Genomic DNA, 72,089 nt, shown 5'->3' with positions numbered 1-72,089 from the left:
CTATTATTTCAAAGAAGAACACATGATCAATAACATTGGACTTATGCATTATAGATTTACAGCCGCTCCATGATATGCAGCGCATATTATTTTAGGGTTAGGGCTCACTATACATTATTTCAGGAATAGGAAAATCGGTCCTCGGGTTTTTTAGGTATTTATGTGCGGAGGACCGAACCCAACCCGATACCCGATTTGAGGGTATTTCTAAGACCGATTTTTGGTGACTTTAATTAGGGTCGGGTCGGCCTCGGGTTATTTCGGGCCGGTTCTTCGGGTTCTTTCGGGTCGGACCTTATGATGCACACCCCTACCTTGTAGTGATTACTAAAGTAGTATTCGGCCTTTTATAGCTACTTTTACAACTTTGCTCGTAAACTTGAACATAGATATTATAAAATAAAGAAATATCGTTACGTAATTAAATATTATTTTATAAAACAATTTTAATATACAATATAAATACATATTAAAATATTGCTAGTATATATACAAAATTAAATATTTAATAAATAAGAGCAAGTCGAATTGAGCTCAAGCTTTTAAACAGAGCTCGAAACGAATCAAAAACAGACTATTAACTTAAACGAATAAAGCACAGGCATCAGGTCCAGCTTGTTTACACCATTTATTTGAATTACCATTACATAGTTTCATTAAGCTTAGGTCATAAAGATCCTAGTTTTACAATGGCGCATTGAACTGTTATTACCAATGCCCGCCTTATTGATATTCCTAAGAGCATCACCTAATCAAGCCACTCATGAGTACAAAGAAGCTCGAGCCTAACGGGACAGCTGAATAGACGCGCGGGACATATTATGACATAGCAGTTAGAGCATTGGGCGAGAATGGCATAAGGTGAAAAAGGCAAGTTTAGCATTAAGGGAAAATACCTCGCAAGACGATCATACTATCCATGTTCAGTCCAACAACAATACAAGTGTTTACAAAACCAAATATAACAAATCTCTGGAAATTAACGGCCTCGGCCTCGGCCACGTCCCCGACCCCGACCCCTTCCACGTCCCACCGGTTTCCCTGAAACAATTTTAGTGAATATAAATACAATATTAGAGGCTAATTTCAATTCAAGATGTTTACAAAGGGATGCAAATTTCAACTCAAGATTACCTGCAGTTGGTTTCTTTGGTTTGACCCGAGGTGTTTCTTCAACCAGTAAGGTCTCGAGGTTTAAGCTGTCGGGTAAGATGTAGTATCTGATGTTGTTGCCCCTGACACTTAGGTGATCCAAGGTCACTGGATTTTTACCCTTTAGGGTAAGTTTAACCGTCTTTAAATGTGTGTTCATACTAATATCCACTCCTGTAACATAAAAAAAAGGTCAAAATCAAAGCTCAGTGACAAGAAATTTGACAAGTGGTCCCGGTTATGAACATGAAGATAATCAAAAGCGAACATCAAGTATCTTTCTAATTAACTTTCATCCGTTTAGAGTCTGGACTAATGACTGAAACAGCTGGAAGCACCAACCACAATCAATGCAAGTTTCATTCTGGTCTATTTTGTACTTATTGAAGGGCATTTTAGAGAACGATCAAACATTTTGTATAACTATATGCAAGTCAATTAGTTTAATTCATTGTTAGATCAAGTATGTAATAACATTTAAACATATGGAGACAAGAAGAATGGCAAACACTTAAGTACTGCTTCTAACTTATAAGTGGAATATATAAGGTGACACGCTATATTTTTATCTCTTAACAGGAAAAACAATTGAAACAAAAAATAGCCTAAAAATAAATGGGCCAAAAGTCACCAAAAAGGTGCTTTTAATGCATAAAACCTCATAAATTATTGCTAAAAAATATAAGTGATGTAATCATATTCGGCAACTCCAAAACATTTGGACGCAATATATTATGGGTCAAACCAGCCGGGCCCACCCCGGCCTGTTTTAATTGGTACCAAAAGTTTAAGATCTAGTTGTCATAAAATTGAAAAGAAACAAGATCTTAAAATCTGCATTAATACAGTACTGCTACTTGAACTACACACCCCTAACATATAAAACTACAGAAACATTGAAATTGCCACAGAATTGAAGTTAACAATGTAAACAAAAAGAAAACTGAAATACAGCATTGTCCCAAAAAAAGTAAAAAAAAAAAGTGCTTATAAATTTACAGGTTCAGGTATAATTCCATATACTTAAAAGTCAAAAAATCTGAGTGAACAATCTATTGAACCGGCAACTAATAACAGACTAACCATCATCCTGCAAAGTCAATTTCCAAAGTCTAAAATCTTAATTGCTAAAAACAAAGGTTTTAGATCTCTTCTTTCTTGCATTTGACCAATACGAAGTGTCAAACAAAAGCCAAATCGTATAGCAATATTTGTAATACATTAATGCATTAAGTTTTAAGATCAAACTTCAAATTACACCAGCGGGCTATTAGTTTGAAAACCAGACCAACGTCATTATGATGTGCGGCATTGTGGCACACACATTGACTTCAATTGCACAACTACAATAATACATATAACATAAGACTGGTCATAGAAGGTAATGGTAAATTATACATGTTTTATACTTTTATATGAGACATGAAGCAGCACTGACCCAAGTAAATTATCACTTAAAATATGTGATCGCAAACACTTATTAGGTGTTACCTAAAGGAAAAAAATGGTGTTGTGATGTCAAATAAATTTAATGCTTTGGAGGATATAGAAGAACCAATGGATGACTATTGTGATGGTGGCATTGGTATATGGGAAAGTGAAAGGGTTATTGCTCACAAATTTTATGAATCAAATATGGAGCCCACCGAGAGGAAATGAAAACTTGATCTAATGGGCTTAAAAGGTATTATGAAAATTTAATAAAAGATGATGATGAAGTGGCATCCGAAGGTAATAATCAATACGACAAGTAGCTCCTAGTCTCTAGTTTGTATGTTCGAGTATGTTATGTAGTTAGTTTTGGTTTTGAGGTCTAGTTTGTTTTATGGTTCATGTCCAGGAACTGCAAGATGCTCTTTTTTTGTAATTACTTTTTTTCTTTTATTTTTAATGAAAGTTTGCCATGGCTTAGGCAATTTTACCAAAAGAAAAAGGGAAAAAATGACAAAATTCAATTTAGTAAATTATCATATTAAGAATTGAAACCATGGCTACAGAAAGTCATTTATGCAGTCCAACGGGCTAAACTAATCTATAAGTAAAACAGTAAATGCATAGTGATAGTATATCAGACTTCATAGCCTAGACCCAAATCTGACTAGCAGACTTCAAGCCTAAATCCAAATCTGACCACCATTAGTGAATGAACATATAAGAGTACGGTTGTATATTCTTTTTAGAGGGCCTAAACAGGTTATTATGCCGAAATCCTGGCACGGTCCACTAATGAAACCATGACCAGGCAGGATTTTGTTACAATGACAGTGCCACCTTGTGACTTCTAATTTATGCATCTTTTAGCATAGCCTACAATCTACATTGTTGATATTTGATAACTATTGATTTTAATCTTTGTATGTTTATAAGATAGTAATCAACTAATACTTAGCTGTTAGATGTATGCAACTGTGCATATGTTTCTTGAATGTGTATGTTGTTTACATGTTGAAGAAAACACAACTTTGTAGTATGTAGATAGCTCATTCACCTACTGACAAAATTTCTACTACCAAGCGTTAACATAAACAACAGAGTGATAAAACTATCAAATTTAATTTATTTAAATGAAAGTTTAAAACCGAAACATAACTCTAACCTGTAACGAACGATCGAATGCTTCCATGCCGAATTTGAATTTTCCTAATTCCTACTTAGCTACTTCCTAGAAGTATTATAGTTTATAATTATGCAGTTAGGCCTGTAAATGAACCGAATGAACACAAACAAGGGCATGTTCATGTTCGTTTATTTAAAAATTGAACATGTTTGTGCTCATATATGTTCGTTTGTTTAAATTCTAAACTAACAGTTCACAAGCACAGATGAACATAAATGAACATAAATGAACAAAGATAAACAAACAAAAATGAACATACATAAACAAATGTAAATGAACATAAACGAACATAAATGAACATACTTAAATGAACAAAAATAAACAAATACAAAACCATTAACTAGATGACTCTTCAAGATAGCATTTAATTAACTTCTATTAATATGTAAACGAACATTAATAAACGCACATAAATGAACATAAATAAACAAACATTCACAAACATAAATGAACGAACGAAACAGGTTTTCATGGTGTTCGTTCGTTTAATTAAATGGACACAAATTTTTTGTTCATGTTCGTTCGTTAATTAAATAAACGAAATTCCCGTCAAACTGTTCACCTGTTCACTGAACATTCATTTACAGGCCTATATGTAGCAAAAATACTTAGAACAAAATACTGTTATATGCTTATACTTTTAACCAAATCAATATCCTACTAACACTATAACATTGCATTACAAGCATGACCTAAAACCTACTCACTGTTAACCATACATCAACAAACTCAAAGCATAATTAACTCAAACCCTAGAACACACAATTACATCAACAAATTCACGTAAACATAACAAAACAAAAATACACGTACCAGTAATAGTGCCGTGAACAACGGAGCCATTTTTTAGCTCAATCGACACCGTCTCGTTGTTCAGCTTCATCAAAAACCTAACAAACAGATCGTCAGTCAATTAGTCGCATAAGAAACAACAATAAGTGATATAAAACTATCATAAATTATAACGTGGAGGATGTAAATAATTAATAACTACCTGACGAGCTTCATTGCCGGAGAGTTTGCGGTTAACGATTCGCCGGAGAAGACGGTTTTTGGTGAATAGTGTGATTTAGGGCTTAGACACGAGAATGAATGAGTGTTACGTTCGGTGTGGTGGTTTGTGTATATATATGGGCCAGGTTAAGGTCCATTTAGAAAGCCCATGGTTATCCAGGTCTCGGGTAGGCTGATCAACCGGAACCGGTTCCAAGCCGTATCCGAACCGCAGGTACTCCCTGCTATTAGATTTCTCCTCGGAGCCATATCAGGAACCAGAATTACCTGGTTTAAACCCGGCCCGACCCTGCCTGAAACCCGAAAAAAGCGCGGCCAAATACCCGACTATACCCGGAACCGGTTCCTATCCCGTTTCGGTTGCTGAAAATACCTAGTTTGTACACATTTACTGTTCACGAGTCGAGCTAGGGTGGGGTTCGAGCTTGAGAAACAAGGTAGATCGGCTAGGCTCGAGCTTAATCTTGAAGTTAAAAGAGGCTAAGATCAAGTCAAACGAGCTAAGCCATGACTTGAGCCAAGCTTGGGTCGAATTCGATTCGGTTACAAAAATGAGCTAGCTCGGCTCAGGTCGTTTCGAATCAAGTTTATTTTAGAGCCGTAAGCTTTTTAAACAGCCTTAGTCAAAAGAGAGAGAGAGAGAGAGAGAGAGAGAGAGAGGGAGAGAGAGAGTTTGAACATAAAATAAGTTTTAAGCTTATTAAAAGCTTATGTGATGTAGTGGGGTGTAAATCGAAAAGAAAAAAAAATAAACTAGTATTTTTTTATTCGATTAAGTCTATCTTTAACTTATTCAAACTATTGAAAATATGAATCGAAGAGGCTCGGATAAACGGAAAGTATATGTAAAAACGTTGAAGCACGTATGCTTGTTTTTAAAATAATAAGTACTATAAAGTGTAAAGGAAACGAATAAAAGTTGAGGGTATGAATAGTAATCGTAACAAATTAAAAAGATAAAAAAAATAATACATTGTTAAAGTTAAGAAGGTAAACATGTCATTAAATTGCCTTTTCAAAAAAACATGTCATTAAATAATAAGATTCAAAATAGACTTATTAAAGTTAAGGGGCTAAACATGTCATTATAATAAAGTGTAAAGGTAAATAATGAAAATAGAAAAAGGAAAAACCTTATTAAAGTTAAGGGACTGAAGATTTATGATGTGGAACAAAAACATCAACAAATTACTAAGTACGACGTAATTGTATATATGTAAATAAATTAAATTTGAGTGTAAACAAAATAAAAATCATGTTGAAATTTTGGAATTTTTTTCTTAGCTATGAACCAAACCTCCACTTAGCAATAGTAATGCTTTAGAAAACTCATGATTATTATGCCAAAGACGTTGGTCATACAATAAAAAATGTCGCAAGCAAAAAATCATGTATAACTATAAATTTTGGCAAAATTTTGTATTTTCATATAATGTTCATGTATTTTGTCCATGAGTTTTTTTGCTAGATTCTTATAAAATGATCATATTGTCTTATTGATAATATATATATATATATATATATATATATATATATAAATATCCCATAGGTCCTTCATTTCCCACTAGATGCCCCGACACATTAATAACTGCCCCGATAACTAACAATGTCTCGACCTTTAAGCTCCAACAGTCTCTCATCATCGCAACCTTTCGACGACCACCACCAAGGTTTATCCCTGCACTGGTCCTCGCGCCCCTGACCAAAGACCACCATTTCCCGAGCCCTTTATCATCGATGATTAACAATTGTCTTCTTCCAAATGACAAACCCGCTCCATATCCAACAGTCTTGATTTTTTTTTATTTGTTTCTTCGTGTGCTATATGTCTACCAAAATTGTCTTTTTACCATATGTCTACCAAAATCGTCTTTTTACTATGCATTTCTTTTTTATGTTAACCAAGTTTTCACTGAAGTCATATGCAAACCTAACCATATTGCTTTAAAAAATGATGAACAAGTGTACATGTTTCACTTATTCGAATTTGAAACGAACTTTAGTAATGATTGATAGTTTCAAGGGAACTTAGAGTTTATTTTGGCAACGACATGCTGGATGATTTGGGTGTCAAGGAATGATATAATTTTTAATAGCACTCCCTTCTCAATGTCCAAGATGATGTTTGAAACAAATGGACGTCTTTCTTATGGGTCATACAAAGTAGCAAAAGCTTAGTCTCGATTGGGAGAAGTGGTATCGTTTTAGTTTCGCCAATTTTCCTTTATAACTTTTGTTGTCTAGTTTATTGTTTTTTTCTTTCTTGGACTACATGTCTCTTATAAATGGTTACTTTTTTGGTTTTTTAATGTAGTTGCCTTTATAAAAAAAATGATCGGTAGTTTCAACTTTTAATCTAGTAATTACACATGAAATATTTTGTGTCCAGACGTTAGTGAGACCTTGAACTTTTCGCTTTCTTATCTCACGGAAAATATTGATTTTTTTTTCTTTCATTTATTTTGTATTTTAATTATTTATAATATTATAGTCGATGGTAAAACTCCCATATGGGTTAGTTTGGGACATCACCGAACATTACAGACATCGGAGTGACTTAAGATGGTGGTCTATAACTTTTGCTGTGTGTGAAGAGGTAGGTCCCAGCAGAGCCCAGTTGGACCCGCAAGACTCACCTTAAACAGGGACGTCTGCGCAGAAACCAACTGGATCCGCAGGACCAACCATGCTCAGAGACGTGACGTCCTTACGCGCAGTACGCAAGCTGGTCCCGCAGGAAATGCCTCCCAATGGTGAAGGACTCCGCCTGTCCCCGCAGCCTCGGATACAAGCCATTAGGGAAGGCCACCCGCGCAGCAAGGCTACACGCACAAGGCACTTAGCTCTCAATCGTTCAGTGTCACCTGAAGGAATGAGCGAAGCCGGGAACAATCCCGCACAAGGGCGGGAGGGGGAATACTCCCGCCCAAATAAGCCAGTCCGTACGATACAGGAAGATCTTCTGTACTGTACCTGACGAGGTATGGGAAAAAGATCTGACTAAAGATACGACAGCTTATAGACAACAGTATGGCGAGCAGCATGCTCCTACACTGTATGTCACTATTAGCCGCTGCCTACTCACCAACTCTTGTCATACCACGTGCGTAGCTGACAGTTGGTGGAAAAGGAATAGTATACAGCAGGCCTGGTCGCTATCAGCCGCTACCTACCCACCAACTACCAGCAGGGCACGTGCGTAGGCTACTGTTGGTGGAACAGGAACACTGTTGCAGCCGGCCATACCTCCTTGGAAACCTACCTTCGGCTATAAATACCACAAATGGTATGACCATCTCATCTTATCTTGTATTATCATATCATATCTTATCACATTATCATCATATTATACCTGATATCTGCTCTAGCAATCTCTTAATATACTTTTATATTTAAAGAGCAATCTAGTCTGATTCTCACGCCGGAGGGTGGTCACAAGGAGGAACCCCCCCCTTCTCAGTGACGAGCTCACGGTGTCTGTTTTGCAGGTTATCAGAAGAACCATCTTCTCAGGGTCTAACCCCTCGTGGGAGACATCTATCTAACCCCCAGGTTACCAGTAATCTGTCCGGGGTCTGGTTAGTGTTTCTTCATTGGCGCCATCCGTGCATAAAGCTAGAACTACATTTTTCTCCAGTTTTTTCAAACTTCTAGAAAGATGGTTAGAGAAATTCCGGTAACCACGACCCCAGCTACTGGGGGGAATACCGGTAACACAGTTTTTACAAACACTACCCCGGTTACCCAAGCCGGGGCAAGTGAAGTAAATTTTACGAACACTACCCCAGTTACTCATGCTGGGGCAAGTGCAGTAAATGATCGCCTACTGGGATCCACTGATACCCAGGCTGAGAAACGAAGACTCCCCCGCCAAACTCTCGATGAAGTCAAGGCATGGGCGGAGGCACGACAAAAGGAATTCCAGGCCGAGTTGAACGAACGCTTGCGTTCCGTACAACAGGCCGAAGAATTCGAATACTGGGAGGATGACTCGGAGGAATCCGACTCCGACGCGAACCCTCGCCATAGGGCAAAAGGGAAGCGTAAGGAAATGGAATCCCAACCGAAAAGGCATTTTGGACAAGCCTTCAAACCAAAAAGCACAGGTGGAAGTCCACGAGACTTCTCCAAAACGTTCAGACCAAACGTTGCAAATGCAGGAATGTCCAAGTTTGCAAAGGACATTGCAGAAGCAATCGCCCCAAAGAGTGCCAAACAAATGCCTAACATAGGCACATATGACGGTATATCTGATCCAGACGACCATTTGAACAGGTTCATAGCGGGGGCAACCGTCAGCAATTGGACGGAACCCACGTGGTGCTACATGTTCCAAATGACGCTTGTTGGGGCTGCTAGAGCTTGGTTTGATCGTCTACCGGTCAACCACATCTACGACTGGGCAGACTTCCAGCAGAAGTTTAGCCAACACTTCAGCCAGCAACGGAAGTATACCGAGGAGCAATGGACAATCCTCAAATGCATACGAGAAGAAGATGAATCTCTGCCAAACTTCATCACTCGCTTCAACTCAAAGAAGCTAAGTTTGGGCAATATCAGCGAAGATCTTGTTCGTGCAGCCTTCATCCAGGGCGCGCATGACCCAGAGCTCATCCGCACCCTAACGGGTAAAGATGGTATGCCATCCACATGGGATGCCATCATGACAGCAGCAAAACGCTATGCGGAAACGGAGAAGCAACTGGGTAGAGATCTCCCACAGAGCACAAACCTCTACACTCAGAAGACGAGAGAAGACAATGTCCTCACCGCCCGATTAAATAAAAAGCGGAAGCTAGGCATTTGGCAGTCAAGGGTAAACTTTGACACCTCATCCGGCTTGCAACATCGATTGGGCGGAAGGGATAATGTACAGCCGCACCGAAACTCCAGATGGACGCCACTCACCAAAAGCGTCACTGAGATATTCGCCACTGAAGAGCTCCCGTGGCCAAAGCCTCCAATAATCCGACATCGTCACGATGCTGATCGGAGCAAATACTGTGACTTTCACAAGACAAAAGGCCACAACACTGAAGAATGCATAGACGTAAAAGACATGGTTGAAGCATTTGTCAGAGATGGGACGCTCGCGCACCTCGTGGCGCAATAAAGGCTGAGCAGGCGGGTGCGTGTAGAACCCCAGCGGGGGAAAACACGAATAAAAATTCCAGCTTCAATATCGAGACTACATGCTGCGTAAAGAACGAGATCCCGAACCAGGTGCGTATCGGCTCGATGGCACTCCCATCCCAACAACATGGAAGGGAGCTCATTTACACAGTTTGCATGTAAATCAATTCCAATTTGTAAAGAAGGCCAAGAGCCACTTCTAATGGAAATGATTCTCTTTAGAACATCGAAGCTGATGATTTTACTTTTCTGCACTAATATGACGATATTCACATTATGCAAAGTCGTTGCGTGGGAAGGCGGTTCTACCCGCACAAACCCAATAATGTGAAAAAACCTTCACGCAGGTCAGTTGAAGGGGAAAGGTTCAGCACCCAAAAATGAAAGTGCCGGTCTATCCGCACGAATCATAATGAGGAAACTGAACAATAACCTATCAACAACCGCGCGCCGAACGGTTAAACTATGCAACACTGGTGACGGCATTCACATTACGTGAAGTCGTTGCGTGGGAAGGCGGTCCTACCCGCACAAACCCAATAACAGGAAAATACCTTCACGCAGGTCAGTTAAAGGGGAAGAGTTCAATTATTCCATTAAATGAAAGTGCCGGTCTATCCGCATGAATCATGAAAGGAAACTGAACACTAACCTATTGACAACCGCGCGTCGAACGGTTCAAAACAAAATTCTCAAAAGGATGAGGAAAACCTACACGCAGGTCAGATAAGGGTAAAGTTTCGCCATCCTACTAAGTGCAAGTGACGGTTCTACCCGCACAATCACGAAAGAGGAAGCAAAACTTCACACCTATTATCAACCACGTTCAAAGGTTAACTTATCCTCAAAAGATGAGGAAAACCTACACGCAGGTCAGATAAAGGTAAAGTTTTTAAGTGCAAGTGACGGTTCCACCCGCACAATCACAAAAGAGGAAGCAAAACTTCACACCTATTATCAACCACGTTCAAAGGTTAACTTATCCTCAAAAGATGAGGAAAACCTACACGCAGGTCAGATAAAGGTAAAGTTTTACCATCCTACTAAGTGCAAGTGACGGTTCCACCCGCACAATCACAAAAGAGGAAGCAAAACTTCACACCTATTATTAACCACGTTCAAAGGTTAACTTATCCTCAAAAGATGAGGAAAACCTACACGCAGGTCAGATAAAGGTAAAGTTTCGCCATCCTACTAAGTGCAAGTGACGGTTCTACCCGCACAATCACGAAAGAGGAAGCAAAACTTCACACCTATTATCAACCACGTTCAACAGGTTAACTTATTCTACACTTGGAAAATTGCTAATTTAAACTAAGTATGCAAGTCATATGTTTATAAAGCAAGAAACCCAAAGAAGGAAATAACAATCTTATACGCAAAAAGATTTGTATTTCACGCGAATTATTACAAGAATGGCTGGGTAACTACCCGCCTACGAAAAGAAAATAAATACATCTGTACAAAACTATCCTAGCAGTGGGAAGGGATCTTCAGGATCAGGCTTCAGGGCCACTTCCACTTGGACCAGCCCCATCGGTAGAGCGTGGCAGTTCAAGGAAAGCTTTGAGGATAGCTAGCCCATCATCAGCAGCAGCTACTTGGTTCACCTTCTCCACCACTGGATGCGGGAAGGCGGCGTATTGATTTACTGCTTGGTCGTATATGGCTTCAGTATCAACATTGTACAAAGGGAAGTTGGAAGGCGGGAAGCCTTTCTCAACGAACCCTAGACCAAGCAGGAAGCCGGCCCGTTCCCCATCCTCGTGAGAAGCGTTGAGGGCTGCGCTCATGGCATCATCATAAGTAGTCTCTGAGAAGACCCGATGCACAACCTACAAAGAAAATATACAAGTGTCAAACACCTTTTCTATGTACAAAGGAAAGCGTGAAGACGTAAAGCTAAACATACCTGAGGCAACGCCTCTTGAAGAAGCCATTCCTTGGCAACCAGAGCTTCTTGGAGGGCGGCCTGAGCTTGGGTGCAGGCGCGTTCGGCTGCGCTTTTGTTAAGGTTGGCAAGTAGCACTTCCTTTGCAGCAGCCTCTTCAACGCCCTTAAGCTTCCGCTCGGTGTGATCAAGCACGCCCCTCTGATCCAGGATTTCTTGAAGCTTCTTGGCATCCTCCATCGCCAAGGCATCATGAGCACGTTGGAGAGCCTCCAATTTGGCCTTGAGCTCCTCGTTCTCCACGCGTAAAGGCTCAGCAACGGCTTCAGCCTTGGTGGCCCTCTCGGTTGCGTTCCTCGCAGTCTCCTTAGCCAGCCGAAGCTGTTCGTTAACAGCTTGGGCAGCCTTGGAGCGGGCCTCGAGTCGCGCTTGAACCTCAACCTCGAGGGCCTTGAAGGCCTTATCCTTCTCCGCAGCAGCTGCGGCCAACTTTTGGTTCTCCTCCCGAAGAGCCCGCGCTTGAGATACGTCTTTGGCGCGAGCTGCTTTTAACTTGTCGTTTTCACGACAAAGCAGCTCGACGCGTGGCTGCATCCGGGCCTGGAGAACCCGAAGCTCATTGGTTAGCCTACCCTCCTGGTAGCTAGCCATGGCTTCCCCCAACGCACCATGGGGAGCAGCGTGACGAGCCCATTCCACGCACTCCACAGGGGTACGAAGGGTTGTTCCTCGGCGTATGTTCCATCGCGGAACATACACTTCATTGGAATCCGACACTGCAAAAACAAAAAAGCAGTTAGGAAAAGATGATAAAAAATAAAAGTGAAAAAGGGCCAAAGGAACCCTACGCACCTGTAGGGTCTATAACAGGCCGATAGCCGCCGAACCCATCACCTGAACCCAAAGGAAACCCATCCAAAAGGTCAGGCAGATGGGAAGGTGGCAAAGATTGGCGAGTACTCCCATGCGTACCTGATGGGCCAGCCGTCGGTGCCGGTGGCGGGGGCATGGTGGCAGCCGCCGCAGTCGCTGCCGCAGAATCCGCAGCAATCGTAACCGCCGGCTCGGTGAAAGATGCTGTAAAAATCGCACTTACCACCGGCGGTGACGTCATCTCGGCTGGAACAGTCGGCTCAGACTGAGCAACTGAACCAGCGGGAGCAGGCGCAGGCGCCTGGGTCGACGCCTCAGGAAGGCTGACCAAGCCTACCGTCATCGGCGGAGAGGTACTACTCGGCACTCCACCCGGGAATGCGTCAGCATCCACGCCTGCACAAGAAGATAAGTGTTAAAATAATAAATTTATGAAGTATGTTAAATCTACAAAAACAAGGATGTTTGTACTTACGGGTTTTCTTGAGCCTGAACGTACGGACAGGCGGGGACAAACCCGATGGAGCCGGTCTCTTGATGCCGGTCACCGTCGTCGTCGTTGGCTCTCCGGAGGTAACAGTCGTAGCCTCCGGAGCAGTGGTCTTCTCACCACCGGGGTGCCCCGCCACCTCTTCACTATCTGACTCGGTGTCAGATAGAAGCACCGGATCAGCTGTGGCCACCTTCTCCTTCCCTTTCCCGCCGGCAGCCTTCCTCTTCCGCACCAGCGGAGGACCATCTGCGGATTCCTCAGAAGAAGACAGGATGTAAGGAATTCCAGCAGCGGGTACAGCATTGAGGGGTTGAGGATAGAGTATCGCCTTACCTGGCCGCCGTTGGCTCAGGATCTCGTGGCCCAGCGGATAGACCTCCACAAACCGATCCGCCGTTTGCTCCAGGATGGGCAACTCGTTCTCGTCTAGAGCACGAGTGCCCACCCGCACGGGACCGTCAGCTTCCCGCGGGTACAGGAGCGACTCCAAATCGTTCCCCTCTGAAAAGAAAAGAAACAGTTAGAAGACAAACTCATATCAGCAAGAAAGACAAGACATACCATAAGGAATAGAGTTCAAACCGTATTCGAGAAGGATGGGAAACCGGGACGCATCCTTCCATACCCGGCTCATTCCCAGCATCACCATCCCGGACTCCGCAAACCGGTAAACCGGAGATTGGACCCGGGATATCTTCGCGAACCATTCCGCCTCCTGGTAGCTGGAAGCGTGAAGGCTCGGAAGCGCTTGTCCCTTCTTAAACTTCATGGCAATAGGGATGGCGCGGGCAGAAACGTAGAAGAACTCCCGCTTCCACGATCGGAGACTGCGCTCGGTCACGCAGATCTTCAAACCCTTAATACGGGTTGTCAGGGTGTACCACCCCTGGATGCACCTCCAAGTATAGAAGGTCATCAGGCGGTCCACATAGGGCTCAATACCCAGAATCCGGCACACCCACTCGAAGTGCCGGATCTTGGCAATCGCCATTGGATGCAACTCGGTTAGGTGTACACCGTGCCTCTCCAGGACACGGTACACAAACTTTGTCAATGGGAACCTAAGATTCCCATAAACAAAGAATGCAGCATATACCCCGATCTTGCCACTGGGGGCATCGTACACAGTCTAGTGGGGTTCAGGAAACTCAGGCTCAAGAGACTCAAGCATGAACTTCCTGACGACATACTGGTACTGATCGACAGGTAGAGCACACTGGCACTCGCCAGCAGTACTCCTATCGTCGGCTACAGCTTCAGCATCATGAGAAGACATATTGCAGTGGAAGAAGAAAACGATTTCGGGAAAATGCTTGCCTGAAAAGGGGAGTATTTGCCGGAAATCGCTAAGAAGAAGGAGAGAAGGGTGAAAGTGTGGATTACAAAGAACCCTCTCCCCCTTTATATAGTAATCGCAATTAATGCGGTGAATTTAATGCGGAGGAGAGAGAAATCGAAGGTGCAATGAAACTATGACACGTGGCAAAAAGCAAGCTGGAAACAGCTGTTGAAAGGACGTGTGCCAGTAATTTCGCGGCCACGCGCCCGAAAATCGCGCCCACGCGCCTGAAAAGCGTCTGGAATGACCATGTACTGTCACGTCACCATAACTTCCTGCACGTCCTGACACAGTCAGAAGAAACCGTCGCACGACGTTTCAGAGGTTTGGACTGTTCCTATCTTTCCACCAACCCTTCGAATTTCAAAATTCAAATTTTGAAAATATTAAAAAGTAAGCGGGAAAATACCCCTTACCTTGGCAAACAAGTAACCGTAAGACGGATGCGGGTACAGTGTAAAGGCAAAACCCTTCACGTACCTAGCACCCGCAGGGAATTGAAGCCAAGTAAAACCTTGGCAAACAAGTAACCGTAAGACGGATGCGGGTACAGTGTAAAGGCAAAACCCTTCACATACCTAGCACCCGCAGGGAATTGAAGCCAAGTAAATTTTGGCGAACAAGTAACCGTAAGACGGATGCGGGTACAGTGTAAAGGCAAAACCCTTCACATACCTAGCACCCGCAGGGAATTGAAGCCAAGTAAATTTTGGCGAACAAGTAACCGTAAGACGGATGAGGGTACAGTGTAAAGGCAAAACCCTTCGCATACCTAGCACCCGCAGGGAATTGAAGCCAAATATTCCTCGACAACCAAGTAACTATAAGACGGGTGCAGGTACAGTGTAAAGGCAAAACCCTTCACATACCTAGCACCCGCAGGGAATTGAAGCCAGGAATACCTTGGAAGTAAAGTAACCATAAGACGAGCGCTGGTACAGTGTTAAGGCAAAACCCTTCACATACCTAGCGCTCCGCTGGGAATTGAAACCAAGAAGGATCTTCTGGGCAATGCTTGCGGAAGCGGAAATAACATCCCCGCATAGCGGGAACGTCGAGAACTACGTTGTTTGAAGCTCCAGGATGGAATTGGTGGTTTTAACATAATTGATCACTATGTTCAAAACTACCAGAACCTAATGGAGAGACCACACAAGTGAGACTCAACGCTCCTGACTTGCGAGGAGGTTACAGACCTACCCGCATCATACCCAAAGACCAAGCAGGAAACTCGGGAATTTCTGCAAGTGACAAGGACTTCCGCGGGAAGAATCCCCATGGAAAACCTTAAAAAACCCTTTTCAAAACCCTTTGCTTAAAGTCCAAAAGTTCACCTCACTTTATTAAACACGCATGAGAAGAACATTGGACTGGGGGGACTTGAAGAGGTAGGTCCCAGCAGAGCCCAGTTGGACCCGCAAGACTCACCTTAAACAGGGACGTCTGCGCAGAAACCAACTGGATCCGCAGGACCAACCATGCTCAGAGACGTGACGTCCTTACGCGCAGTACGCAAGCTGGTCCCGCAGGAAATGCCTCCCAATGGTGAAGGACTCCGCCTGTCCCCGCAGCCTCGGATACAAGCCATTAGGGAAGGCCACCCGCGCAGCAAGGCTACACGCACAAGGCACTTAGCTCTCAATCGTTCAGTGTCACCTGAAGGAATGAGCGAAGCCGGGAACAATCCCGCACAAGGGCGGGAGGGGGAATACTCCCGCCCAAATAAGCCAGTCCGTACGATACAGGAAGATCTTCTGTACTGTACCTGACGAGGTATGGGAAAAAGATCTGACTAAAGATACGACAGCTTATAGACAACAGTATGGCGAGCAGCATGCTCCTACACTGTATGTCACTATTAGCCGCTGCCTACTCACCAACTCTTGTCATACCACGTGCGTAGCTGACAGTTGGTGGAAAAGGAATAGTATACAGCAGGCCTGGTCGCTATCAGCCGCTACCTACCCACCAACTACCAGCAGGGCACGTGCGTAGGCTACTGTTGGTGGAACAGGAACACTGTTGCAGCCGGCCATACCTCCTTGGAAACCTACCTTCGGCTATAAATACCACAAATGGTATGACCATCTCATCTTATCTTGTATTATCATATCATATCTTATCACATTATCATCATATTATACCTGATATCTGCTCTAGCAATCTCTTAATATACTTTTATATTTAAAGAGCAATCTAGTCTGATTCTCACGCCGGAGGGTGGTCACAAGGAGGAACCCCCCCCCCTTCTCAGTGACGAGCTCACGGTGTCTGTTTTGCAGGTTATCAGAAGAACCATCTTCTCAGGGTCTAACCCCTCGTGGGAGACATCTATCTAACCCCCAGGTTACCAGTAACCTGTTAGTGTTTCTTCAGTGTGGGACGGGTCAAATAATTCTGAGAATATTTATTATTTAAACATACATAGATAAAATGATAATTTATTTTTGGCAATCCATGTCAAAGACAAAAAGTACAAGCATAGAGTAAAAACGAAGACCATAGCGATCTAATACATGAAAAAATAGAAAACATGAGAATTTCAACTTACATCAAAGACGATTATATATAAAAACTTTTTACTTTGCTGGTTAAAGTTGTAATAGTTCGGCTCAATATGTTATGAAGCCTCTCAAGCCTTAACTAGCATGACTTGAATTTATAAATTAAAAACTTTTATTTGAGACTAGGTTATTGACACGTACACGACACGGGTGCAAATATAGAAATCGTCAAGTAAACACATATATAATTTCAAATGATAAATTATTTTTAATATATTTATTTGAGACAACAATATGATTTTTAATTGCAATTCATAATCATACGCAAGTAAAGTATTGAAATTCATATAAACTTACAAAGAAGGACTTTACATAGTAGAATGTTTACGAAGAAAATTTAAAATTTTAAAACATAAACATATACTTTAAAAAATAATATTAATAGAAAACAAACAAACTTCACTAACATTAGTCTGGAAAGCAAGTAAATCAGAAAATAAGCATCCAGGAAAGATTCTCGATAAGCATCCAAGAATGGTTCGGGCTTCTCTTTTTCCTAGACCGGTAACACAGTTGATTACATAAACATTCATACACCAATCTAACAAACATAGTGACTAACAGACTATGAAAACTGTTTTTGCATTTCATGTAAAAAGTCTTGCACCCTAATAAACTGAAGCACGCCCAAAGCTCATTTAAGAACCAGAACTAAATCGAAACCTTTTTAAAATGACATCTTATGACCAGAATCAAATCGTTACGTTTTGAGAATTACCCATTTTAACCCAAACCAAATCGATATCGTCTAAAATTGACCTGGTATGACCTGAACCAAATCGATACGGTTTTAAAAAGACCCATTGAAACCATAACAAAATTGATACTTTTTTATATTGACTCGTTGATCAAAACTAAACTGATACCCTTTTATAATTACCCGTTTTGACCCGAGCCAAAGCAAATCGAATCATTTCTAAAATGACCCATTTTCATAATGAAAATTGAAATAACACACTTGAAGATTAAGAAGAAAAATGAAGGGTAACACATAAAACGTTCTTAGCTTTTGAAATCCTTTCTTCAAAATACGAATTTATTACTATTGGTTATGAAGATAAAAAAAATATAGATAAAGTATCGACTTCAACCCAGTTGAAAGTTGAAAGTCATATGAACCTTTTGCTTAATTTATAAAACCTTCATATTTTTTTATTTTTCAATAGACACTAAAACCAAACAGCAAACAAACAAAATACAAATCAAAATGAAACTAAATTGAAAAAACTAAAACAAAACAAAACTAAAACCAAAAACCTAAATAAAACCAAATATCAATAAAACTAAAACAAAAACCAAATGAAACTAAAAAACTAAAATCCAAATGAAATAAAAAACTAAAACTGATAAATCTGAAACTGAACAAAAAACAAAAGCTGTAAAAACCAAAACAAAAAACTGAATAACGTTAAACCCATCTAAAACAAAACTAAAAAATAAAAAAATCAAACTGAAACGAAAAAATTTATAAAAACTAAAATCGAACAAAAACCAGAAACTGAAATGAAACCAAAATAAAAAATAATTATCATGAAACTTTGAAAGAAAAACTCAAACTCATTAAGGAACACATATATTAATAGTATAGTAAATTAGAATATGTTGAATATAATTAAGTTGAATGTAAGTTAATTTAATTTTGAATTATTTTATTAGCAAGAAATTATGAAAATGTTTGTTATTTATGGAGAGAGTTATTGTTTTAATAGTATAGTAGATAGTAGATTATAAAAACTTTTTACTTTAAACACTTCTACAAAGATTTTTGTTTTATGTCAAATAACATATTAAGCATGATAGATACTTCGTCGGGTTAGCAAAATATGTGTTATAAAATTACAAGTTTTAACTCTTGATTGAGCTCAAACCTAAATTATCTAACTGTAATTCCGAATGCTGAGATTGTAAGATGCAAGATCTCCTCAACTTAAATGCTTAATCATTTGATGGATGAATATTAGATACGCTTTGGATGCTGCTTGAAAAAACATCATTAACTTCCATGCAAACATATACTGTGCTAATTCATTCATATAATCAACATCTTACACGCACGGCTAAAAGACTACTTGAAAATCAGTTGCAGTCATCAACCAACTAATGATATCAATCTTTAAGACTATGTGTTATGTAGCACAGTTAGTTAATCAAAGTGTTGTCACGTCGTTGCCACATAGACATTTGGACATTAACTAAGAGCATTCTCAACCCATTTCCTATCTCCAAACAAAAAATTACACTAAAACTCACTTTATTTTCTCTCTTCATTTCAATTAAATAATACTTTTATACCTTTTATCATCACCTTTTCTCTTTTCTTCACTCACAACCATTTTCAAAATATATTAAAAAATTATAGGGGATGAACAATAACTTTTCAAATATACAGAAAAATCACTACTTTTTCTAAAATATAAAAACTCTTCACTCACAACACCCTGAATCACTCTCTAAATTATAAAAACACCCCTCACATAATATGAGGGGTTGAATGAGAATGCTCTAAATAACTCATCAAAATGTTAGCAGATAAGTTTTAACGGAGCAAAACCCTAATTATTATTTTTTATATATAAAAATGATGAAAAAATAATTTGATAGGTTTAGAAATGACTTATCCCCACAGTCTTTGCCCTTGACGTCGTTACCCAGTTAGCGATGACACCCTAGAGTGACGCCCTTTGGAAGTACAAAAGTTATATAGTTTTAAAACTGGTTTTTAACTCGTGTAAAATTAGACTAAAAAACACTACAACCGATACAGGGTTGTACCGCGAGGTTCAGCTGGGTTGTATAGTTTACCTTGTAATTTATATAGAGGTAGGGCTATAAAATATGGAAATAGGCCCAGAAGCTCTTAGCCCATTAGATGCTTCTGTTGGTCATTCTTGCCAAGAATAATATCGGTGGAAGACACCCGTCAAAAAGTGAAAGTCCAAACAATCCTTTTAGAAGCCTGTGGGAGTCATCCACAGGCGGATGAACGAACAGATTCAGATAAGCCGCAGAAAGCACCCGCAAGCGGAAGAACGAATAAGGTGCACAATTCATCTAGAAGCTTGAGGAAGACATCCACAAGCAAGAGAAGGAATGACTTCATATTTGTAAGGCAAGACAATTGATAACCAAAAGATTCTTTGATAGGGACGTTAACCTTCTCAATAGAGACCACATGACAGTTCAACAAATGAGAAGGAGCGAGTTGGATATTCCCCAACGGCCTAGCATGTGGCCAGCTGTTACTCCCTATCAAATTCGGGCACTTGTCCCTCCATGAATGGAAGCATCTTTTAGAGAATGACAACTTAACCAATAATTTTCTCTCACCCTTGGCTATAAATACCTTCATAATCATCATGAGGTATCCATTGACAACAATCATAATACATCAATCACTTTATACTCAGTATTTTCTTTCTCTGAAGAACGGATACTGATTCTCAGGCTGGAGGGTGGTTACAAAGGCCCCCCATATTGTCCTTCTCGTAACGAGCTCATGGTGATTTGTTTTGCAGGATTCGAATCTACTTAGTATTCATTTAACCAAACCACATCCTTCACACCCTGACTTATGGAAGTGTAGATCTAATCGTATTTACGATATGGATATGTGTTTCTTCAATATAAATATGACTTGAGCTCAAAAAATAACCTAAAAGTATATGATTCTGTAATAAATTATAATCCTAAATTAATCCATAATTACAAAATAATACAAAAGGCACTTGATTTTCAAAAAATAACCCAGAAGTTTATTCGTTTCAATGTTAATCACTATATTAAAAGTAGTTTTTAAAAAATATGGGCCACAAAATATTAAAAATCTATTTGGCATAAAACCGGTTTGCCGGTTTAAACCGGTATTTTAGAATAAACCGTCGGTTTGATGTTCTAACAAACCGCCCAAAAGTACCAGGCTTAAAATACCGGCCTGATATGCGAAAGCCGGTGCTACTGATTCAGCTGGCCGGTGCGAACCACATATGAATATCATCATTTAACTGATGGACATCATTTCAATGAAGAATTCTTCAGTGGGAAACTACGATCCTAAACAGACGAAAGTATTATGACTCGAATCATAATAACATAATCATTGGTACGTCGATCTTGTTAAGCATGGGACTGTTTGTAACACCCCGGCTAAAGCAGAATATGCCCGGGTGTGACGTACATACCACTCATAAGCTCGTAACGCTATTAAAGCGACAATAATTATATTCATTTCATTTCATTACATCACAAATACATAATACAATAACTTTGAAATTTCATTATGATATGTTTCTAATAACCTAATGGTCCAACTAATCTAGTCTTCAATCCTTAAACTTTAACCTGCAGCACGTTTAAAATAATATATTTTGTCAACAATAATGTTGGTGAAAATTCATAAGTTTTGCATATATATAATACGAAAAGAGTAAAAATTCACAAGTCAAGATGTATTGCCTAAATCATAAAGCAAAGAAAAGTAAATACATGATATTCCCGTTCGCTTGACAAAAGTCAAATCTACTAAGGAACCCCCGTTCGTCGCGCTACTTGGAGTATAGAATAATGATACCGCCATTTAAAAATGGACGGCGCAGGTATGCCCCGTCGGACCCTCCCGCTATGAGTATGTGTATGATACCGCCATTAACAAATGGACGGCGCAGGTACGTCCCGTCGGACCCTCCCGCTATGAGTACGTGCATCCACCAATAAAAACAGTAAACAACTAGCACATAATCACACAGTTTACAAGCAATATGATTCAAAACAAATACATACAAGACCCGCATGTGAATTTTAGTTTGACACAAGAAAACCAAGTTTGGACGTGCTACACCCCAAAACGTGTAAAAGTAAAAAAATGGGTTATGAAAACTCACTTGTTACTTAGCGGGAAAAGAGAAAATAAGCGAAGATGTCTTAAGCGAGTGAACCGACAAAAGTTCGGTTCAATGAGCGACCTTAGATAAGAAAATAACCAGGGTCAAAAAATGAGTTTGAGAAAAGATAAGAAAGAAAGAAAAAAAGATGGCCGACATGTTCGGTTTATAAATTCATGAATAAAAAGTTTGTTAAAAATATAATTTTATTCTATTTTTGTAAGTTAAGAGAAAAACAAGTTAGCTACTTAACTTTTAGTCAATCTATTTTAGTTTTTGAGAAAACATATGTTATAATATTTATTAGTTAATTTTAATGAGTTCGGTTTGTTGTCGAACCGATTATTATTTAAGCAAACAAGTTAATCGGGTGGTTCATTTTTGGTCAAACATGAACTCGGTTTTGAGTCGGATTTATGTCTAACATATTTGAAATGATAAGATGAAGTGACATGTTGAAAATGTTTGGTTTGGTTATATTAGTTTTGCAAAGGTTAGTTTTTTTTTAACATAAAACTTTTTTTTAACCAAACATTAAACGAGCCGACAAGTGATAGTGAAACACAACCATGACTGTCGACATAAGGTGACAACGTGATGTGTTTTACATAAAATAATAAATTACCCGAGGATAGAATAACAAAGAAAAAGAAGAACTTCAACGGTTTGACTTTCTTGGTCAAACTTGGACTTTAACACTAATGCAACAAGCTAGAGAGCAATATAGGCTTTGAGTGAAAAATGAGTTGGGCAAGGGAAATAATAGATGGAAGTATGTTTATATAGTCATAAAATCGTTAATAACAAGGCAAAAGGAATTAACTTCAAGAACTAGTCAAAAGGCTAGTCTTAAGCAAAAGTTAATGATAAAATTAAATTATTTGACCAAGAATTAATGAAAGGTAAAGATGTTATACATTTTATAGTCCAGGTGAATTAAAGATCTCCTAAACCAAGTCAAAAGACAAGTGTTATGGGCAAAAGTCATGAAATTGGTCAAAATAAATAAATATAGTTGAATGTCATTCAAAATATGCAATTAATCATAATTAATAAAAATAATAATAGTTGAAATGCAATCAAAACATAAATAAATTGAATTGAACTTGACTTAAATTAATGCTTGAGATAGTAATATTAATAAACATCATGATAATCATAAACAACATAATGATCATATTCAATAAATTAACCGTCTTTAATAATAACCGAAAGTCCGAATTACTTCAAACATTTTGAATGGGTCGGGTTTCGGGTGTTAAAATTAACGAATGTTACACTGTTCTTGGATGCTCCACTAACATGTGGTAAACATACAATGCGTAGTCGAATAATTATTATTTTGCTTTGAGAGGAATTTTGTATTTGACAAAATGAGATAAATAACTTCCAATATAACATACAACTCTTTCGGACCAAAGACGTAATGAAGTTTGAGTAAATATTTTATAGTCAACTTATAAATACTTAAAAACTATACAAATAAAAATATTAATTATAAGCAGGCTTTGTGAGATACATAGCAGTCAATGTTTTCAGACCCGAACCGGACATCGATCTGAACGTCTTATTGGGTCACAGTTCGAACCGAACATTGAACTGGATGACGTCATAATTAATTTAAAAATATTCAAATATTAAAGAAAGGATATTTATTTATATATGTTAAATCAAGGAATCAAACACACTTGTTATTTGAGGTTGGAAAATATATTTAGGGGGTGTTTGGAATTCCTTATTTTACCTACTTAAAACTTTCATTAAGTTAATAAGTTAAAACATTGTAACTTATTAACTTTTCCCTCTCACATCAAAAGTAATCTCAAACAATTTATTCTTTTTCAGAAAGTTAATAAGTTATAAGTTAGTGAAAATAAGCAATCCCAAACACTCCCTTAGTTTTAAATATGAGGTCTTCGGTTCGAGACATCACACAATAACTTATTTGTCAAAATTTTACCAAAAGACTGTTGTTAACTTGTTTGACTATTGGAATACAATTAGAAAACGGTCCATCCAATGCAATAATTTATTTCTGATTTAAAAATTAAAAATATTTTATAGTAATTTAAGACTTAATTGTAATTGGATATAGACTTGTCATTCTATCACGTATACAGTAAGTCTTCTTTTAATTCTTATAAATCAAGCAGGGCCATACACTTTGTATAATCGTGTGATTCCTAAAACTCGTCATGGATAAGGTGTCGTTTTGTAATTATTAATTAGTTTTGTTATCCCGTCTGTCAAGTTATAGATAATATATATCTGGTGAAAGCTCTAGTAGTGAGTTAGTATGGTATATTAAGAAACACAGCTAGCTTCAATATATATGGTTTCAGATTACATGACCCAACATACATAGATCAAGATGAAGAAGATGATCATGATCATCCTGATTATGTTTATTATGATTTGCATGGTTAACAACGATCTTCATGCATATTCCGTTGTCGTTGAAAGGCCGGGAGGCGGAGGTGGTGCCGGGAGGCGGAGGTGGTGCCGGGAGGCGGAGGTGGTGGTGGTGAAGGAGGTGGCGGAGAAGGAGGTGGTGGTGGAGGCGGAGGTGGTGGTGGACACGGAGGAAGAAGTTTTGGTTATGGTGGTGGTGGTGGTGGTGGTGTTGGTTATCCAGCTAGTGGTGGGGTAGTAAGCAATTACAACATGCCTTCTCTTCCTTGTACGATTATGGGCTTATTATTATTATTAATCCTTGTTGTGTACTAAACTTAGCTAGCAAGGATCTTTGGTTTGCATTGGTAGTGTTGGAATTAATGTGTTATGGTTCAAATGGTGTTTAAATGCTTAATCACTTGATGGATAAATATTAGATACACTTTGGATACTGTTCGACCAAACATCATTAACTTCCATTAATACATATACCGCACTGATTCACGCATATAATCAACATCTTACCCGCAAGACTAAAAAGACCATTTGAATATCAATTACAGTCATCAATTGACTAATAATATCGATCTTCAATACCATGTGATATGGAGCATGGTTGATCAAGTAAAAGTGTAATCATGTCACTATCACCTTAGTTTTTACAATCATGTTTTTTACACATATGCAAATTTGTTATTACATAAATTTTAAATATATGTAAACTTGTGATTTATATGTGTAATAAAAAACTTATATATAAAATATGATAAAACTACTTTCAAATAATGTTAATATATAAAAAAAATTAAAAAAATGTTTGATTGCTAAGAGTTCTTTTAAGTTCTTAACTGTTTTGGATTTCTTAAAGTACCCCCCCCCCCCCCACCCACACACACATATAATGCAAAAATGATTTGATTGGTTTAGAAATGAGTTGAACCAACACCCCTTGCCTTTAGTGGCTTAGCACTCTATACTTGTAATGGAGGTGTTAGGCGACCCCTGTGAAATTTTTTTAAAAAGTACATATATATTAAAATTCCGGTCGGTCCCTATAAAATTTTGACACCCACCCTCTTCCGACTCTTATAAATTTTTTTCTATGTCCACCACTACTCTATACTGTAATGGTTTGGTGCTTGCATAGACAAGAGTGGCGCACTGACACCCCTTTGGAATAACCGTAACACATGGTCTAACCATAACCAATAAAGGAATAACACTTTATACAAAACCTTACTAGGTTTATATAACAACAACAATAATAATAATAATAAAAATTATGTTTTGAAGTTTTAATATTGAGAGAACCGATATTTTGGTCCTTGTGGTTTGTTTGTTTTAACTATTTTGGTCCAATTTTCAAACCCTTAACAATTTTAGTCATTAAAGTTTCATTTTTTAACGATTTTAGTCCAATTAATAAACCCCATCCATCTTCTTTGTTAAAGCTGATTAATTGCACGAATAATTTTAAAATTTAGTTATTATTTTATAATTTTATTACGAATCTTATGGCTCTTTGATTGTTATATCATTATTCATGCTACATGGTAACTTGTTGATTAATAAGATATAAATAGTTTAACGGCGAGAATTATGAAGTTTAAACATTAGAGATATTTGAACTATTGTTTATAAGACGAGAACGTAATTATCGCTTTAACGAGACGATTTTAGAACATTAAAGTTTACGTTACGTTTAATAACGATTTTTAATGACGGTTTACGAAATCGAGAAACTTGGTTTTTAAACGTAAAATGATGAGATATATTTTATATTCAATTTACATAATTTTTATTTAATTTAAAAAAAGTTTTTTTAAATGATTTTTAAATGATTAATTAAGTTAATATAATATAAATGAATAATATTAATAATAATAAAAAAATGATGTTTGACCCGGGTTTCGAACCCAGGTCTTAGCTGTGAATGTGCAGTGTCTTAACCAACTGGTCTGGATCTCGTATTCGTTAAGGTATTGATTATTATATATATATATTATTAATTTTAAAGTTATATTGTATTAATAATAATAATAATAATAATAATATTAGTAACAGTTTAAACAAAAAGACAACGCTTGACCCGGGTTTCGAACCCGGGTCTGCTGTTTACAACACAGTGAAGTTAACCAGTTGGTCTAAGTGTTCATTCAGTTTGAGCTTGAAAACGATTATATATATATAATTACCAGATTCATCTTCTTCATCTTATAAGAACATAAACCCTAATTTTCCAATTGGGGTTTCTGTTCCATGTTTGTTTCAGTAAGTTTAGGGTTTTGTTTATTGGTGTAACGACATTAAAAAGCATATATCAATTACCTTTAGATATTATGATTTGGCCGAAACTCGTTTTCCGGAAAATAATTCAAAGAATTCCCAATTACAGATAATTCAGTGTATTTGAAGGGGGTTAGAGAGAATGAGCAAGTTGTAATGAAGCTTAGGGTCCTATTTATACTAGTAGGAGGAGCGTGGACGCGGTTATTGCATTAATGGTGAATCCCGTGAAATCCGGCGTCGATTACGGGGTGTTTTACGGCAAGGAATCACAATTAATTAGTTGGTTATTGCTTAATATTGACGGAGAATCATTTTTATATAAACAAATTCGAGTTAAAAATGCGTTTAAGGGTGTAACGGCTTCCTCCGGCGCCGGATTCTGGCCACCGGAGGTTCGCCGGAAAAACGGGAACGGGGAAGGGTGGGGGGGCGGGTAAGGTTTGACTTTTATAATAATATTTAATTAATATAATTTAAATAGAATTTGCAGTTTAGCCCCTGGAGTTTCAACTTCTTTTTAAAGGTAATTTAAATTCTTTTAAGTTAAAATAAGTATTTGAAGTTTACATTTTTAACCCAAACTTTATAATTAAATTATAAAGTCTTCGGTTTTGGATTATTTACGCGTTTTACTCGCGCGGCTCGATTAACGTTAAGGTTCGGGAATTTATAAACATTTAAATAACAACGAAAAACGAATAATGAACATTAAATGTCGGGAATCACTTTATTAAAATATATTTAATACATCGAAACGACCAAACGGGTCGGGTTTACAATACGAACACGAATCGAAAATTGACGAATGTCACAGGACTTAACCAAAATTCTTGTTTATGAAACTTTGATTTGCTTCGGAATCAAATAGTACTTTAGCGTAAACATCATTAATAAGAAACATACCCGTAATGATGTCCGGAATCATTGCTTCCTCTTGTGCAGTAAGCTGAAAAGCTCGTGCGTTCCTCTTAGGTATTTCTTAGCTTTGCTGTCAGGTACCTTTATCAACTTGGGACATTCTGGACAGATGTGGCCAGGTTCTCCGCAATTATAGCAAACACGGGTTTCTTTTCTTCTATACTCTTCATCTGTATGACCAGCCATCTTGTAGTAGTTGCAGAATTTGGTCTTTTTAAAAGCACATCTTCCTGAATGCATCTTTCTGCAGACCTTACAGAAAGGCTGAGCATAGGATTGCCCTGCCCCTTTCTTTCAGAATTCTTGAGAAATCTTCTGGGCTAATTCCTTCTTTTTGTTTTCGTCCTGTGTTCGGATTAATTCGTCTGTCATGGTATTGGCTAGTTCAACTGCTTCCTCAATAGTCTGAGGTCTAGCCGATTTTACCAGATCACGGATTTCACTTACTAATCCCCAAATATAACGATAAATTAGTACTGTTTCTGGCGAAGCCAGAGCCGGTACCATTCTTGCATATTCAAAGAATTATGTCGTATACTCACGACATTTCACACCTTCCATCTTGTGGTTCAAGAATATAGTAGCAATGTTTTCTCTTTCATGTGGAGGACAAAATTTTCTTTCTATTATTTCTTTGAATTCACCCCAAGTCATAATGTAAACTATGTTGCTTCCTTTTGCCTGGAGGATTGTATTCCACCATTCTAATGCTTCATTAATAAAGAGATTGGAAACATATAATATCTTATCTTCTTCAGCACATTTACTAATTCTTATAACAGCTTCTGTCTTTTCTAACCAGCGTAGTGCTGAAATAGCTCCTTCATTTCCAGAAATTTCGGTTGGTTTACAGGCCAAGAAATCTTTGTAAGTACAACCATTAGTTTTTAACTTTTTAGGTTGTTTATTTTTATTTCCTCCATTCACACTATTGCTAGCTTCAGTGTCAGATTTCTGTTTATTGCTCTCGGTTTTATCTCTAATGACAGTTACTGGTTGTCTAATAGCTGCAGCAATTTGTGGGATTGCTTCAGCAATTCTTTGGGCTATCATATCGTCAATAGCATTTATATTCAGAGCATTTTCTTGATTGGAATTTTCATGATTATTTTCACGGTTGTTAACAGAAACTTGATTTGACATCTGAATTTCAAACAAAAAGGAATATTAATATCATAATTAAATAATAAAATAAACAAGGTATTATCCACACATAGGCACAAAACATGTTAACACATAGGCACATAATATGTCAAAATCGTCGAGCTTTGTGACATTTACTCTTTATATCTATATATATATATATATATATATATATATATATATATTTATACATACGCGTCACTATATTCTATATCTAATCTATATATATGCATCACTATACTTTTTACTTACACGCCATTTTTTTTATACAAAGAGGAAATTACGGTAATAAATATATATATATATATATATATTATATATTATATATAGGGTTTTATTCTTTATTTGATTATTTTATTCTTTATTATGGTTTGTTATAGAAAATATATGAAAATTTCAACATACAACAAACACGATTCACCTACTTTACTATACACAATAAAGATTTTTATATTATAATAAAAAATTCAATTACAATAGAGAGACAGGTAAGCAGACAACAAGATGCGTTTGGCTCAATATGTTACGAAGCCTTTTAAGCCTTTACTAGCGTGAACTATTTATAAATTTAAAAGTTTTAATTCAGAGATTATAAAAACTTGTTACTTTAAACGATTCTATTCTATAAAGAATTTTTGTTTTAAGTTAAATTCCATATTAAACATGAAAAATACTTCATTTGATTAGCGAAACTCGTGCTCGAGCTCAAACCTAAAATATCTAACTGAAATTCTGAATGCCAGATTTTAAAATGCAAGATCTCCTTGATTTAAATGCTTAATCACTTGATGGATAAATATTAGATACGCTTTGGATACTGTTCGACCAAACATCATTAACTTCCATTCATACATATACCGCACTGATTCACGCATATAATCAACATTTTACCCGCACGACTAAAAAGACCATTTGAATATCAATTACAGTCATCAACTGACTAATGATATCGATCTTCAATACCATGTGATATGGAGCATGGTTGATCAAGTAAAAGTGTAATCATGTCACTACCACCTTAGTTTTTACAATTATGTTTTTTTACACATATGCAAATTTGTTATTACATAAATTTTAAATATATGTAAACTTGTGATTTATATGTGTAATAAAAAACTTATATATAAAATATGATAAAACTACTTTCAAATAATGTTAATATATAAAAAAAATTAAAAAAATGTTTGATTGCTAAGAGTTCTTTAACTGTTTTGGATTTCTTAAAGTACCCCCCCCCACACATATAATGCAAAAATGATTTGATTGGTTTAGAAATGAGTTGAACCAACACCCCTTGCCTTTAGTGGCTTAGCACTCTATACTTGTAATGGAGATGTCAGGGGACCCTTGTGAAATTTTTTTAAAAAGTACATATATATTAAAATTCCGGTCGGTCCCTATAAAATTTTGACACCCACCCTCTTCCGACTCTTATAAAATTTTTTCTATGTCCACCACTGTTCTATACTGTAATGGTTTGGTGCTTGCATAGACAAGAGTGGCGCACTGACACCCCTTTGGAATAACCGTAAGACATGGTCTAACCATAACCAATAAAGGAATAACACTTTATACAAAACCTTACTAGGTTTATATAACAACAATAATAATAATAAAAATTATGTTTTGAAGTTTCCAATATTTTGGTCCTTGTGGTTTGTTTGTTTTAATTATTTTGGTCCAATTTTCAAACCCTTAACAATTTTAGTCATTAAAGTTTCATTTTTTTTAACGATTTTAGTCCAATTAATAAACCCATCCATCTTCTTTGTTAAAGCTAGGGGCATTTTTGTCCATCCTTATTTCCCCTTTTATACTTTTTATATAATATAAACATATTACTTATAACCCTTAAAGGAATCACATCCCTAATTCCATCAAGAAGCAATGGATCCATCGCTAACCCTAATCTCATATGAACAAATGTTGGAGTTTAATCGCTGGAATATTCGTGGTCCGAAGCAGCCATTTGATCCTTATGAGTTGTATGGTAAGTTCCTATTCACAACTGTATTTTGATTTTTTGTTATAAAGCTTTTCTTATTGTCAAATGCGAAGTATTTTTTTGAAATTTAAAATAAATTCTACCATTTTTATTCTTTCAGGGCATATTTTCTTTAAAAATCAACCATGGAGGTGAGTTTATGAACTTTCCTGGTAGGAAGTATGTACATGGTAAAACCAACTTCATTGACACGATAGACGCTGATGAGTTTTCGATCATGGAATTTAATACCATGTTTAAGATGCAGAAGATGAGGTATTGTACTATCACTTTAGGATTCTGGGTGAAAACTTAGACACTGGTCTTAGAGCATTAGGAACAGATCAAGATGTGATAAAGCATGTGTAAGTACGTAGACAGGATAAAAATCATTGAGGTATATGTGGAGCATTGGTTTACAAAACTGAACACATATTTTCAGTCACCAAATAGGGATAGTAGTTTTGTAATTAAGGAGATTCATAAGGCTGGTTCATCTAATCCTAGTACAGTTAGAAGAAAACGCACACTTCCGCGGCATGCTAATGTTGATCACGAGGTACAAGGTGATATTGGTAATGAGGTTCAATATGAAAGTGCAGATGCGGTTCATAATGAGAGTGCATATAAGGTTCACATTGATTATGCTAATGAGGTTCAAAATGAAAGGGCTAGTGAGGTTCATGTTAATGAGGTTCAGAATGAAAGGGCTAATGAGGTTCATGTTAATGAGGTTCAAGATGACTCTCTAGATGACTCTGAAGATTCAGATTATTTTGTGGATAAAGATAACATTTTTGAGGATGTGGCAGTTGATATGAATTTATTTAGGTCTGTTGTTGATGATGACGAACATATTGAGGAAGATTCAGATTATGATAAAGATAACATAGAAGAGGATGGTCTAGAACTTGATTTGGATGACTTAGATAGTCAAGATGATGATGACCCTCCACTTAAAAAAGCTGTTAATGAGTTATGGAAGAAGAAGAAGAAACCATCAAAGGATTTAGATGTCCAGTTCTATGTTGGTCAAAAATTTGGAATCAAAGAAGATGTCAAACATTTAGTCAAAAAACACACTTTGCAGACTAGAAGACAATTATATATTAATAAAAATGACAAATATAGATTTCGTGTTATGTGTAATGGCATTAATCCTGTATTGATAAGTGATAAATGGCAAAATGGGAAAAATACAAAAGCTAGTGGGTCTCACACTTGAAGAAAAGGCGATAATTTCGATCGGCCAAAAGAGAGGAGAATCTTCATAAGGTGAGCCTTTTAAAAAGGGTAGTTCAAAGCAATTAAAATACAAAAAAAAAAAAAAACCCAGACTCCATATGCCCTTGGGTCTTGCATGTATCCATATCCAAAATGATTGATTCCTGGTGTGTGAAAACCTTTAATGATGAACACAAATGTCTACAGACAAGATAAGTGAAGCTATGGACAATGAATTCAGTTGCTAGAGATATTGAACAAGTGGTGGAGGCAGACCCTACAATTAGTTTGAAATCCCTTCAAGATCTTTTACAGAAAAAGCATCAGGTTAGCATATCTCAACAAAAGACACACAGGCAAAGAAGATGGCCAAACATAAGATACAAGGAGATTACAGTGCCCAATATAGACTATTGAGGGATTATTGTGGTGAGTTAATGAGGTCAAACCCTGGGTCAACTATTAAAATTGATGTTGAGAGGGAAGTTAATCCAACAAGTTCCACTAGGAAATTTAAGAGAATCTACATACGTTTGGCGGTTAAAGGCTGGATTCAAGTTTTGTGGCAGGGAGATAATAGGATTAGATGGTTGTTTTATGAAGGGTCAATATCCTGGACAAGTTTTAACTGCTGTGGGAGTTGATGGAAATAATGGTATATATCCAGTAGCATATGCAATAGTTGAAACAGAAAACAAGAGTTCTTGGACATGGTTCTTAGAGTATCTTGGAGATGATGTGGATATTAGTGCCAATTCTAATTTCACATTTATCACTGACAGACAGAAGGTAATTATTTGCAACACTAGTACATTTCATTTCTAATTTTGAATATTAACATAATAATTTGTTTTGTTTCTAGGGCCTTATACCTGCAATACAAGATGTCTTTCCTGCAGCCGAGCATAGATACTGCTGGAGGCACATTCATGAGAACATGAAAATCATATGGAGAGGTCAACAATTCAAGGACCTGTTGTGGAACTGTGCTAGTGCAACAACACCACCTCAATTTGACAGGGTAATGGAACGCATTAGAAAGCTAAGTCCATCTCTACATCAGTGGGTAAAAGAGATTCCACCGAAGAGTTGGACAACGTCTCACTTTAGTGGTATGTTGTACTCTATACAGCTTGTATTTAAGTTTATAATTCATTTTAGTGGTCTCTACAGTCTGCGCTAGGGATGAGCTCGATACCGTACCGGTACCGAAAATTCCGATCCCGAAAATCATAAATTTTTGGTACTGGTATTTAAGGTAAAATTCGGGAAATACCGGTACCGTACCGGTCCCGAAAACTCAAAAACTTGGTACTGATTTGGTACCGATTTTGCTCATCCCAAGTCTGCGCATCTTGTATTTTAGTCTTGTATTTTAGTTTATTTATAATTCATGTAATGTTTATACAGGAAGAGCAAAGTGTGACGTCCTCTTGAACAACTTATGTGAAGTTTTCAATAGACAACTAGTTGTAGGTAGGAACAAGCCTATAGTTAGTTGTCTAGAATACATTAGAGAATACCTTATGAAAAGAATTGTTTTGGTGCACAAATTGATTGCAAAATCTGATGGTCCTTTGACACCATATGCTACAAAGACATTTCAAGCAATTCAGACTGAAGACTCTCAATACAATGTAATTATGTCAGGTGCAAATAAATTTCAGATGAATGGGCCATGGTTTGACCAATGTGTAGTGGATGTTAGTAAAAAAACATGTTCATGTAGAAAATGGGAGCTGACTGCCATGCCTTGTAAGCATGTGGTGGCAGCAATATGGAACATGGCAGAAAATGGTATATCGACAGGTCATCTAGAAGAATGGGTTGATGAAGCTTACTGGCTAGACACGTGGAAGAAGGTCTACATGCATACAATTGAGCCAATTAATGGTAGGGATCTATGGATACCATGTAATGCAGGTCTGACTACTATCACACCCCCTAAGCGTTATAAACAGATTGGTAGGCTAGCAAAAAAGAGGAAGAAATCAGCAGGAGAGTTGCTTGATGTGATTGCCAAAAAAGGGAAAATTACAAGGAAAGGGGGATCTGTCACTTGTGGTATATGCAAGCAATCGGGTCATAATTCCAGAAGCTGCAAGAAGAAGAATGCTTCAAAGGTTGCTTCTCAAAGTGCTCCACAACCTAGTCAACAGATGTAGTGGTGCTATGATTTCATGGATAAACGGTCACTTTTTGATATTATGTTATTACGTCTTTGGAAGAATATTATGGACCAATGTCTTTTGGTGTTTGATGTCTTTTGATGTAATGGTATTACGGTTAAACTATATTATGGTTTTTGATGTTTTTGTTTTTTGCTTATTCATGTCATTTGAATTTGGTATGTGTAGTGCAGATATGGTTAAATCGTTAAACTGGATTTGGTCTGCAATTTTAACAGAGTTACTAAGGGCTGAATCAGATTATTGTGCATAGGCTACAATTAGATCAGGGTCAAAATTTGGTGTATAACAGGTCAAATTTGGTGTTTCATGTATATTTTTGTGCAGGCACCATGTTTTGCTTCACCGAATCTGACTTTAAGACTGACCCGTTTACAAATGGGTTGTTCGGGTTTCCAGTGAAGCGGGTCGGGTTTAAACAAGTAAGGTTTCTGGTTGGTTTATAGGGTGGATAACTGACGCCCACATAAGTTTGATTTGCTAAAAGTCAATATTTTTTGGAATTGGTTGGCTCTTTTAGTCAACAGAATCAAAGGAAACAGTTGGGTTTCTAGTTGGTTTTTGGGTCTACTACGGGCCGGTAGCTGCTAAGCATTTTACTTTCTGTCATGTTTGAAATGGTTGTCGGTGTATCTTTAGTTTTATTTTCAACATATAAAGGTCTTGTACCTAGGGCTGTAAACGAACCGGGCGTCCGTTCGGCAAGAAGTTCGTTTATATTCGTTGCAGCAAACTTTTTTTTTTTAATGATTGCCGTTTTAATTTGTTAAATAAAAGCATGTTCGAGTGACTTTCAAGGCTGTTTCGAATAAGATTAAGTGGATATGTTTTAATGAGTTAATAATTAACGACATCTTTTGTGAAAAAGTTGGGTAATCTGGATTTGTAGATACTCAGATATATGTTTTTGGTTGTTGGTCTAATGTAATCTGGATGTTTTTGGCTGTTGGTCTAATAATTAACCAAGTCTTTTCATCAACACCAATGAAAAGTAGCTATTACTTCTCCACCTGCATACAATTTAATGGGATCAATGTTCTTTGATGTCTGATATGATGAAATGCATCTCTTTAGTGGCCCGTTATTTGTTTAAACCCGATCGAAGAACAGCATTAGAGAAGTAAGCAATCGGAAAAGATAAGAAAGTGCAACGTAAGACACTTTAATGACAAAAGTATAAAATGGGAAATAAGGATGGACAAAAATGCCCCTAGTTTTAACAAAGAAGATGGATGAGGTTTATTAATTGGACTAAAATCATTAAAAAAAATGACTAAAATTGTTAAGGGTTTGAAAATTGGACCAAAATAACAAACAAACTACAAGGACCAAAATGACGGTTCTCTCTTTAATATTTTACTAAAAATGGGGAAACGACATTGTTTAACATATCTTCAGGCGGTTTTCAATTGCCCGTTTGTTTTGTACTCTCGCCCACCGATTAATATTATTAACAGTCGCCTGGCGGGCAAAAACCCTAAAAAAACCATTCGTCAATTTCCGATTCCAATTTCACAATTCACGGTGCGATTCTGCAATTCGATCCGTTTTCATTGCTTATTTGATCGATCTGACCGATGAATTGCTGTTAATTGCATTGATACATTCCAATTGCTGTTGCAATTTTGATTTAAAGTTGTTGTTAATTGTGTGTTAATCTCGATTTTACTTCAATTTGATTTGTTAGTTTCAAATTGAGCAATTGCTGTGTATTGATTTAAGTGTAAAGTTGTTAGCAGTTTGAATTTTTTGGAAGTTGATGTGTGTTGGTTGGTTTAACTAATGCACAAATGTTTAGTCGATTTCGATTTGGATTAGTCTGTTTGTTTTTGCTGATACGAATTTAGCCGGTTCGGATGGATGAGCAAAATTTTTTTGTTTGTTTGATTGATCGAACAAACATGAGCACATGTTTTGTTCGTAAAAGTCCGTTTATATTTTTTCTTTTTCTTTTTAATTTTATTTTTGCTCATTTATGTTCGTTTGTTTAAATTTTAATATATACGTAAATAGTTATATTCAGTGCTGTAGTAATCGCTAGTCGGGCGGTGGGTGGAGGAATAGTGTGATGAATTTAACGCAACTTTCATGAGCTGTTCGGATGGATGAGCAAAATTTTTTGTTCGTTTAACGCAAAACACGAGCACGAGTTTTGTTCGTTCGTTTGTGTGCGTTAAAGTTTGTTTATTCACATTTGTTTGTTTATGTTTGTTCGTTTAAATTTTAATAAATACGTAAATAGTTATATTCAGTGTTGTAGTCATGATTGTAAAAATCCTGACTAGGTCTTTTGCTCTTACGTTTGTGTTCATGAACGCCCGCTTATGCTTATTATTATTATTATTATTATTTTATTTTTGTTTATTTGCGTTAGTTCATTTAATTTTAATAAGTACGTAAATAGTTATATTCAGTGTTGTGCCATGGTTGTAAACATCCTGACTAGGTGCCGATTAATCCTCGATTAATCGCTAATCCCCACCCCAGTGATTAATTTTGGGCAAATCGGTCAATTAGTTAGTCAATGGTCAAATTCGGCCAAAATCGTGATTAATCGGACCTAGTCGGTGTTTTCTGCCGAGGTTCTGGCTAAAATCTGCAGTTTACAGCCATAATCAGTGGTTTCTAGCGAGATTCGAGCCAATTTCTGGCTCAAAATGTGTATGCGTATATATAAAACTGAAAATTACATATGAAAATGTGTGTCTATATATATATAAAACTTTAAATTATACATAAAAATCAGATCTGATTAATTATGACTAATCCCAATTAATGGCTAGTCCCCACCCCACCGACCGACTATTGACTAGCGACTACTACAACCTTGGTTGTAGTAGCCGCCAGCCACTAGTCGGGCGGTGGGTGAGGACTGGCGACTAATCAGGGTTAATCTGGATTAATCGGCACCTAGTCGGGATTTTTACAACCATGGTTATATTTATATAAATATATAAACATAAAAGGGCTAGTTTGAATTATATGTATGCGTGCGTGTATACATATATACTTGGTTATGTTTTGGTCAATTACGCTCATTTGCATTCGTTGAAGTTTGTTTGTTTTTATTCGTTTGTGAGCTGTTTGCTTAAGTTTTAAACAAACGAACATGAACATGCCCGTTTTCATAATAAACAGACACGATCCCAAAAACTGTTCAGTTATATGCTCGTTTTCGCGTTCATGTTCGTACGGTTCGTTTACAGACCTACTGACAGACCTGTTTACATGGCCACAAACGGAGTGAAACAAGTTAGGGTTTGAACTTAATAGGTTTCGTGTCTTTACGTTTAAGACACGTTTAAATTTGTGTCAAAACAGGTTAACACTTGTTAAACTGTTAATGCCCTGTTTAAACTGTTTATATTTTTAGCCCTGTATATGGGCTGTGAATAATGGTGTCCTTTGGATCAAATTGTGAAGGATACTTTTGACACAAATGTTAATACAATGGAACAAATTAAATGTGATGCTATGTAATACTGCGCTATACTTTGTCATTTTAGTAAACAACCTTCATTGCAACTTGCTGTAATAACTGTGTTTATACTTTATAGTTTCATGTAGTCAACAAAGTTTTGCATTAACACTGTCTTAGCAGTTCTTAATTGCCATGATTGGTACGGTATGCTGATTATGTTTTTGGTGTTTTAAGTTTCAGGTCTTTCTAAGTAGTTGGATCCAGGTATCATCAATCAATCTGTTAATGTGGGGATTTAACTCATGGACTTGAATGCTTCGCCTTTGCCTGAAGAAGATGACTTGATGCGTGGAGACAATGTGAAATATCAGTTCAACGGAAGAGAGAGAGTTACGAGCTTTGAGACCATGGAACAAGTATTAATCTTTAACTTTTTACCATAAATATGCATATTCATATCCGACATTTTGAAGTGCTTGTTATTTTCGTATGCTCGTTATTTTTGTGTGTGAATAATAGTATTGAAACTAACTATATAGAGTTTTAATGACTGAATCATGTTGTGTATAAATGTAACAACAGGAAAGAGGAAATAAGGGATCCAAAAGAAGATATGCAGATGTGGACCCCATGCATATGTCTGAGTCATCTAAGCGTAGCAACGGAGTTCAGAATAATAACAATGGATCCTTCGACAGAAATAGCCTTCCACCCGGTAGACATATGCGTTCTTGAATATCTATGGTTCTGTTTTTTGTTTAACATTTTTCTTTTATTGAATACAAACTTAATATTATGGTTATGCCCTATAGGTTGGTTGGATTGTCCGCCATTTGGAGATGCACTAGATTTTATTATCCCCTCAAAAGTCCCTCTTGGAGAATCTTTTGATGACAAGATTCCCTTTCATAAAAGATATACTCCTCAACAAGCAATTCAACAGCAAAGAAGTTTACAGAGAGAAGTAAATATTCCACCTTTTGCGTTTTTAGTCAATTTCCTAGAACAGTGAAATTACCATTTTTGCCTTTTTTGTTCTTTTATTATTCTAATAATATGATTATATTGTCTTTTTCCAGATAGGGTTAGTAATTGATTTAACAAATACTAATCGGTACTATCGTGAGTCAGATTGGACCAGAGAAGGTATTAATTATGTGAAGGTTAGATCATCAAAAAACTACCTTTTTCGTTTTTTCATAATTGTCGATTAAGCCAGTTAAACTTATTTTCTTTCACCTCTATAATGCAGATTACATGTGTAGGAAGGGATGCAGTGCCTGATTACGAGTCTGTAGAAAAATTTATTCAAGAGGTAGGCTTGTGTTGTATCACTATTTTACAGAATTTGGGATTAACGGAAATGGGATGTTACTAAAATTTGCATTTGTGCTTATTAGGTTACTCAATTCAGCTCCCAATATGGTCAATCAAATAAGTATGTTCTTGTCCATTGCACACATGGTCATAACCGGACAGGCTATATGATTGCTAACTATCTTATACGGTCAGAATCATTTTCTGTCACAGAGGTATGTTTGACTAGTCAAAGAAAACTTTTTATGTGGTCTGACTCTTTATCCAAATAGAAATTGAATTTATGCATGTTTGGGACTCGTACAGGCGATAGAAATTTTTTCTGAAGCGCGTCCTCTGGGGATTTACAAGCAAGATTATATTAATGATTTATACAATCTTTTTGGTGATCAAATTCCTAAAGATTTTGTTTGCCCACAAACCCCTGAATGGAAGAAGTCACCTGATCGGGACGATAATGATACAACTGCTGGTTTGCAGGTAGGTAATCCTAATCACATTTTTGGAGGTTAAAAGGCACTTTTGGTGGCATTTGACTTGTTTGACCGTTTTCTTGTACGCGCTTGTTCTGTCTGAGATATACATAACCTGAATTATATGAGTTTGCAGGATAATGTTGTGCAAGATAGCCAGATGACAAGTGATGATGTATTGGGAGATCCGGTGCCGTCTAGTCAGATAGAACCAATGAGGCAATTTTGTAATCAAGTTCTTAAATTGAGTGGTCGGGTAAGTATTTCGAGTTACGCAAAAACTTTAATTCTGTAGTCAAGTTTTTAAATCAAGCTTTTAATAATAAATGCGGATGTTTGTGCAAAATACCGGATAAGAAAGAACATAATATGCATTATAGTAAGAAAAGATAAAGATATTAGCTTTTTTATTTTTTATTTTTTTCAGGGACGTGGAAAGCCACGGTTTCCAGGATCGCACCCTGTTTCTCTTAGCAGGTGCAGTTTAATATCCAAATTTTAAAGCATACATTTGGATATGCGGTTTAATCATTAATGCTATACTTCCAAGGTTCTTATGCTGTTACTTGTTATAATTCAGGGACAACTTACAACTTTTGAGACAGCGGTACTATTATGCCACATGGAAAGCTGACGGGACACGATACATGATGTTAATAACTTGGAATGGGTGTTATTTAATCGATAGAAAATTTAATTTCCGAAGTGTTCAGTTGCGGTTTCCATGCGGAAACATTAATGAGGTAGTTTGCCCTTAATATAGGATATCATTAAAATCTGACATGTTTGTATCTATAATATTGTCTGACGTGTTTTTTTGTTAGGGCGCAGCTGGAAACACTCATAACTATACTTTACTTGATGGAGAAATGATAGTTGATACTGATCCAACAAAAAATAAGCAGGAAAGGAGGTATCTCATTTATGATCTTATAGCAATCAACAAAAGATCACTTGTAGATGTAAATCCCTTTTTCTCTTACTATTTAGACACTTTGACTTATTGGGACTTAGTCGTGTACTGTTACAAAAGTGCTTGTATAACAATCATGAAGCTGAAATTTGAATTTTCAATGTCGTTTCAGCACCCTTTTAGTGACAGGTGGAAGATACTCGAGAATGAGGTTATTAAACCTAGGAATATCGAGCGAGAGCGTTTGGGAAAAAGTAGAAACCCGTACTACAGATATGATTCGGAACTATTTAGGGTGTGTAATTAGATCTTGATATTAATAAACGTTATATGCTTATGATTCGTTTTTTAACAATTAAAGATTCATTTAGGTGAGAAGAAAAGACTTCTACTTACTTTCTGCTGTATTTAAGCTTCTTAAAGTGTTCATTCCTAAACTCTCCCATGCATCGGATGGTCTCATTTTCCAGGTGATTATCAATTCTTTTTATGTTATTAATGTACAGAGAAACAAGTTATGTTTCTACTTTTTGATTACTTGTTCAATGATTATGGATACTAGCTACAACAATATTGATTACCAAAGTTAATGCAAATTTACCTAATTACCTCTTCATTTAACTAACGGTTTTTTATGACTGCTAGGGCTGGGATGATCCATACGTGCCTCACACACATGAAGGCCTTTTGAAGTGGAAGTATCCTGAAATGAATTCTGTTGATTTTCTCTTGGAGGTTGTAAAAAGATGTGTTTGTGTTCTTTATTAGAGTTTTTATATTTTATTTATTTATTTTATGTAAGAAAGCGTATATATTGACAGGTGGGAAATGATAATCTGTTGGTACATGATGTCAGTAGTTCAGTATATAGTGTCTGTAATCGAGTTAGTTGAATTTGTATTTTGTATTAAGCGAAGTTCTCACAAGTTCGCTTGTTATAGGCGAACTTGTGGAACAAGCGAAGTTAGGAACAACTTCGCCTAAACATCTTAGGCGAAGTTGTCGTCTGTTATATACGGCTAGGTTACGGCTAGGTTGGTAGTCGATTAATCATTAGTTTTACGAGTTGTCCAGAGTTTGTGTAATCGGTGATCAGTGAATCACGTGTTTCCAGTTGCAATACAACGTGTCTTTGTTTATTGTAACGTGTGTTTGATCGTGTTAACGTGTATCGTCTTCTACGCTCGTATCGTCTTACGTAGGGATTCCGCACCTACGTAGAACGAGATATTCCGTGTAGATCCGGCTGGGAACCTACAATTGGTATCAGAGCTTTTGCTCGTGATTGTGTGGTTCGGGATTATCACGCGGGTGTAGAAATCGTTCCGTTCGACTATTCGCGGGACGAGTTTACCGAGTTTTTGTGTCCTACTCACCTCCCCCATCAAAAACAACCCATTACACCTTAGCATACCTCGCAAAACGTCAAAATCAAACGTGCAAAATCATCGTGTTCATCAGGCGAAGTTGCCGCTACTGTTTGTAGGGTTTAGGCGAAGATATAAGGTTAAGCGAAGTTATCCACAACTTCGCCTACCTCACAAGTTCGCTTAACTTAAGCGAAGTTATCTACAACTTCGCCAAATCAGGCGAATTTAGAAAGGAGTGCGGAGTTAAGAATTCAAGCGAAGTTAAGACTTAAGCGAAGTTATCCACAACTTCGCCTACAGTACTGTTAAGAATAAAATTTTTATTTTTCGGGTTTCTTTGTGTTTTCGTTTCGTAAAAGATGACTTCGATAAATATTACGGAACTGGTGAAGATGGAAGTGGAAGCAGGTTCAGCTACTAAGGCACCGAAAATGCTTAAGGGTACCGATTTTGTGGCTTGGAAAGATCGGTTTGAACAGTATGTTAAATATCAAGATGCTAAGATGTGGGTGTGCATTCAAGATGGATACATTCCACCAACTGCTTTGTATGAGGGTCGTGAACAGATTAAGAAATACAACAAGATGGAAGAGGAAGAAAAGAAGATGTATGAGGCTGAAAGCAAAGCTCATGCTGCGATAACAACGGCTCTTCCACAAGAGATTCTTCACACCTTCAGGAAGTATAAAACCGCCAGAGAGCTATGGGAAGCACTTGAAAACCGATTTGAAGGTAATGTGGGGATACGTGCATCCAAGATTAAACTACTCAAAACCCAATTCTCGGTGTTCAAGTATTTGAAGAATGAATCACTTGATGATATCATCACGAGATATTATCACCTGATGACCGAACTCAGCAATTATTCCATTGCTTACAAAGAAGAGGAGATCGTAGAAAAACTCCTTGATGCTCTCCCACCGAAATGGGAGATGTACACTGTCTTGATGAGAGAAGACAAAGAGTTTGCCAACTATGACTTGGAAACAGCAGTCAACAAACTACGAACTTTTGAACTTAACATGGTTCGAAAAGAGACACCAACTGATCAGGTTCAGGATCCGGGAATGTATGGTGCGAAAGTTAATTCAAGTTCAAGTTCGAAGTCTGAATCATCTGCTTACTACTCAAAGGGAGACTCGGGCGCTAACTCCACTCATGAAGGTCATGTAACTCTCAACATGGATGGTGATGTGTGTTTCGTAGCTGGCGGAACAAATGCTTCTAAACCTCAAACAACCAAGGGTAGTTTCTCTTCAAGTGTTCCTAACAACAACTACTCTAAGATGCCCATGAGTGTTAAATCTGCTGAACAACAGTTTGCTCTCTATGCATCTTTCATTGCTTCTTACGAAAACTACATTAAAGGTAAAATTGTTGACCCTGCAACTTTAGACGAAGACTATGATCAGATCGATGCTGATGATCTGGAGGAGATGGATCTACAGTGGCAGATGGCGATGATTGTAAGAAGAGTTAAAAGGTTTATGAAGAAGACTGGTAGAAAGTTTGTTGGTGAAAGACCAGGTTTTGATAAGTCAAAGGTGCGGTGTTATAACTGTCAACAGAATGGACACTTTGCTAAAGAGTGCACAAATGAACGTGTAGAACGCTGTCAGAACAGGTCTACACAACAGAGTGGTGGAAGTAGTGAGAATAGGGAGATGATATCCAGACAGAACGGGGAATACAATTGGAATATGCAAGTTGAGGAAGTGTTCGAACAGGCCAATTTGGCGAACATCGAAACTGCAGGAAGTGAGAAAGTAACTGGAGAAAATCAAGCTTACATGGCAGAACTGACAGATCAGCTCTCCGAGGTAAGTACTAAACTCCCGTGTACGAAATGTGAAAATCTGTCTGAACAATTGAAAACAATAACTGATCAGTTTGTTAGTTTGGATGCTCAATTTAAAACATTAAAAGAAGATCATCATTACACTAAAGCTAGAGAAAATAGTTACAAGGTAAAAATAAAAGCTAGTGAGAAAGATATCAGAAGTCTTAAAGCCAGTCTAGCTGAAAAAATACAAGTAATTGATCTTAGCTATGAAGTGTTAGAAGAGAAAACCAAACTAATAGCTGAAAGGGATAAACAGATAGCTGATCACCAGGTGAAAGTGGTGGAACTAAACAGAAAGCTTGAGCAATTTAGAAATTCCTCTGCTATACTTGATCACCTCGTAAGTGATCAAAGTTCCCCAGTTAAAAGGGGAGGAATTGGATATCATGAAGTTCCACCACCTTATAATCATAACTATACTTATGATCCTAGTAATCAGAAATCTGTTGATGTTGAAATTGGTCAGACAGTTTCTGTTAAGGTTACAATTAAAGATCCAGAAGTGAGTAAAGGCGAAGCGAGTAAGCCTGTTTCTAATGTTAAGATTTCTGTTCCTAGTCCTGTCTCATCAAATTCGGACAAGACATCCGAGTCGAGTGAGACTAAAAAAGAGGAAGTGTTACTAAAACGTGGAGAGGAAAATAAAACAACTGAAAAGAATTCTCCACTAAACCCGTATGTCCCACCATATGTTAGACAAACGGGCAGTAATGCAGCCTCAACATCTAAAACAACTATTGAGACGAAAGTTGAACACAGGAGTTGTTTCAGATGCAATCAAATAGGACACCTGATTGCTGATTGTCCTCTGAAGCAGAGATTCAGAGGTATGAGGCCTTCGAAAACTGAGAATAGAACTAACAGTAATTACTATAATGGTAAAAATGAAAACTCATCAAAGTTCAGACATTGGACTAATCCAGGTTTTCAAAGAAATCGATCTCAGTTTTTCCCTGTTAACAACCAAACCATTAGTAATAATTCATTTAATTCACGAAGGTTTGGATGGCCTCATAGTAAATCTACAAGAAGGTATCCTTTTAGGACTTACAGATATCATTCTAATACTAACATTGGACAGCCAAAGTACGGGATGTATCGACCCAAGACCAATAGGTCTTGGGTCCCTAGATTTTAATCCTCTGCTTTAATCGTGCAGGAACAGTTGAACAGGGCTGCAAACAATCTATGGGTTGTGGATAGCGGCTGTTCCCGGCACATGACGGGTAACAAGAATTTGTTACACGAATGGAAACCTGTTCAGGGAGGAAGAGTAAGTTTTGCTGGAGAGAGTGGTGGAAGGATTACTGGAATTTAGACGGTGACTAATGGTAAAATGAAGTTGGAGAAGGTGAATTTCGTTGAAGAACTGAAGCATAATCTGCTGAGTGTATCGCAGATCTGTGACAAAGATTACACGGTGCACTTTACCAAAAATGAAGCGATCGTACTGTATCCTGGTTTCAAGATACCAGAGGATTGGATAGTAATGAAGGCTCCAAGGGAAAAGAATACGTATGTTATGGACATGAGGTCGACTGAGATGGCAACAGAAGAATCTTGTCTTCTGTCAAAAGCAACTGAATCGGAGTCCGAGTTATGGCATCAGAGAATGGGGCATATTCATCTTCGGAAAATGAACTACATTGTCAAGAATGGGCTGGTGCTGGGTGTTCCCTTGAAGAATTTCAACTTTGAAGACCAATGCTTATCGTGCAAAAAGGGAAAGCAACACAAGAAATCCCATCACACCAAGAAGGTTAATTCAATAATCAGTACCCTAGACCTATTTCACATGGATCTCTTCGGTCCCGTGAATGTAAAAAGCCTAGGAGGAACATCATACTGCTTGGTGATAACTGATGATTTCTCTCGATATTATTGGGTATATTTCCTGAAGTCAAAGGATGAAACGGTTCAGATGGTAATAAATTTGATTACCAAGGTTGAGAATATTATGGGGAAAAAGGTTAAATACATCAGGAGTGACAATGGGACAGAGTTCAAGAACTATCAAATGGCTCTCAAGGACAGCTCGTGGGTCGAAGCCATGCAAGAAGAGTTAGCCCAGTTCAAGAAGATGGAGGTATGGAATTTGGTTGCAAAACCGAAGAATGTGCATGCGATTGGCACCAAATGGGTTTTCAAATGCAAGAGAGATGAGAAAGGGATAATTATCAGGAACAAGGCGAGGCTGGTTGTAAAAGGTTTTAATCAGCAAGAGGGGATCGACTATAATGAAGTGTTTGCTCCTGTGGCGAGATTGGAAGCGATTCGATTGTTTTTGGCATTTGCTGCACACAAGGAGATGAAGGTGTTCCAGTTAGACGTGAAGAGTGCGTTCCTTAACGGTAAAGTCGATGAGGTTGTGTACGTTGAGCAACCACCGGGTTTTCCTGACCCAGACTTTCCTGATCACGTGTACAAGCTAAGTAAAGCGCTATATGGGCTACATCAGGCCCCTCGTGCCTGGTACTCAACTCTATCCGATTACTTGCTTGAGAATGAATTTGAAAGGGGAAAGATTGATAGTACACTGTTCTTTAAGATAAAAGGAAGCGACTTTCTTCTAGTGCAAGTCTACGTGGACGACATCATCTTTGCTGCATCAAAAGTCGCCATGTGTCAGGAATTTGAAGCCGTCATGAAAAAGAGGTTTGAAATGAGTGCTATGGGTGAACTAACTTTCTTTTTAGGACTGCAGGTTGATCAGAAGAAAGATGGGATGTTCATTCATCAGACTAAATATGTCCATGACGTTCTCAAACGCTTCAAGATGGAGGACAGCACTCCATTTGATACTCTAGTTTGCGTCAACCATAAATTGGGTGCTGATTCAGACAGTGATGCAGACGTGGACCCCACCCAATATCGGGCAATCATAGGTTCTTTAATGTACTTAACTGCTTCTAGACCTGATATTATGTTTGCAGTTTGTCTTTGTGCTCGCTTTCAGGCAAACCCAAAGGAATCTCACTTGAAGGGTGCGAAGAGGATATTGCGGTATCTCAAAGGCAAACCTAAGCTAGGGTTGTGGTACACGAAAGGGGGAGACTTGGAGTTAGTCGCCGACACGGATTCTGATTATGGAGGATGCAATCAGAATCGGAAGTCAACAACAGGTGGATGTCAGTTTCTTGGAGGCAGATTAGTGTCATGGCAGTGCAAGAAGCAGACCTCAGTCGCCATTTCTACCCGTGAAGCAGAATACATGGCAGCATCGAACTGCTGCTCCCAGGTTCTTTGGATACAACAGCAATTGCGCGATTATGGTCTGAATTTCACTCATACTCCTATTTGCATTGATAACACTGCTGCTATCTCAGTAACTAACAATCCCGTAAAGCATAGTAAAACTAAACACATTGACATCCGTCATCATTTTATACGGGATTGTGCTGAGAAGAAATTGATTGTGCTCGAAAAGGTTGATACGTTAGATAATTTCGCTGATTTGTTTACTAAAGCGTTTGACAAAACTCGTTTTCAAAACCTTGTTGAGCTGAATGGGATGATCAATCCCGAGTAACCGTGTTTTTCGTTTTTGTTTAAAAAAAAAAAAACACGTCACTATCGCTTAGAATTATGTCGGTTGCCTCAGTTTGAAGGACATATCTTCGGATATGTTTGGTCCTCATTTCTACTTGTAGAATATGAGGATAGCCATTAACCAGATGACTGAAAGTGATCGGGGCGGTTTATGATGTATTTTTATTCTTTCGCTGAAAATTAGTCGTTCATACTTAGTTAGAAGGACACATACTCGTATGTGGTCGGTTCAGCTGATCCATTGGATCTTCCGGATAGCCGTTTACCTGAAGACTTCGACTTGATCGGGGCGATAGAAGTTAAAAATTTTTTTTAGGGAGATGAAATTATTTTTCAAGTCTACTACTTCGTAAGAAGTTCCTTTACTATGTTTAACAGAAAATAGATCCAACCTTGGAAAGTGATAGATATACTGATTCTGTGTGCTTAACTAGTGAAGTTATTAGGCCTAAAAGACTTTAGAACAGTCATTGTATGTCATAGTAGCTTTTTATGGTGCGTAAATTTAGAAGTGATACTAACTAAATCTACTCGATTTTACGTGGAAACTCCTTAAGAGTTGTGCATGTCTCTATATATATCTTTCCGTATGATAGGCAGAAAAGCGATTACCCATTCATACACGAGCCCGTGAGTGTTCTGATTCCCGAGAAGATGGTGTGTCAAGAAACTGCAGTGATCCAGATTCAGGACTTGCAGTTGTTTACGACTCTGAAACTATGTAAATACTTAAAAAAAAAAAATTATGTGTTACTAAGACATTCTAGAGCTTATGAAGTTAATACTTCTCAATCAAGATGTAAGAAAGAGAACGGGAAGAAGAGTCTAAAGATCGAAGAGTACTTACTATTTAATCAGACACTACGGGTCGAGATCAACTCGGGGTGACTTGGGGAAAGCCAAATACGCTTTGAGAATAGATAGGAGACATCTTAATCTCTGAGGTGTTGCCCATTTATATTTTGAGCTTAATTGAACCTAACCCGTATCACAGAAGCGATGAAAACCATTTTAAGTTATTTACCTGCTTACAACCTGTTTCTTTATGTCATAATACAGCTGAACATGGATCTGTGTGACAGTCACGTAATTAGTATGATTCCTGTTCGGATCTTTTCTAAAACGTGGTAGTCCCTGTCGAGACTGAAATTTGATCCCGTGTACTTTATTTTTAAAATTTTTTTCTACTTATGTAGTTGTATGATTTTATACCTGGTTACTTGGTCTTGATCGTATCATTTAACTCTTTATAGGATGTTTTAAAAGTTAATTGCAAATTGTTCAAATTATAGGGGTTTGTTTTGTAAAATTTAATATCGGCGAAGTTATCCATAACTTCGCCTGTATAACCTTGACCCTATATAAACGATTTTTCAGGTCAAACACTTTATTATTTTTCAAAACAACCAGCGAACTTATACTCAGTAACCCTAAGCGAAGTTATCTCGAATCAAATCTGTGTTGATTTTCTCGTTTACTATTCCGATTAAAGGTGTGTAGGGTTGTAGTATCGTATAATCACTGTCATTGATGTTAATCAAAGGTCGTTTCGACCCGATTCGCGACCCCGTTTATTCCAAACCTCAACACCCGATTTTCAAACTTATTTTCACGTGGTCGTAATCATATTAATCGTCTAGATCGTCTCAAAAACATGTGTTTAACAGTCCGCAATCTCCAAATTGACCAAATCAATTCGTTCGAAAGTCTAACTGTTGCCGATTCATATTCAGGCGAACTTACAGTTTAGGCGAAGTTATCCTTAACTTCGCCTGAGGTCGCCTGATAATTAATTATGTAACAGTATATGAGGCGAAGTTGTGGTTAGGCGAAGTTATCATTAACTTCGCCTGGCCCTTTTTACTTAACATTTATCAGGCGAAGTTCAAGTTGAGGCGAAGTTGTTCCCAACTTCGCCCCACCTCTAACTTCGCCTATACAGAATAAATCATAACTTCGCTCATGGTAACAGGCGAACTTGTGATTTGCCTCGACGATTCTCTAACTTAGACTGTTTTGGTTGCAGAAATGGCTGTTGTAGCTGGAGCAGGTGGCGCAGGTGGTGATGAAGGTGGAGATAACCAACGACAGCTTTTCCCGGGGCATAACATATACATCACATTGGACCCGGATGCGAGCGGTGTTGATGATTTCCGCGAAATCATCACGTTTCTTCTACGCTCGCGTATCTTCCACGCTATTACCACAACACTGCCGATATCTTTGCCAAACATTGAAGATTTCTGGCAGACAGTGGAATATGACTGTCGAGTCGAGCCCCCGGTTATGCGTGCAACGGTCAACAATCAGATAGTACAGTTCTCGTCTGAACAGATCAGGGTGGCGTTGCAGTTTGGGGATGAAACGAGAGATGATCCGACAGACTTTGTGGCTCCATTCCGAGATGGTGCTTTTCTGAGAATGGGATATTCTGGTCCTTTGGGGGATACTCAGAGACGCAAGGGGTTCTTGCTAGACCAGTGGCGCTTTCTCATGCACGTGATGATCGTGTGTATGTCAGGGAGAAAGGCTGGTACAGATGGCATGGGTGCGACCATGCAGTCGGCGATGACTGCACTGACTTACAATAAGCGTTACAGCTTTAGTCAGATGGTATTCTACGAGATAGATCGTCAGAGACGAGCGGTGGCGCGTGAGAGATTTCTTATGTATCCAAGATTCCTTCAGATGATCTTGAATTACGTTGCTCCCACGTTACCTCAGCGCCGCCCGATCAGATATGTGGAGAGTGTAAGCAAGAGAATCTTCGCCCAGTGCAGATCATCTAGTGCAAGAAGTAAACCTGAGCTCCGTCCTCGACATACTTCATTATTCGGGTACTTGATCAACCCAAAGTATGTTCCAGCTCGTGGGGACGAGTTTCGGGATCCTCAACCACAACAGGCAGGAGCACCTCAACCACCACCTGAGGTACAACAAGCTATACCTGCTGCTCCTGTTGTGTCACCGGAGGAAAATGTAGACCTTGATGCAGCGTTTGGAGGTCAAGGATTTTTTGATATGGAGCGTGTTGATCCTGAGGAAGAGGTACAAGTCTCGGTAGCCCAGGTTTCTAGTGTGAATGTGGCTAGGGCAGCTCCGACGGTGGCTGATTCTGATTTTTCAGATGATGATGTGGATGAAGCGAGACGGATTTTAGTAACACAAGAAAGGATTCATGGGAAGAGGAAGAGAGACGATGATGACAGTGAGTCAGACTTTGAGGAACAAGTACATCAGTTGGTCCGCAGATCGAGAAGGGAAACGACAGGTGTAGGTTCGGGAGCTGGTGAGAGCTCAAGGGTGGTTCGTTTCACTCCACCCGCACTGTCCGGTATGACTGTAGTCCCTACATAATTACCAGTTACAAGGCCAAGCGCCACGGATGTTCCCGTGGTGGCTACCTCATCCTCATTCGGCCTCCCACCCACTACATTCCAGCTATCGGCTCCGGAGATTGTATCTTTGCCACCTCCAACTCTTACTCCAACAGAGGTCGTGGCAAGATTTATTGAGTCGACAGTTGTAGCTACTGCAGGGTTGTCGGTTACGATACCACCTGCGGTTACGTTTCCACCTACTTCTGAGGTGCCGGTGACATCGAAAATCCCTCCTCCGTACGCTCAAGACATATCACATCTGAGGTTTGATTTCGATGCAACCTTATCTGACACGGAACGAATAGCAGCGCTTGAAAGGGTCGTGGCAGAACAATCAAGGGTAAATCTTATCCAGACTCATGCTATTCAGCGCCTCGTTGCAGAGAACCAGATTCAGTCGTCCCTGCTGATCGAACATGGTAAAATAATTGATGCCTTGAAACAGTTCTTGGCATCTCAGGGGGAGACGAGCTGTAAGGGTGATGAGCTGAGGACGAAGAAGCGTAATGATCGAGACGATGATCCTAATGCATCGAAAGGTACAGGTGGAGAGTTGCCAAGAACTGAACAAGCTCTTGGGACTTCCACATCTCAGGGGGAGTCAACGAGTGCAGCTGGCGGTTCAGGTGATGATGTGGTGGTTGTGGATGTTGAGGAGATGATGGATGATGATGTTACAGGTGATGACGATGTGTTACCGGTTGAAGAGATTGAGAAGATTGGTGCTGAGATTGTCATTGATAGTGAGATTGAAGAAGGAGAGATTGTAGAGGATAACGTTGAGCACGAGATTCCGGAAGTTGATAAGGCAGATATGAGTCAAGATATGGGAAGCGATGAGACCGAATGGGAAGAGCAGCCAAGATGGAAAGAAGGCTATGCTCTGTGGTTCGTAAAAACTAAGAAACCGGCGGTCCCTACTATGTTCAAGAAAAGTTACAACATTAGAGGTTATGCTGAATCAAAAAAGGGGATTATATGTTGGTTATATGATGAGCAGTTGAGGCTCTTTGTGATTAAAAGGTATGATGGTGTTCAGTACTTCAAGAGGCTGTTGAGATCGTTGAATACATTGCCTGAGTGTGAAGTGAAGGACTTAGCCAGATTGGGGTTGATAAACAGAAGTGATGATAATATGGCTAGGGTCATTGGGAAGATAGTATGGAAGGAAAGTATAAAGGAGAAGAAGTTTGAGCTGTTGAAACCACAGAAAGGAAAGCTTGTTGAAGACAAAGATAGAGGAATGAGAGCATATGGCAAGCCTTGGATGATCATGAAGTATAAGCCGATCCGGTGTCTAAAAGAAGTGCCAATGAAACAAATGCCCAAGGATGTGCTCAAAGATCTGAAGTGGTGGTATGTTGATTGTGAAACAGCTGAAGCAGTAATGGAGGATGAAGATGAACAAGAGTTGCTTAGAGTGTATGATCCAATGCACTTGGTGAATTTGTCTCAAGCTGATCTGCAGGTGCTGAACGAGAAAAAGATGTTTTATATTCCTGCTTGGAAAGAAGAAGCGAAGAAATATCAAAGAGTTGTTTCGGTTTGTGTACGAGAAGGAGTTCATGCTTGAAGATGAAAGATACAAGATTGTTGAGATTACAAGACACGTGCTTGAAGATAGAGATATGAAGCTACTGCCAAGGGGGAGTCTGTTGGTACATGATGTCAGTAGTTCAGTATATCGTGTCTGTAATCGAGTTAGTTGAATTTGTATTTTGTATTAAGCGAAGTTCTCACAAGTTCGCTTGTTATAGGCGAACTTGTGGAACAAGCGAAGTTAGGAACAACTTCGCCTAAACATCTTAGGCGAAGTTGTCGTCTGTTATATACGGCTAGGTTACGGCTAGGTTGGTAGTCGATTAATCATTAGTTTTACGAGTTGTCCAGAGTTTGTGTAATCGGTGATCAGTGAATCACGTGTTTCCAGTTGCAATACAACGTGTCTTTGTTTATTGTAACGTGTGTTTGATCGTGTTAACGTGTATCGTCTTCTACGCTCGTATCGTCTTACGTAGGGATTCCGCACCTACGTAGAACGAGATATTCCGTGTAGATCAGGCTGGGAACCTACATAATCGCCCTATGCTTTTTTAAACGAGCGTGGGAGAAAGAAGGCGATGGATAGAAGTCGGGTCGTTTTTAGAGGTGGGATTTTTATTAATTTATCTGATTTTGTTCTTTAGATATGAAAAATAGCTGGAATGAAACCCAAATAAGGAAATATAAAAACGTGAAAATAGCTGAAAACAGTCTTTCCTTTTCTTATTCATGCATTTATTTGCAAAATCGTAATGACTCGAGTATTATATGCAGATCCATCAGTAGATATATATTCATTATCAGGAAAGATAATAGAAAGCTCATGGGATTCTGAGGAAGATGCTTGGGTCTATATGCGAATGCGGCCCGACAAATCAACACCAAATGAGTTCATAACCTTCAAAAAGGTTTGTTTTCTCTCTGTAAACAACATTCTAGAAATCACTTACATAGGGCTGTTCAAAAAGCTCGCGGCACTAAGCTCGGGCTCGTGTCTTGCTCGATAAAAGCTCAAATAAAAATAGCTTAAAAAACTTGATTTAAAACAAACTGAGATGAGTTGGATCATTTTTGTAACCGAGCCAAAATTGACCTAAGCTCGGCTCGGGTCATAGCTCGGCTCGGCTCGTTTGCTCGATCTTAGGATCGTTTAACTTTAAAATCGAACTAGAGCTTAGCTAAGCTGCCTCGTTTAATTTTGAGCTTGAGCTTGAGCTTGAAACCACCCTGGCTCCACTCGTGAACAGCCCTCTTACAGTTGGCGGATTTGGTCTGTTGATAGGTGGCCACACGTGTCAAAATGGGTCAAATAGAAGTTTGTGTAGAAGGATATGGGTAAATTGGTCAAATGGGTCAAATTTGCTCATGCTTTATTTTTTAAAGCAAATTACAAAACAGAAAACATATTTTCCTGCTTTTAGAACTAACCTTAAATTTGGCTCAAAATACAAAAACTAAAGTTCGTTATGAAGAGCATTGAAGTTTTTATTCTACGCATTATTTATGACTGGTTTCTAACTCTGGAAATCTGTAAAGTTCGTTTTTATTTCGCGCATCTTAACATCCTAACTTTTCGTTAAAAATGTTATATTATTATTATTATTATATAATACTTTATTTGTAATCATTTCATCCTATCCATTTTGCCACCTCTAGGATTCGCTACAATTATCTTGGCGAATAATCTTTTCAATTTAATGATGTTAGGTTATGAGGAGCATCAAGGATAATATCACAGAAGAAGTAGTATTAGACGAGATCAATGATATCGTTCGTCTTCCTATGTGAAGAAACACTAATCGACCCCGAGTAGATTATGGATAATCTGGGGGTTAAGTAATGTTTCCCACGAGGGTTAGGTCCGGCAAAGAAGGATGTTCTTCAGATGACCTGCAAAACAGACACCGTGAGCTCGTCACTGAGAAAGGGGGGGGGTTCTTCCTTGTGACCACCCTCCGGCGTGAGAATCAGACTAGATTGCTCTGAATATAAGTGTATATTGAGAGAAATAGCTAGTGAAGGTAAAATACCAGATGATCATACCGTTCCAAGGTGTTGGAGTATTTATAGCCGAAGGTAGGTTTCCAAGCAGGTACAGCCAGCTGTATAATATTCCTGTTCTACCGACTACGGGCTACGCACGTGCCATGCTGGTTGGTGGGTAGGCAGCGGCTGATAGTGACCAGGCCGGCTGTGTACTATTCCTTTTCCACCAACTGCAGGCTATGTGCGTGCCACGACAAGGGTTGGTGAGTAGGCAGCGGCTAATAGTGACAAACAGTACTAGAGCATGCTCCTCGTACTGTTTGTTGGTGAGCTGTCACCCTGTGATTGGTTCATGGGCTGCTTTGGTCAGATCTTGTCTATTTTGTCCATACCTTGGCAGGTATAGTACAAAAGATCTTCCAGAAGCATACGGACTGGCTCATTTGGGCGGGAGTATTCCCGCCTTGCTCATTCCTTCAGGTGACACTGAATTATTGAGTTAGTGCCTTGTGCGTGTAGCCTTGCTATTAGTGCGGGTAGCCTTCCCTGATGGCTTGTATCCGCAGCTGCGGGGACAGGCGGGGTACTTCACCATTGGGAGGCTTTTCCTGCATGAACAGCTGGCGTACTGCGCGTAAGGTCTTCATCTCTGAGCATGGTGGGTCCTGCGGAACCAGTTGGTCCTTGCGCAAACGTCCCTCTTCAAGGTGAGTCTTGCGGGTCCAACTGGGCTCTGCTGGGACCTACCTCTTCAAGTCCTTCCAGTCCAATGTTCTTCTCATGAATTGTTAATAAGTGAGGTGAACTTTGGACTTAAGGGGTTTTGAAAAGGATTTAGTTTTAAGGTTGTCCGTGGGGATTCTTCCCGCAGTTTCCCTAATGTCACGCAGAAATTCCCGACTTTTCTGCTTGATCTTTGGGTATGATGCGGGTAGGTGTGTAACCTCCTCGCAAGTCAGGAGCGTTGAGTTCCACTTGTGTAGATTCTCCATGAGGTTTTGGTAGTTTTGAACATAGTGATCAATTATTTTAAAACAACCAATTTCATCTTGGAGCTTCAAACAATCTAGTTCTCGACGTTCCCGCATTGCGGGGATGTTATTCCCGTTTCCGCAAGCATGGCCCAGAAGATCCTTCTTGGTTTCAATTCCCTGCGGAGTGCTAGGTATGTGAAGGGTTTCGCCTTGACACTGTGCCCGCACTCGTCTTATAGTTACTTTACTTCCAAGGTATTCCTGGCTTCAATTCCCTGCGGGTGCTAAGTATGTGAAGGGTTTTGCCTTGACACTGTACCCGCACCCGTCTTATAGTTACTTGGTTGCCGAGGTATTCTTGGCTTCAATTCCCTGCAGGTGCTAAGTATGCGAAGGGTTTTGCCTTAACACTGTACTCGCACCTGTCTTATAGTTACTTGGTTGCCAAGGTAAGGGGTATAATCCCGCTTACTTTTGAATCTTTTTGAATCTTTTTGAAATTCGAAGAGTTGGTGAAAGGATAAGAACAGTCCAAACTGTTGAAACGTCGTCCGACGGTTTCTTCTGACAGTTTCAGGACGTGCAGGAAGTTATGACGACGTGACAGTACATGGTCATTCCAGAAGCTTTTTCAGGCGCGTGGGCGCAATTTTTTGGGCGCGTGGGTGCGGATTTTACGGCGCGCGTCCCGTCAACAGCTGTTGCCAGCTTGCTTTTTCCACGTGTCATAGTTTCATTGCACCAGCTCTTTTCTCTCTCCTCCGCATTAAATTCATCGCATTCATTGCGATTAGTATATAAAGGGGGAGAGGGTCCTTGGTAATCCACACTTTCACTTCTCTCTTCTCCTTCTAAGCGATTTCCGGCGAATACTCTTTCTGTCGAGCATTCTCCTGAAATCGTTCTTTACCTCCAAAACATGTCGTATACTCATGATCCAGAAGCTATCGTCGAGGAGTCTGACTTGTATGTCGAGAACCCGACGTCTACGTCCGATAAGGACGATAAGAGCACTGCTGGCGAATGCCAGTGTGCTCTTCCCATCGAGCTTTACCGGTACATCGTCCGGAAGTTCATGCTCGAGCCGTTCGAGCCTGAGTTTCCGGAGCCACACCAGACGGTGTACGATGCCCCAAGGGAAAAATAGGGGTATATGCCGCCTTCTTCGTCTATGGGAATCTTAGGTTCCCATTGACGAAGTTTGTATAGCGTGTTCTGGATAGACACGGTGTGCACCTGACGGATGTACACCCAATGGCGATCGCCAAGATCCGCCATTTTGAGTGGGTGTGCCTCATTCTTGGCGTGGATCCCCACGTCGACCGCCTGATGACCTTCTACTCCTGGAGGTGCATCCAAGGCTGGTATACCCTGGTCACCCGGATCAAGGGTTTGAAGATCTGCGCTACCGAGCGCAGTCTTCGGTCTTGGAAGCGGGAGTTCTTTTACATCTCTGCCCGTGTCGTCCCTATAGCGATGACATTTAAGAACGGGAGAGCTTTCCCCAGCCTTCACGCCTCCAACTACCAGGAGGCGGAATGGTTCTCCAAGATTTCCCGGATCCAGACTCCGGTTTACCGCTTTCCGGAGTCCGGGATGGTGATGCTCGGTATGAGCAGGGTGTGGAAGGATGCTGGGGCGGATGCGCCACAGATTCCCATCGTACTTGAATACGGTTTGAACTTTATCCCTTACGGTATGCTCCGTCTTCTTTGTTGATATAAGGTTTTTTCTAACCGTTTTTCTTTTTATTTCAGTGGGAAATGACTTGCAGTCCCTCCTGCATCCGCGGGAAGCTGACGGTCCCGCTCGATTGGGTACTCGCGCTCTTGACGAGAACGAGTTGCCCATCCTTGCGCAGACTGCGGATCGGTTTGTGGAGGCCTACCCGCCAGGACACAAAATACTGAGCGCCACGCTGCCAGGTAAAAGATTATTTAACCCTCGCCCTCTGAATGCTGAAACCTCTGCCGGAATTCCTCTAATCTTGTCATCTTCTGATGAGGAATTCGCAGATGGTCCTTTTCTTGCGCGGAAGAAGAAGGCTGCTGGTGGGAAGGGCAAGGCGAAGGTAGCCTCCACCGCCGACCAGGTGAACCGGTCTGAGTCGGAGACTGAGAGTGAAGAGGCGGCGGGGAACCCAGGTGGTGTTGAGACCACTGCTCGGGAAGTTGAAACGGCTGTCACCTCCGAGCAGCCCAGGACGACGATGGTGACCGATACGAAGAGGCCGGCTCCATCGGGTTCGTCCCCGCCTGTTCGCACCTTCAAGCTCAAAAAGACCCGTAAGTATACATAACTTTAACTTCATATCTTTCCGCTATTATACTTATATATCTTGTCTTCGTGCAGGCGTGGATGCTACGGCATTCCAGAGTGGAGCGGGAGGGAGCAGCTCTGGACCCATGATGGTAGGTTTGGTCAACCTACCCGAGGCGATGACCCAGGCGGCTACGCCTGCTTGCAGTACTGGTTCAGTTGCTCATCACGTTGAGCCAACTGTTCCAGCTGTAACATTATCCCCGCCGGCTGTCAGTGCCATTTTCACAGAATCCATCACTGAGCCGGCGGTGATTTCTCTTGCGGGTTCTTCCGCAGCCGCGGCCACGGTTGTGAGTTCACCTCCGGTGAGTTCACCTCCGTTGGTTTCCACCGCGGCAGCCTCCACCATGCCTCCTCCGGCGCCTGCGACTACGGCCAGTCCTTCAGGTACGTTTGGGGTTGGGACGTCTAGCCAATCCCTGCCTCCTTCCCGTCTCCTTGACCTTTTGGATGGATATCCTTTAGGTTCAGGTGATGGGTTTGGTGGCTATCGGCCTGTTGTCGACCCTACAGGTGCGTAGGGTTATTTTGGCCTATATCCCTTTCATCATTTCTCTCTTAACTGTTTTTTGTTTTATTGCAGTTCGTGATTCCAACGAGGTGTACGCTCCTCGGTGGAAGATCCGCCAGGGAACGACCCTCCGGACTGCTGAGGACTGCGTCGAATGGGCGCGTCACGCCGCCCCAAGCGGTGCGCTGGGGGAGGCCATGGCCAGCTACCAGGAAGGTAGGCTGTCCGACGAGCTCCGAATCTTCCTCGCCCGGATGCAGCCGCGCGTCGAGCTACTTTGTCGTGAAAACGATAAGTTAAAGACGGCGCGTAGCCTTGAAGTGGCTCAGGCGTGGGCTATCCGGGAGGATAATGCGAAGCTTGCCGCCGTTGCTGCGGAAAAGGAGAAGGCCTTCAAGGCTCTTGAGGTTGACGTTCAGGCTCGTCTCGAGGCCCGTTCCAAGGCCGCCCAAGCTGTTAATGAACAGCTTCGGTTGGCTAAGGAAACTGCACGGAACGCAACCGAGAGGGCCACCAAGGCTGAAGCTGCTGCTGAGCCTCTACGCATCGAGAATGAGGAACTTAAAGCCAAATTAGAGAGGCTCCAGCAGGCTCATGATGCCTTGGCCATGGAAGATGCCAAGAAGCTCCAAGAGATATTGGACCAGAGGGGGGTGCTTGACCACACTGAGCGTAAGCTAAAGGGCGTCGAAGAGGCTGCAGCCAAAGATGTGTTGCTTGCTAACCTTACAAAGAACGAAGCCGAACGCGCCCGTAATGAAGCTCAAGCTGCCCTCCAGGAGGCTCTGGTTACCAAGGAATGGCTTCTTCGAGAAGCGTTGTCGCAGGTATGCGCAGTTTCACAATTTCTTTACGCTTTTCCTTACACTTTGAAGAGTTTTTGATATACTTCTGTTTTTTAGGTTGTGCATCGGGTGTTCACGAACACATCATATGACGATGCGATGAGCGCAGCCCTCAACGCTTCTCATGAGGATGGAGAAAAGGCTGGCTTCCTGCTTGGTCTAGGGTTTGTTGAACAAGGCATTCCGCCTTCCAACTTCCCTCTTTACAATGTGGATACTGAAGCTGCGTATGACCAAGCAGTGAATCAGTATGCCGCCTTCCCGCATCCGGTGGTGGAGAAGGTAAACGAGATTGCTGCTGCTGATGATGAGCTAGCTATCCTCAAAGCTTTCCTTGAACCGCCACACTCTACTGATGGTGCGGGTCCAAGTGGGAGTGGTCCTGAAGCTTGATACTTTAGATCCCTTTCCACCATTAGAGTAGATTTTTATGTTTGTAGACTTCTAATCTTGTATGCGGGTATGTACCCAGCAATTCTTGTAATGTTTGAATGTTGATGGAATAAAAATTATTTGTTAATGCCTTGCCTTGTTTATTTCGCTCATATTTTGTTTTAACTTAGCAATTTCTTTAGTACTTAGATAAGTTAACTTTTCAACGTGGCAGATAATAAGTTAAAGTTTTGCTTCCTCTTTCGTGATTGTGCGGATAAGACCGTCACTTTCACTTAGTAGGATGGTTAAACTTTACCTATATCTGACCTGCGTGGAAGTTTTCCTCATCTTTTCCTTTGAAATTTTCTAAGTGTTTTGAATAAGTTAACCTTTCGACGCGCGGTTGCCAATAGGTCAATGTTCAGTTTCGTCTATCATGATTGTGCGGGTAGGACCGTCACTTTCATTTATTGGGATGACCAAACTTCACCTATAGTTGACCTGCGTGAAGGTTTTCCTTAGAAATTTTTACCGTTTTATGTGTTTATGCGGGTTTTGCCGCCTTCCACACGCAACGACTTACTTCTTCCCATATTTATGCGGTGAATACCGGCATATCAGCGTGGGAAGTTCATAAGTATAAAGGTAAGGCTATCAACACAATGTGAAAGGAGAATCATTTCCATTAGAAGTGGCTCTAGGCCTTTTCTTTACAAGTTTGGAATTGATCTACATGTAACATTTGCGTAATTGAACTCCGTTCCATGTTCTTGGGATAGGAGTGCCATCGAGCCTTTCGAGCCGGTATGCACATTTTCCCAAAACTTCTTTGATAATGTACGGTCCTTCCCAGACCGGTGCCAGTTTTCCTGGGCGCTCTTGGTTTGAAGCCTCGTTGTTACGCAATATGTAGTCTCCTACATTGAAGTTGCAGAGTTTTACCCGCGTGTTGTAGTACTTTTGCATTTGTCGCTTGTAGTTTTCTTCGCGCGCTGCGGCTAAGTCTCTGCGTTCCTCGGTTAGCATAAGGTCTAACCGTCTTTCCGCATCATTGTCTTCTGGCTGAATCAAGACCCTTGGTGAGGGCAAACCAATTTCGACTGGGACCACGGCTTCAGTGCCATAAGTGAGGCTGAACGGGGTTTCTCCCGTACTGGCCTTTTTCAGCGTTCTGTTTGCCCAAAGGACGTTTGGAACTTCGTCTACCCAGCCGGATCTGTGTTCCAGGAGTCTTTTCTTTATGCCTTCGACGATGCTTTTATTTGCTCTTTCCACCTCACCGTTACCTTGCGGGTGTGCCACTGAGGTAAAGGTGTGGGTGATTTGAAGTTCTTCTAGCCACTTTTGTAGCTTCTTGTCAGCAAAGTTGGTGCCGTTATCACTCACCAAAGTTTGTGGAAGTCCAAAACGACAAATAATAAATTCCCAAATAAAATTTTTAATACGTTTTGCGGTTGTTTGGGCTAAAGGTTTTGCTTCTGTCCACTTGGTGAAGTAGTCGATGGCTACCACTAGGAACTGAACGTTTCCTGCTGCTGTAGGAAATGGGCCTGTCACATCGATCCCACTTCTGGAATGGCCATGAAGAGGTGACTGGAGCAAGTTCATTCTTCGGGCGATGCGTGTTGGGTGCGTAGAGCTGGCAAGACCTACACTTTCTGATGTATGCCAGCGCATCCGTATGCATCCCCGGCCAAAAGTATCCCGCGTTGTTTAGCTTAGCTACAACAGCGCGTGGACCTGCGTGTACTCCACAGATGCCTTCGTGTACTTCCCTTAGGAGTTAGTCAGCATCTTGGTTGTCCACGCATCTTAAGAGTGGGCCAAGAAAATTACGTCTGTAAAGGATGTCATCGATGAGTTGATAGTTTAATACTTTACAACGTATTTTTCTTGCCTGTGTTTTTTACTCTGGTAGTATACCCGCTGCAAGGTAATTTATTATTGGTGTCGTCCACATTTCTGTACCGGTTTGGATGACACAAATTTCCTTGTGCGGGACTGATGGTGCTTCAAGGAGTTCAATGCGGATGTCCTTTCCCAAATGGGTGAAGGCTAATGATGCAAGCTTGCTTAACGCATCCGCAGATTTGTTTTCGCTACGCTTGACGTGTATGACTTTACAATCATTAAAATCGCGCATAAGGGTTTTTGCTTGTGCGAGGTACAGGGCCATTGTGTCGTTCACGGCCGTGTACGTTCCGTTTATCTGGTTGGCTACTAACATGGAATCCACGTGGGCTTCCAAGTTTTTCACTCCCATTTTACGCGCAATTCTCAGCCCTGCCAAGAATGCTTCATACTCGGCTTCGTTATTCGTACTTGGAAAATTCAGTCGAATAGCGTAAGTGTATTCTTGGCCTGCTGGGTTGGTTAATTTCAACCCTGCGCCTGAACCCTCGTTGCTGGCTGCTCCATCAGTGTAGAGTCGCCAGACATCATTGATGTCCTGTGCTGGGGAGGGTTGAGCCTCCTCCTGGCACTCTTTCTCCCGCGAAGGGGGGACTTCTGCAATAAAGTCGGCCAAGACCTGGCCTTTCATAGCTGGTCTTGGCTTGTAATTTATCGCATATTCCCCCAACTCAATTGCCCATTTAGCTAGACTTCCCGATAATTCGGGTTTGCCTAGAACGTTTGCGAGTTTGAAGTTGGTGAGAATGGTGATTGGGTGACCCTGGAAATATCGTCTTAGTCTGCGTAAAGCTTGTACAAGTGCTAAGACTAATTTTTCCAGGGTGGAGTACCGGGTTTCTACGTCTGTTAGGACACGGCTAACATAGTAAATAGGCATCTGGATACCTTTCCGCTCTACTAGCAGGACTGCCCCGGTCGCTCTCTGTGGCAGAAAGGTATATGATTAATTCCTCCCCCGCTTCTGGTGCTGTGAGCGTTGGGAGTTCGATCAAGCGTGACCGAATTTCCTGAAAAGCTGCTTCCGCTTCTGGTGTCCAGCGGAAGTGCGTTTTCTTTAAACAGTTTCTCAATGTTGACACGAATGGGAACGACCTATCCGCATGGTTTGACAAAAAGCGGTTAAGTGCGACTAGGCGTCCATTCAGTGTCTGAGCTTGCTTGATGGTAGTAGGTGATTCCATTTTGATAATGGCTTCGACCTTTTCAGGGTTCGCTCTGAAGCCATCTTTAGTAACAATGACTCCCAAGAACTTCCCTTCTTCCATCCCAAAGGAACACTTGCTCGGGTTGAGCTTCATGTTTATCTTTCTGAGCGTGTTGAAAGTTTCTTCGATGTCTTTCAACATCGCTTCTGGCTCAGGGCTTTTGATGACCAAATCATCCATGTAGACTTCCAAGTTTCTCCCAATTTGGGCATGAAACTCTTTGTCCATCAGGCGTTGGTATGTGGACCCTGCATTCTTAAGTCCGAATGGCATCATTTGATAACAAAATGTGCCATCGAGCGTCCGAAATGCGGTTTTGTCCTGATCATCTACAGCCATGTGGATTTGATGGTACCCCTTATATGCGTCAAGGAAGCATTTAAGGCGAAACGGTGCTAATGAATCCACTTTGAGGTCAATTTCGGGTAACAGGTAACAATCTTTGGGGCATGCTTTGTTTAAATCTTTGAAATCTATACACATGCGCCATTGTTTGTTAGCCTTCGGTACCATAACGGGATTTGCAACCCATGTTTGATATCTACTAACGCGTACGATGCCCGCGTCAAGGAGTTCCTTGACTTGGGTTCTACACGCGTTAGCCTGTTCCGCCCCCATTACTCTGCGCTTTTGTATGACTGGCGTAAAAGCCGGGTCACACTTGAGCTTATGCTCTGCTTTACTTCGAGGTACACCAGTCATCTCAGCTGGTGTCCACGCGAAGATGTCAGCGTTTCTCTGTAGTAAGCGTTTGAGTAAGGTGCGCGTAGGATCAGCGATTGTTGGGCCAATTGTGACAGCCTGGTCAGGGTATCTGCCATTGAGGGCCCATTTTTCTGGTTCGGTAATGGTTGGTTTAGCCATCTTTGGTTTGGGTTTAGATGAGACGGATGCGATGCATACCTGGGGGATACCGGTGATCATCGCTACACCCTCAGCAGTTGGCCATCCCATCATGCCGTGGACTGAAGATACCACGGCGTTGAATCTTGCCATCCCGTCTCTCCCGAAGAGAATGTCGTATGTGTGATGTGGCTTCCTCATTACGACGAAGTCCACGTCTTCTGTGCGGGAGTATTTCCCGTCCGTGAGAATGACGGGGAAAGATAGGATACCCAGGGGGTGTTTATGCTGCCGTCGAACCCTTCCATTGAGGCGTAAACCGTTTCCAGGCGTTCTTTGTCTTCGTCGTCTAGCTTGTCGAAGAACTGCCTGTACATAACCGTTGACGAGGCGCCGTTGTCAGCAAGAGTGCGGGAAGTTATGTAATGCCCCAGCTGGCTTTTGATGACGATAGGGCCTTCCTTGCTGGGTCCTCCTGGCACTCGCGGGAAGCGCGCCTCAGCTTCCTTCCATTCGCATGGTTCTGTCGTTCGTCTTTTTCTTCCTCTGATGTTGCCATGAACCATGTGGATGCTGATGTCAACGGGCTTTCGTCCATTGCCTTTATACCGGTTATCATTCCTTCCTCCATTCTTGATTGATGCCACAAGGTGTGCAAGTCTTCCATCCTTGACGAATGTTTCAACAATATCCTTCAAGGATGTACACTCCTCTGTACTGTGACCCTTTGTCCCGTGGAAGTCACAGAATTTGCTCTGATCCGCATTAGGTCGTTGCCGGATCATTGGAGCTTTTGGCCATGGGAGTTTTTCGGTGGCAAATATCTCCGTGACGCTTTTGGTGAGTGGCGTCCACCGGTGTTTTCGGCTTGAAGGGTGCGTGTTATCCCTTCCGCCAACAAGAGGGCGAGAGCTGGATGAGGTGTCAAAGTTTACCCTTGACTGCCAAATACCTAGCTTCCTCTTCTTGTTCTGCCGGGCGATCCGAACATTGTTTTCTCTGGTCATCTGCGTGTAGAGATGTGTACTCTGGGGAAGATCCCTACCCAGTTGCTTCTCCGTCTCGGCAAAGCGCTTGGCCGCCGTCATGATGGCATCCCATGTGGATGGCATGCCGTCCTTACCCGTCAACGTGCGGATAAGCTCTGGGTATTCGGCGCCCTGGATGAAAGCGGCGCGAACAAGATCTTCACTTATGTTGCCCAGACTCAGCTTTTTGGAGTTGAAGCGAGTGATGAAGTCTAGTAAAGATTCATCTTCCTCTCTCACGCAGTTGAGGATCGTCCACTGCTCTTCAGTATATTTCCTCTGTTGACTGAAGTGTTGGCTGAACTTGTGTTGAAAGTCCGCTCAATCATAGATGTGGTGGACCGGTAAACGATCAAACCACGCCCTGGCCGCTCCAACCAGCGTCATCTGGAACATATAACACCACGTGGGTTCCGTCCAGTTACTGACGGTTGCCCCCACTATGAATCTGTTCAAGTGATCGTCTGGGTCGGATAGACCATCATAAGTGCCGATGTTGGACATCTGTTTGGCACTTCTCGGGGCGATTGCTTCCGCAATGTCCCTTGCAAACTTGGAAGTTCCCTCATTTGTAGCAGTTGGTCTAAAGGTTTTGGAGAAGTCGCGTGGGTTTCCCCCCGCGTTCCTTGGTTTGAAGGTTTCTCCGAAATTCCTTCTTGGTTGGAAGTTCGTTTCTTTACGCTTCCCTTTCGCCCTATGGCGAGGGTTCGCGTCAGTGTCGGATTCCTCCCGATCATCGTCCGAGTACTCGCACTCACTGTTCATGTTGAGCTGTTGTCGAGTGCTCCCGAATTCGTCAGCCTGTCGGAGTGAACGCAAGCGTTCATCCAACTCAGCTTGGAATTCCTTCTGACGTGCTTCGGCCCACGCCTTAACTTGATCGAGTGTTTGGCGAGGGAGCCTCGTCTGTTTCTCCAACTGGGCATCAGTGAACCCCAGTGAAATATTGTTTACTGCACTTGCCCCGGCTTGGGTAACCGGGGTAGTGTTCGTAAAATTTGTCTAACCGCCGGTGTTCCCCCCAGTAGCTGGGGTTGTGGTTACCGGGGTTTCTTGGTCACTTACTGGCCTTGGGACCGGAGTAACGTTAACCATTTTTTCAGAAGTTTTGAAAAAACTGAATTAGTTCTAGCTTTTATGCACGGATGGCGCCAATGAAGAAACACTAATCGACCCCGAGTAGATTATGGATAATCTGGGGGTTAAGTAATGTTTCCCACGAGGGTTAGGTCCGGCAAAGAAGGATGTTCTTCAGATGACCTGCAAAACAGACACCGTGAGCTCGTCACTGAGAAAGGGGGGGGGGGTTCCTCCTTGTGACCACCTTCCGGCGTGAGAATCAGACTAGATTGCTCTGAATATAAGTGTATATTGAGAGAAATAGCTAGTGAAGGTAAAATACCAGATGATCATACCGTTCCAAGGTGTTGGAGTATTTATAGCCGAAGGTAGGTTTCCAAGCAGGTACAGCCAGCTGTATAATATTCCTGTTCTACCGACTACGGGCTACGCACGTGCCATGCTGGTTGGTGGGTAGGCAGCGGCTGATAGTGACCAGGCCGGCTGTGTACTATTCCTTTTCCACCAACTGCAGGCTATGTGCGTGCCACGACAAGGGTTGGTGAGTAGGCAGCGGCTAATAGTGACAAACAGTACTAGAGCATGCTCCTCGTACTGTTTGTCGGTGAGCTGTCACCCTGTGATTGGTTCATGGGCTGCTTTGGTCAGATCTTGTCTATTTTGTCCATACCTTGGCAGGTATAGTACAAAAGATCTTCCAGAAGCATACGGACTGGCTCATTTGGGCGGGAGTATTCCCGCCTTGCTCATTCCTTCAGGTGACACTGAATTATTTAGTGCCTTGTGTGTGTAGCATTGCTATTAGTGCGGGTAGCCTTCCCTGATGGCTTGTATCCGCAGCTGCGGGGACAGGCGGGGTACTTCACCATCGGGAGGCTTTCCCTGCGTGAACAGCTGGCGTACTGCGCGTAAGGTCTTCATCTCTGAGCATGGTGGGTCCTGCGGAACCAGTTGGTCCTTGCGCAAACGTCCCTCTTCAAGGTGGGTCTTGCGGGTCCAACTGGGCTCTGCTGGGACCTACCTCTTCACTATGTATGCTGACAGAATAAGCATGGATACGAAAGCCTTTGAGAGGAACGGGAGACGCAGACAATAAAGATTCTTTTTCCATCAAATCATACATGTAACAATATAATACAAGGAGGCGGTGGTTGTGTACACTCGGGTGGAGCTCTGGGCAGCCGTGTATTGTAGCATTGTTATACTGATTTATTGATTCTTTTTTTTCGGATAGGCATAAGTTTTATGACTTAGAAGATGTCATAGTTTTTTAGACGGTTGGAATTCGTTTTTGTCGGTTTTATTGTTCTGGTATTGGATTTGGACACCATTGAACACAAATTGCATAAATGAATGATGCATCAGTTTTTCGATATAAAAATATAATTGATGGAAGCAGATGTTATGTTATTAGAGATAAATAACATGCACTCTTCATATGTGTAGATTAGAGGTGTACAAACCGGTATGGTCAATAAAAGTCAAAATCGGGTCTGGTAGAAACCAGTTCCGGGTATAATCGGGTATTTGATCGGGTTTTGATTGAATTTTTTTCAGGTTTCAGGTTAGGTTGGGTCGGGTTTTGACCGGGTGAATGTGGAACCGGCTCCGGCGAGTCTGGGTCAGGTCCGGTTCCGGTTCCAAGTACATGTCTTGAGAGAAACCCAAGACTAGGTTGTACTTGCGGGTTGGGTACGGGTAGGAACCGATTATGGGTATTTATGCACCTCTTGAAGTTTGAACAGGAACAGAGGTTTAAGGTCCTTAACCTTTTAACTTTTAAGCCCCATAGGTTACATAATTATATAAAAATTATATAAGTTGTGTGATTATTTAATGTTTGCAATATTAGTCTACAATGTGTTAGAATCGGTTTAGAGCATCTTCAATGAGCTTGCCCCACGAATATTGTCACGTCACATTGCCCAGAGTTGTCCACAATGTTTAACTAGTTATTCACTAATTTAAAGTACTTAAATTAATTGCAAGTACACATAAAATCATAAGGAGGAGCATTTGCAATTCATTCGCTGTGTTCCTCCATATAGTTTAACTATAAGTTATCAGTCCCTAAGAAGTTTGTCTTTTATTTTTTAGAAACCTTTAGTGTCCCAAATCCCTATCCACATATCTTCGTTTATTATTATTATTATTATATTTTCCTATAGTTTAAGTATATGTTTATGAATTATCATTTAATTAGTTGTTTTTGTTGGCCGTTCAAAAAAAAAATATGTTTATGCATTATCATTTAATTAGTTGTTTGAATTTGAGCAATGAACAACAAATCTCTAAAAATAGGGATTACTTTAGCTTTCCTTAAATTACGAGGACAAAGTATAAAGATGGAGGATGAGATATGCTGGTATTTAATTAAGAAAGAAAATCTTTCACATAACCGTAGTCACTTCCGTTACCCAGTCCATTCGTAAAAAGAATCAAAAGAAAGAAAAACTCAACGGCTATTTAATCAACCTTTTATTACTAAACAATCTTATTATCATGCTTTGAGATTTGCCAACATAAAAGAAAAATATTTCTAAACTTATATGGGATAAAATGGATGATAATCAATGCTCAACAAATAATCATATAAGCCAAGTGTATAACGGTTTTTCATAAAATCTAAAACTTAAAAGAACAATCATATATTCAATTTTGGCCTAACCAAAGCTATCCAACCCTTAACTAGAATTAACAAGCTTATCTTACTCTACTAATAAACAAAAATAAAGATAATGATTTGTCATAATCACATTAAATCCTAATTTCTAATCTCTATTCTCCTTAATCCATGTTATCTATGGGTCATGGGTTAAAATCATTTTGACAATTGGGTTATAAAATAGTCAATTTTTCATTATAATATTCAAATATTTCATCTCATTCATACTAGCTGTCAATGGGTTATGAGCCAAAATCATTTTGACAGTTGGGTTATAAAATAGTCACGAAATTAAAAGTAAAATATTAATTGAAAATCAAACAAGTAAAAATATGAAAAAGAAGTAGAAAATGGTAAAGAACGAACAACCTTTTTAAGATTGTTCTGTTCCTTCGATGTCCAATTGTTTTTCGTGAACATTATATGTTGCATTATTCAGGGTAACTAGCAGGCATGGTTAAAATTTGTTTATATTGGATGATGATTTGAATATTTGTGATAAAACAACAAATGCTAATACAAAGAGATTTTATCAAATTTATAAATTTGAGATTATAGACTTCTTATTGTTTGTACAATACATTTCATTTCTTTTTTACCTTTAAATTTGTTCATTTATTTCAAATAGCAAAACTTTTTTTTATTATTTGACCAATCCCGTGTAATACACGGGTTCAAAAGCTAGTTTATGTTATATTAGATTGTCCAAAAGAACAATTTCATTTAAAAATCGGTTTATATACTTATCTTTTTGACTATTTCTCTATGAACAGCTGTTAAAAGATATTTATTAAACTATATTGAGGATATTGATGACATACTATTCAGTTACTCAGACTTTGCAACATATAGATGATTGCTTTTATATCACCTATCATATATTCAAATCCTAATTTCTTTTTAAAAAGTTGATTCAGAATATAGACAAACAACTATTTAGATAAATACAAACTAAACTAATATATTAAAATCTCATATAAAAGGACACATCTATGATCTATCTACTATCTATTGATGTAAAAAAATAAAAAAATAAAAAAAGAAAAAAAAATCTTATGTGCGCCCCACCATTTATCAAGCCACCAGATTGCTTGATTTGTAATTTGAGGTTGCTTATGCGTTTAACCCATGGGTCTCATCAAACTCGAATAGTCCTTAAATGGGTTATAGCATCTCATTTATTTGTGAAACTCTTTCATAATCAAACAATAATTTTCGCGGGTCATGTGTCTCACAAAACCAGGATAGTCCTTAATGAGTTATAACATCTCAATTAGTTGTGAAATAAGCCTTAATCATTAACCAAATAATTTTCTCGGGTCATGTGCCTTGCCTCTCACCAAACCCGGATAGCTTTAAACGGGTTATGACATCTTATTTATTTGTGAAACATTTCATCATTAAACCCTAATTTAATTTCTAATCTTTTACATATTATCCGTCCCCGGTCTATCCTCTCCATCACCGGTTAACTTTCGATTACCACCCACCATTGCCAACCTCTCTTCTCATGCATCAACTACCATCGTCAAGTACATCAACCGCCCATTTTCATAAGACAGATATTTGTATTTGTGTTCACGTTTGTTCGTTGTATAAAATCAACATGTTTGTGTTCATTTTTGTTCGTTCGTCTAAAAATCCTACACATCTCAATTGAAAGAACTCAAACGTTAAAAAATATAATGAACGTAACAAACTAATATATACACATTATATCAAAACAAAACAACGTTAAAAATTAAAAATAAATCATTACAAAATATAAAATAGTAAAACGATTCAAAACAAAAACCTATAAACCCCTCTAACATGGGGGGCTCAAACTAGTATTTGAATGTGAATTTACTTATCAATTTGGAAAAAGACCTTGAAAGTTGTTACAATACTTATCATAAATAACAAATTATGTATATTAGTATATAGAATAAAGTTGATACTCTCACGCTAGATTTGTGGAATTGTGTCACGTCTCACATGTTCTACACACATGATAATGCTAACAATGATTTATGTTACATGATCATGCTAGAGTTTATAACACTCTTTCTACAAATTTAAAATGAAATCACAATATTATCCTTTTAACATTTTTACATATATAAGTCCTTTCAATTCACCTAGCACAAGTCATTTTCAAATCCCTTTCTAGTGGCAACTAATTCAAAGTTTGTAATCAAATCATTGATATCTTTCCTTGCCACCATTTTTATGATTTTATCTTTCATTCTTCTCATTCTTGCAATTTGCATCATGTGTTGAAACTGTTATCTTTTTAAATCAGAAGATTAATTATCATTATTCATTACATGCAAATTTTAATATAAGCTTATAGATATCACTCATTTTCTTTGTTTAAGAATATCATTTTGTGTGTTCATAACATATTAATCATGTTTAGGTTAAGATTGTTAAAGAAAAACAATATCTAATGGTGTTTGTATATTTATGTATTTCAAAGGTGTATTGGTTTTTATTAATTTTAACTATCATCGTTTGGTCGCTATTGGTCCCAACTAACGAATTTGCTGGCAACGATCCCACATTTTATCATATTTGTTCCCAAATGGTCCGCGACTTATATAATGCTAACGTTGTTAGTTGCAGGTTACCGGAAAACATTTTTGGCCAAAAAATTCACATTTATTTTTTTTTGAAAAACTCAACATTTTTGTCTTAAACATCTTTGTAACCATGGATTGGACCTTCAGGAACATTTTTCTAGTAAAAGCCCAAATTATTGAAGCCTTCAAAACGTAGAACCATCGGAATTGGTTGGTGGTTAGTCAGTTGGTGGTGGTGGCGATGTTTAGGTTGAGTTTTTAGGCAAAAAATATGACTTTTCCGTCCAAAAGCGTTTTTCCGGCGTAGGATTCAGTTAGTCGCGAACCGTTAAAAACAAATGCGTTAAAAGATGGAACGTCAATAACCAATTTATTAGTTAAGACCGACAATAACCAAAAATAATAGAATTAATAAAAATCAATAAATCTATTTGTATTTGAAATGAATGACAAAGATATTTATTATTATTTTTTTGTTTTTGTGGATTATGATGGTGATCCATTATGATACACCGACTTTGCATCATATAGACTATTAGTTTTCTATCATTTTGATTATTGTATGATGTATTATCAACAATTTGATCATTGGAAAATACATTATGCTTATATAAAATAACATATTTAAGTCTAAGAGAGATTTCAATATTTGATTTAACTCAAGACAATAAAGATTTCCATGTTTCTATCATATAATAGTTTTTTTATCCTTATATACAAAAACACATTCTTTCACCTAGCACACATCATTTTCAAATCCCTTTCAAATAGCAAATAATTCAAAGACATGAATGATATTATTATCAAATCATTGATAAGTGAAGAGGTATGTACCCGCCTCAACACCGAGTGAGGCGGGTCAACCCACAAGATATAGACAAGAGGCTTGAAATCAAGATATTATGAAGGCACAAAGCCAAAACCTATGCGCATGGCGTCACATATGCTCATGCATCACATATGCTCAGGCATCATATGCTCACGCATCACATATGCTCACGCGTATCACATGCTCACCCACCATATATGCTCACGCATATCACATCTGCGCGTGACGCATATCACATGCTCACGCATATCACATCCCACATGCTTGTGCATATCACATCTGCGCATGAAACATCTGCGCGTGAGAATAAAGAGAAGACCTCGCGCATCCTCAGGATAGGCGCATATCACACATGCACATAATCAACCTCGTCCTTATCCAAATCAGGATTAGGGCAACCTTGATTGTGCACGTCAGACAACCTTCCAGAAGGTATCTTTTTAAGGAATAAGAATATGCTGATGTTGACAGTTGCCAATGAAAGGTGGACAACTCAGCAAAACCCACGTGCAACTAACCAATGAAAAAGCACCAGGTGTCCCAAGGACACGTGGCGCGAAGCTATAGGAGGAGGCCAAAAAGGCCCTAATTGGGTCTGAGCCCAATCATTGGAAACCCTAGCACTATAAATACCACATCAACTCCACAAGGAGAGGGAGACCCAATTACACAGTATTCAGCTATATTAAGCAATACACTCCAATTTCCTTATTCTCAGATTATTATCTTCTCCTACAAATTCTTATTCTCACACCGGAGGGTTACCCCAAAGAGGACCCCTCTGTCCCTTTCTGAGGGGTAAGTTTACGGTGCTGTTCATTTTGTAGGTGGAAGAATCCAGATTCCAGAGAACCATCGGTGGGATAGCATAATCACACCCGAGGAAAGTAGATCGTCTACTAGTGAGTCGATCCACGTTTCTTCATTGGCGCCATCCCCTGTTACAACGGCAACAAAATCTCATCAGTTCTCTAAAAAAACAAATTTTCACCATGGTTTCTGGTGTTCGTAACGTCGATCAAGTTCTGGAGGATATTAAACGTGAG

The 72,089-nt window shown here is 39.6% G+C and overlaps 4 protein-coding genes across 4 annotated transcripts; 3 read left to right on the top strand and 1 right to left on the bottom strand.

Annotated features, from left to right (window-relative positions):
• Nucleotides 1–842: 842 nt before the first annotated feature.
• On the bottom strand, nucleotides 843–4,828 carry LOC143541599 (small nuclear ribonucleoprotein SmD1a-like). Its single transcript, XM_077034381.1, has 4 exons — nucleotides 4,764–4,828; nucleotides 4,583–4,659; nucleotides 1,135–1,326; nucleotides 843–1,041 (listed from the first exon to the last, which is right to left on the bottom strand). Exons 1-4 carry the CDS (start codon nucleotides 4,775–4,777, stop codon nucleotides 980–982), a joined length of 345 nt encoding a protein of 114 aa, XP_076890496.1. The 5' UTR covers nucleotides 4,778–4,828; the 3' UTR covers nucleotides 843–979.
• Nucleotides 4,829–32,136: 27,308 nt separating this feature from the next.
• On the top strand, nucleotides 32,137–34,710 carry LOC143541617 (uncharacterized). Its single transcript, XM_077034393.1, has 7 exons — nucleotides 32,137–32,232; nucleotides 32,452–32,694; nucleotides 32,768–33,017; nucleotides 33,316–34,066; nucleotides 34,263–34,339; nucleotides 34,422–34,516; nucleotides 34,615–34,710. The coding sequence occupies exons 1-7, from the start codon at nucleotides 32,137–32,139 to the stop codon at nucleotides 34,708–34,710; spliced, it is 1,608 nt and encodes a 535-aa protein (XP_076890508.1).
• An 847-nt stretch (nucleotides 34,711–35,557) lies between these two features.
• On the top strand, nucleotides 35,558–40,986 carry LOC143541616 (uncharacterized). The gene is made up of 15 exons (XM_077034392.1): nucleotides 35,558–35,618; nucleotides 37,750–37,931; nucleotides 38,098–38,230; nucleotides 38,328–38,479; nucleotides 38,595–38,678; nucleotides 38,768–38,830; nucleotides 38,916–39,047; nucleotides 39,139–39,312; nucleotides 39,442–39,561; nucleotides 39,733–39,782; nucleotides 39,886–40,048; nucleotides 40,130–40,267; nucleotides 40,391–40,513; nucleotides 40,590–40,688; nucleotides 40,864–40,986. Exons 2-15 carry the CDS (start codon nucleotides 37,818–37,820, stop codon nucleotides 40,984–40,986), a joined length of 1,668 nt encoding a protein of 555 aa, XP_076890507.1. The 5' UTR covers nucleotides 35,558–35,618; nucleotides 37,750–37,817.
• Nucleotides 40,987–52,440: 11,454 nt separating this feature from the next.
• Nucleotides 52,441–66,301, top strand: LOC143541598 (mRNA-capping enzyme subunit alpha-like). The gene is made up of 4 exons (XM_077034380.1): nucleotides 52,441–52,508; nucleotides 52,677–52,810; nucleotides 53,610–53,688; nucleotides 66,020–66,301. Exons 1-4 carry the CDS (start codon nucleotides 52,481–52,483, stop codon nucleotides 66,079–66,081), a joined length of 303 nt encoding a protein of 100 aa, XP_076890495.1. The 5' UTR covers nucleotides 52,441–52,480; the 3' UTR covers nucleotides 66,082–66,301.
• The last annotated feature ends 5,788 nt before the right edge of the window (nucleotides 66,302–72,089 follow it).

The sequence above is a fragment of the Bidens hawaiensis genome, unplaced genomic scaffold (assembly GCF_021521415.1).
Source record: "Bidens hawaiensis isolate Kalapana, Puna unplaced genomic scaffold, B.hawaiensis_p1.1 tig00012615_1, whole genome shotgun sequence".
In the NCBI taxonomy this organism is placed as follows: Eukaryota; Viridiplantae; Streptophyta; class Magnoliopsida; order Asterales; family Asteraceae; genus Bidens; species Bidens hawaiensis.
This window is presented reverse-complemented; position numbering and strand designations above follow the sequence as displayed.

Coding starts and splice junctions, on each gene's coding strand:
- LOC143541616 (XM_077034392.1), top strand. CDS start 37,818: ATGGACTTGAATGCTTCGCCTTTGCCTGAAGAAGATGACTTGATGCGT. Junction 38,679..38,767: donor AAGGTATTAATTATGTGAAG/GTTAGATCATCA, acceptor TCTATAATGCAG/ATTACATGTGTAGGAAGGGA. Junction 40,514..40,589: donor ATGATTCGGAACTATTTAGG/GTGTGTAATTAG, acceptor AGATTCATTTAG/GTGAGAAGAAAAGACTTCTA.
- LOC143541598 (XM_077034380.1), top strand. CDS start 52,481: ATGGATAGAAGTCGGGTCGTTTTTAGAG. Junction 52,509..52,676: donor AAGTCGGGTCGTTTTTAGAG/GTGGGATTTTTA, acceptor TATTATATGCAG/ATCCATCAGTAGATATATAT. Junction 53,689..66,019: donor TATCGTTCGTCTTCCTATGT/GAAGAAACACTA, acceptor TCTTCACTATGT/ATGCTGACAGAATAAGCATG.
- LOC143541617 (XM_077034393.1), top strand. CDS start 32,137: ATGAATTCAGTTGCTAGAGATATTGAACAAGTGGTGGAGGCAGACCCT. Junction 32,233..32,451: donor TTTTACAGAAAAAGCATCAG/GTTAGCATATCT, acceptor TGGCGGTTAAAG/GCTGGATTCAAGTTTTGTGG. Junction 34,340..34,421: donor AAGGGCTGAATCAGATTATT/GTGCATAGGCTA, acceptor ATTTTTGTGCAG/GCACCATGTTTTGCTTCACC.
- LOC143541599 (XM_077034381.1), bottom strand. Junction 1,327..4,582: donor TGTTCACGGCACTATTACTG/GTACGTGTATTT, acceptor TTTATGTTACAG/GAGTGGATATTAGTATGAAC. Junction 1,042..1,134: donor ACCAAAGAAACCAACTGCAG/GTAATCTTGAGT, acceptor AAATTGTTTCAG/GGAAACCGGTGGGACGTGGA.